We start from the raw sequence: 72,089 nt of genomic DNA, 5'->3' as shown, positions 1-72,089 counted from the left end.
GTTAAAGGGCCAATTAAGCCCATTAAATCCACAATAGACTGCAATTTTGAGTGGCCCATGTGCTTTAACACTCGGCACACAGGCCAATCGGCCAGGCTGCCTTCACGTTTTTCATTCATTCTACATCCAGGGCAGGATAAAAGGCCAAGAAGATGTTGGTAAGGTGAGGAGTTAGGAGTTTTGCTGTGAGTTGTTTCTTTTTGGATTCAAGATTATTTCTGGCAATTTTTGGTTGTTTTAGATAATTCTTGAATTGCCAAACATTTGCAGAGGCATTCTACAAAAAGGACCCTTCAGTGCAGAAACCTGTGCAACCATCTGGACAAACATGTGGATTGTGTACTAGCTGGAGGGACCTCCTCAGAAGAGGAAGAGAGGGCCAAAAGAGAGAGGAGGCCAGTTGTCCCCAGGCACCGTCCCAGAGCCTGCCCTCTGGACCAAGAGGTGCAGCCAGAAAAGATGGAGGGCCAGCAGGATTTCTAAGGGAGAAGGGTTCAGAGAAGGTACCAATACCCAGCAGGTAGAGTGTACAGGCAGTGATCATGCTACCTGGACATGACAGATGTTCAGTGCTGGAGAAGGCTCCGCCTCTTCAGGACACTATCACCTCTACCTGCAACATGATCGGCCTCGAAATAGCCTCCAACTGAGGAGGTGGCCACCCTATGCTGGTAGCTCTGAAGGTGACAGTGGTCCAAAATGTCTATGCCTCAGGCTGGTTCCAGGAGTCAGTGAGAGATCTCTGTGGAGTCTCGCAATCCACTGCCCACAGCTGCATCAAGTTGATTACAGATGCACTGTTCCGAAGGGTCAACACCTTCAATCACTTCAGGACAGATGAGGCCAGTCAGGCAGAGCGAGCCAGAGGGCTGGCTGCAATTGCAGGATTTCCCTGAATTCAGGGAGCCATTGACTGCAGGCCTGTGCCCATAAAGGTGCCAGTGGGGGAGCCGGGTGTCTTGTCAATAGAAAGGACTTCCACTCTTTAAACATCCAGATCGTGTGTGACCACAAGAGTGAAATACTGTGTTGACTTCGAACTCCTCACTACTCATCATAATAACTTGCTGAATTAAAGAAATCAGCAGACAGCAGACCCATGCAGCCATTGTTAAAAAAATTTCAGCCAGAGCACACCGCCACCATTTTGTGGAGCCCGCCAAAACAGACAAGCATAAGGACATAAGGACTGCTGTCTGCCTCCAAAGAGACCAGCAACATCATCTTGAAACCCGGAAAGCTGAAACAAACTCCATTGAAAACAAGAAGTTTAAAAAACACTAAAGGCAGAGCAAAAATCACCTTGAAATCAATCTCCAAAGCTCAGAGGAGCAAATTGCTGATAAACACTATTAGTTTAAATTTGCAAAAGAAAACTGTTAAACAGTTGATAGGTTTAAAAAGGAGAAGGAGGCGGCCCACGATCGCAGCAGAAGCCCACCATACACAACAAAGTGAAGGAGAATCAGAAGAAAGAAGGCACCTGGGGGGCCATTTTGAAGAGAGAAAATAGAAATGGCTCCTGCACAGCCATTCTTAAAGGATCAATGACATTTAAAGTAGTAGCTGCTGAAGAGTATGGGGAGAAAACAGTTCCTGCACAGCCATTCTTAAAAGGGCAACATTATTTAAAGCAGTGACTGCAGGAGAAATATTAAATCACCATGGATCAAAAATGCAACTTACCATATCAGTTTAGACTCATCCCAGGGCCAAACCTAATGAAAAATTGGGTGTCCTGGAGAAGAGAATTTTTAAACTACTGGAGAATATCAGGTCTCAGTAAGAAATCAAAAGAAGTCCAGGTTACTACCTTTTTAATCCTTGTTTGGTGAACTTGCTGATGATGTAATCCTAATGCAGTGCATTGATGTGTCCTCAGCCAGCTTTGATGAAATAGTAACAGCCTTTGATAGATGTTTTAGTGGAGGAGCAGGCAGAGTTTAAAAAGAGACATACAAAACCCCCAGCAAAATGACGAAAAGGCAAAAGACAACACACGAACAAACCACGCAAGGGTGCCAGAGAGGCACAGAACTTTCCAGACGCCCAAGTAATACACCTTTATGGGAAGCCCAAGGAGGAATTCCCAAATCATTTCCTTTTTGAAGATGTCGACATGTTTCCAGAACTGTTTCAACAACTGATAGTGAACGGCAAGGAAAAAGCCCTTCGGCAGGTAGATCAAGAACAAACAGAAGTATAATCAGAGAATGTTCATCTGAAAGCTGAGTTGGAAGAATCAACTTGAAGTACCACCAGGCATGACAACAGACAAGAAAGGAACTCAACTCATTGCTTTGAAAGACTGTTTGATGAACCAATACGTGCCCATCGAAAAACACAAGGAGTTGAAAAAGACATTGAATGCTGCTTCATAAAAAGCTGCATTGGAACTATCAGCAATGATGAAGCTATACATTGATACACAGAGTGAGAAGACAACAGCAGTCAAGAAAATAAACTGTTTAAAAAGCAGTTAGCTGTCCTTTAGGATCAAATTCAAAAACATTGCATTCTCCTTCAGCAACAAGATGGAATAAATAATACCTTGAGCAGCTGAATGACAGAACAGCAGAACAAACTCAATGAGACTCTGGGAAATTACAAGAAAACTCAAGACAAAGTACAAGGATCCCTCAGGTCCAAGTTTGTTCCTTGGGAACATTATGAAGCGACACAAAATGAATTTAATGCCATTCTGAAAGAACTGATGACCTAGTTTTCAGAGAATCACAGAATCACAGTGCAGAAGAGGCCCTTCGGCCCATCAAGTCTGCACCGACACGTGAGAAACACCCTACCTACCTACCTATTCCCATTTACCAGCACTTGGCCCATAGCCTTGAATATTATGACATGCCAAGTGCTCATCCAGGTACTTTTTAAAGGATGTGAGGCAACCCGCCTCCACCACTCTCCCAGGCAATGCATTGAAGACCGTCACCACCCTCTGGGTAAAAAAGTTTTTCCTCACATCCCCCCTAAATCTCCTGCCCCTCACCTTGAACTTATTCCCCCTTGACTGACCCTTCAACTAAGGGGAACAACTGCTCCCTATCCACCCTCTCCATGCCCCTCATAATCTTGTACACCTCGAACAGGTCGCCCCTCAGTCTTCTCTGCTCCAATTAAAACAACCCAAGTCTATCCAACCTCTCTTCATAACTTAAATGTTTCAATCCAGGCAACATCCTGGTGAATCTCCTCTGCACCCCCTCTAGTGCAATCACATCCTTCCTATAATGTGGCAACCAGAACTGCACACAGTGCTCCAGCTGTGGCCTCACCAATGCTCTTCCTCTACTTCAGAGGGCTTCGAGATGGCCTACATGGAGAAAGAAGAAGAAAAAGCAGTGCCAAGGAGACAAATACCATATTCATCCACCTCGCAAGAAACAATCGAGAGTAACAGCAACCGTGGATCAATACAACAGCCAAACCGGCGGGCTTGGGTCAACATAAAGCAATGGAAGAAAAGAATGAAAGCACACCCAAATGTCAGTTCAACCTCAAGCCAACAACAAGAACCAGAACCAACAGTGCAGCCACTCTTCCAACACGGGAACGACATATGAATGGGTTATGAGGCCTTCAGACCACCTGAACCTCTACCTTCATGGACTTGAAGGGGGGAGATGGGGTAGTGAGAATGTTGTTAATGCTAATACTGTAATCGCAATAATGTTGGAATAGTATTAAGGTTGTAACAATAAGGTAAATGCACAAGACTTGTAACAATGTAAGACTTGAAGTAAATTGATGTAACTCTAAATCCATGGGATAAAGACTTGGGGTAGGTGTAGTATAAGGGTCTGGCACATACAGGATTAATGTGGGATTGAGCAGAGTAATGCCCACACAGTGATGTAAGAAGGCACATTGCCCAGACCTAGGGTCAGTGTAGTGTTGAGCAGAGACAGGTTAAGATCTAGACATGGAAATAGCTCCATGCCTGTACCGTTTACTGTATATATGTGTATAGTTACAAGTAGTTACTAATGACATGCTGTTCACATACGGAAGACTACGAAGTCATGTTCTGTAACTAACACCATTACGACAAGCATGACTCCAAGCTTCCACTGACCTGTCATTTTAATTCTCTATCTTGCCCTCAGGCTGACATTTCTGCCCTCAGCCTACTGCACTGTTCCAGTGAAGCTCAACATAAGCTTTGAGGAACAGCATGTCATCCTTCGATTAGACAGCCTTAAGGACTCAACACTGAGTTTAATAATTTCAGACCATAATCTCAGTGCCCATTTTGTTCCCTTTACTTTGCATATTTCAGTTTTTCTAGGCACATCTTTTGTTTCTTTCCTTGCCCTATCTGGAAGACTAACTCTTCTGTCATTCAATCTCTCCTGTATTCCACCCTATCACAGACCTTCCTCTTGTCCTTGTCCCACCCACCCCTTGCTCAAAACTTTTCTAACTTTTTCCAGTTCTGATGAAAGATTAACTGTTTCTTTCAACAGATGCTTCAACAACCTGCTGAATATTTCCAGCATTTTCTGTTTTTATTTCAGTTTTCTAACTTAGAAAGAAATCTCCGTTCTGGCTTTCAGCTCTTTCAACTTAAAAATGCTGACCAGCGACTCACCAGCCACCTCGTACTCCCTTACCTCTGGGCTTTCCAATTGAAGGCTGTTTTTGTTAAAGAATATAATTACTTCCTGTTACTCACCCGATTTACTCACCCTCAGAGCTCCTTCTGAGTACTTGCTGTGATGTCAATGTTGACATCAATCGGGGCGGAATTGTCCCAGGTTTGTACTAATTGCGGTAGTGGGCGGGAAAAAGGATGTTTTACCCACAATGGTGGGTTTTCACGCCATATTGTTCCAATCCCGCCTCATTAATCATGCATTCACAGGAAACACGCCATTTCGCTGGTGGGCATCCTCTGATTCACCCGCCATGCTGTCACCTCGCCGCTTCCTCGTGCTGAGTGCCATATTTAAAGTGCAGCCACACACACACCTCTCAGTGCTTCCAGCCCAGAACTCCTGCACAGATGACATGGCCCCAAAAGGCAAGAAGACTGCAGCGCCCCGATTCAGTGACACGTCCCTGGGACGCCTTCTGGACACCGTTAGATCCTGCCATGATGTCCCCTACCTCTGTTCTGGCCGCAAGAGACCCATCAGTGTCACCACTCCGGCTTGGGAGGCGGTGGCAATGGCAATCAGTGCCAATGCTGCACAGAAGAGGTTGGCCATTCAGTGAAGAAAGAGGATGAATGATCTCATCTGTGCCACCAGGGTAAGGCAAACATTTCATCACTCTAAACCTCACACACTCACAAGCCCATTACATATTCACTGGCATCTCACTCACTGGCAGCTCAAGGGACATCACCATCCATTCTCTCACACACACCCTCACATCTCCATTTGGACTCATCTCCGGAGACTGCCTCCTCAGCCCTCACCATCTTGAGGCCACTTGCGCAGATCAACATGTGACCCCACACACACCTTGGGATACCCCCCTTCCCCAGTACAGCCCTAGCCCTGCAGCCTCTTCTCTTGCCTAAGGGCACTTCTCCACCTTCCCCAAGCAAGCCACCCCTGCCTTACGGCTGGTCTGGTAGGTAGACACTTGCCCGTGAGCTCCCCTAAAAGTGATGTGGTGCTGCCTGCGAAGCCTGACACTGACGACTGCAAATGCTGTCCAAAGCAAGGTAGGCAAACAAACCTCAAAGTCCTGAGTGAAGTGCAGCTCGCCAAGTGCATGTCGTTTATGTACAATTGTGAAATGCGTCAGCATGCAATCTCGCCGATGTGCTCGGGTGATCCAACATGGATGGATGATTCCATCAAGCTGGGCTTATATATATATGGGCAAATGCAGATGTATTACAATGAAGTTCCCATGGCGGGAAACATGGCCCGCCATTGATGGATGGAGTGGACTCGTGAAACCGAGTTTTGGCCTTCCTGCCATATTGTCCGCTCATGCCTGCTATAATACCCATTGCCAATGGGCATGGAAAATTCCGCCTCTTTCAGAATTCTGAGAATCCTCTGGTGTTTGTATTGGACAGCTCCTCCCTCAATGCTCCACTCTTAGTGGGATCCTCCTACCTTGCTGTTGCTTTGAAAACTGGCTGGGCTCCTCCCTCAGTGCTCCACCTTTACTGGGATTCTCCCACTACCTGATGGTTGTACTTCTGTGTTATAGTGAGTAAGTCCAAGTTGCTCCCACACCTGCTGAAGTGCCATGACACACAGCTGAGCCATTTCAGGTGATTGATTGCAGAGGTCGAGGATCATCTTAATCACAAGAATTTGTCGCTGACACACAACAGACAGGAGTCCTTGGGTAACCCCAACTTCAGGCACCCCCCCCCCCCCCCATCCCCAATCACTGACCTCTGTTAGGACCCCAGCCCAGTCTCCCTCCGTTTAACCTCACCGCACGATTCCTAGGCTCTGACCTGCTCTTGTAGCTACAGTATTTATATGGCTAGTCCAGTTCAGTTTCTGGCCAACAGTAACTCCCACGATGTTGATAGTGGGGGATTCAGCGATGGTAATGCCATTGAATGTCAAGAAGCGATGTTTAGATTCTCTCTTGTTGGAGATGGTCATTGCTGGCAATTGTGTGACATGAATGTTACTTACCACTTGTCAGCCCAAACCTGGATATTGACCAGGTCTTGCTGCATTTGGCCATGGACTGCTACAGCATCTGAAGAGTCACAAATGATGCTGAACATTGTGCAATCATCAGTGAACATCCCCACTTCTGACCTTATGATGGAAGGAAGGTCATTGATGAAGCAGCTGGGGATGGTTGAGCCTAGGACTCTACTCTGAGGCACAAATAAAGGTAAATGGGTATGTTATAATTGCCATTACGGAAACATGGCCGCATGGTGACTAAGACTGGGAACTGAATATTCAAGGATATTGAGTGTTTAAGAAGGACAGACAATAAGGCAAAGGAGTTGGAGTTGCACTAATAATAAAGGATGGGATCAGTGCATTAATAAAGGAGGATCTCAGATCGGAAGAACAACGTGTGGAATCTGTTTGGGTGGAGCTAAAAACAGCAAAGGGCAGCAGACATTGATTGGAGTTGCTTACAGGCCACCAAACAGTGGTGGTAATGTGGGGCATGATATTAATCCAGAGATGAGAGAGGCATGTAGCATGGGCAATACAGTAATCGTGGGTGACTTCAACCTGTGTATAGACTGGGTAAACCAACTGAACACCAATGCTGTGGAAGACAAGGTTCTGGAGTGTGTTAGGGATAGTTTTCTAGAGCAGTATGTTGAAGAGCCAACTAGAGGACAGGCTATTTTAGCCTAGCATTATGTAATGAAAAAGGGCTAATCAATAATCTTGTTGTAAAAGGACCTCTAGGGATGAATGACCACAATATGATAGAATTTTACATTATGTTTGAAAGTGAGGTAGTTCACTCTGAAGCAAGGGTGCCAAGTTGAATAAAGGAAATTATGAAGGCATGAGGGACAAATTGGCTGAGGTGGATTGGGAAAATACATTAAAAGGTATGACTGTACATAGGCAATGGATAGTCTTCAAAGAACTATTTCATAGCTTACAGCACCTATACATTCCTTCAAGGTGCAGAAACCCAAAAAAGCCAACCGCGGCTGACAAAGGAAGTTAAGGATTGTATAAGATTAAAAGAAAAGGCTGATAAAGTTGCCTGAAGTAGTTGCAAACCTGAGGATTGGGAGGTTTTTAGAATGCAGCAAAGGAATACCAAGAAATTGGTAAAGAAAGGGAGGATAAAGTATAAATGCAATCTAACAAAAACATAAAAATGGACTGTAAAAGCTTCTATAAGTATGTAAAAAGAAAGCATTTGGCGAAGACAAATGTGGGTCCATTACGGGCAGAATCAAGAGAATTTATAATGGGAATAGGTAAATGGCAGAGAAGCTAAATGATTACTTTGTGTCTTTTTTCACCGAGGAAGATATAGGAAATCTCCCAGAATTAGAGATCCAAGGGACTAGGGAGAATGAGGAGTTGAAGGAAATTAGTATAAGTAAGAAGGTTGTATTGGAGAAATTAATGAGACTGAAAGTTGATAAGTCCCCAGGACCTGATATTCTGTGTCCCAGAGTGTTGAAAGAGGTTGCTATAGAGATAGTGGATGCATTCCAAAATTTTATAGATTCTGTTAATGGTTCCTGAAGATTGGAAGGTAGCAAATGTCACCCCACTATTTAAGAAGGGAGGAAGAGAGAAAACAGGGAACTACAGATCTGTTAACCTTACATCAGTAGTGGGGAAAATGCTGGAATCTGTTATAAAGGATGTGATAAATGGATACTTGGATAATCATGATCTGATTGGGCATAGTCAGCATGGATTTGCGAATGGGAAATCATGTTTGACAAACTTGTTGGAGTTTTTTGAGGATGTTGCTAACAAAATTGATAAAGGAGAGTCAATGGATGTAGTATACTTGGTTTTTCAGAAGGCTTTTGATAAAGTCCCCCACAGAAGGTTGATTAGCAAAAGAAAAGCACATGGAATAAGAAGCAATATACTGGCATGGATTAACAAATGGCTAGAAAACAGAGAGTAGGAATAAATGGGACATTCTCACATTGACAGGCTGTGACTAGTGGGGTACCACAAGGATCAGTACTTGGGGCCCTAGCTGTTCACAATATATATGAATAATTTGGATGTGGGGGCCAAATGTATATTTCCAAGTTCGTAGATGATACAAAGCTAGATGGGAATGCGTGTTGTGAGGAAGATGTAAAGCGTCTACAGGAGGATTTGGACAGACTTAGTGAGTAAGCAAGAACTTGGCAGATGGAATATAATGCGGAAAAATGTGAGTTTATCCACTTTGGTAGAAGGCACAGATGTGCAGTGTATTTCCTAAATGGTAAGAGATTAGAAAGTGTAGATGTGCAAAGGAACCTGGGTGTCCTTGTCCATAACTCACTGAAAGCTAACATGCAGGTGCAGCAGGCAATTAGGAAGGCTAATGGAATGTTAGCCATTGTTGCAAGAGGATTTGAATACAGGAGTAGTGAAGTATTGCTTCAATTGTATAGAAGCTTGATTAGACTGCACCTGGAGTACTGTGTGCAGTTTTGGTCCCCTTACCTCAGAAAGGGTATTATTGCCATAGAGGGAGTGCAGAAGGTTCACCAGACTTGTTCCCAGTATGGCAGGACTGTCTTATGAAAAGAGACTGGGCAAACTGGGCCTGTATTCTCTAGAGTTTCAAAGAATCAGAGGTGATCTCATTGAAACCTACAAAATGCTTAAAGGAATAGACAGGGTAGACGCAGGTATGATGTTTCCCTTGGCTGGAGAGTCTAGAACCAGGGGACTCAATTTCAAAATAAAGGGAAACAAAATGAGGAGAAATTTCTTTACACTGAGGATTATGAATCTTTTGAATTCTCTCTCCAAAAGGGCCGTGGAAGCTCAGTCATTTAATATGTTTAAGATAGCGATTGATAGATTTCTGATTAACAATAATATAAAGGGTTATTGGGATAGGGTGGGCAAAAGGCATTGAAGTGTTCAATCAGCCATGATCATATTAAATGGTGGAGCAGGCTCAAAGGGCTGAATGGCCTTCTCCTGTTCCTATGTTCCTAACTCCTTCAATGATGTAAAGAGCTGAGATATTGACTTCCAACAATCATCTTCCTTTGTGCTAGGTATGACTCCAACAGTGGAGAGTTTTCCCCCTAATTCCCATTGACTCCAGTTTTGCTAGGGCTTCTTGATGTCACACTCCGGTCAAATTCTGCCTTGATGTCAAGGGCAGTCACTCTCACCTCAACTCGGGAGTTCAGCTCTTTTGTCCATGTTTGAACCAAGGCTGTAATGAGGTCAGAAGCTGAGTGATGCTGGCGGAACCCAAACTGAGTGTCAGTGAGCAAGTTATTGCTAAGCAAGTGCCGCTTGATAGCACTGTTGATGACCCTTCCATTACTTTACTGATGATGGAGAGTAGACTGATAGGCCGGTAATTGGCCAGGTTAGATTTGTCCTGCTTTTTGTCTACAGGACATACCTGGGCAATTTTCCACATAGCTGGGTAGATACCAGTGTTGTAGCTGTACTGGAACAGCTTGGCTAGGAGCACGGCAAGTTCTGGAGCTCAAGTCTTTAGAATTGTTGCCGGAATATTATTAGAGCCCACAGCCCTTGCAGTATCCAGTGCCTTCAGCTGTTTCTTGATGTCACGTGGAGTAAATCGAATTGGCTGAAGACTGGCATCTGTGATGCTGGGTACCTCCGGAGGAGGCCGAGATGGATCATCCACTCAGCACCTCTGACTGAAGATTGTTGCAATTGCCTCAGCCTTGTCTTTTGCACTGATGTGTTGGGCTCTCCCATCATTGAGGATGGGGATATTTGTGGAGCCTCCTCTTCCAGTGAGTTGTTTAATTGTCCACCACCATTCATGACTGGATGTGGCAGGACTTAGAGCTTAGATTTGATCCACTGGTTGTGGGATCGCTTAGCTCTGTCTATCACTTGCTGCTTGGTATGCAAGTAGTCCTGTGTTGCAGCTTTACCAGGTTGAGACCTCATTTTTAGGTATGCCTGGTGCTGCTCCTGGCATGCCCTCCTGATTGAACCAGGGCTGATCCCCTGCCTTGATGGTAATAGTAGAGTGGGCAATATGCCAGGCCATGAGGTTACAGATTGTGGTTGAGTACAATTTTGCTGCTGCCCCACAGAGGCCCAGTCTTGAGTTGCTAGATCTGTTAGAAATCTTATCCCATTTAGCATGGCAGTCATGCCACTCAACACAATGGAGGGTATCCTCAATGTGAAGGTAGGACTTTGTCATGGTTACTCCTATCAATACTGTCATGGACAGGTGCATCTGTAGCAGGCACCTCGGTGGGGATGAGTTCAAGTATGTTTTTCCCTCATCACCTGCCACAGACCCAGCCTAGCATCTATGTCCTTTAGGACTCAGCCAGCTTGGTGGTGCTACCGAGCCACTCTTGGTGATGGACATTGAAGTCCACCACCCAGAGTACATTCTATGCCCTTGCCACCCTCAGTGCTTCCTCCAAGTGGTGTTCAACATGGAGGAGCAATGATTCATCAGCTGTGGGTGGGCAGTACATGGTAATCAGCAGGTTTCCTTGCCTATGTTTGACCTGCTGCATGGGGGGCCAGAGTCAATGTTGAGGACTCCCAGGGCAACTCCCTCCCAACTGTATAACACTGTGCCGCCACCTCTGATGGTGGTGTCAGGGACGTGATCTGTAAGGTATGATTCTTTAAGTATGACAGGCTGTTGCTTGACTAATTTGTGAGACAGCCTTCCTAATTTTGGCCCGAGGAAGACTTTGTAGGGTCAACAGGGCTGCGTTTGGTATTGTCATTTCCGGTGCCTAGGTCAATGCTGTGTGATCTGTCTATCCAGTTTCATTCCTTTGAGGCTTTTTAGTGGTTTGATACAACTGAGTGGCTTGCTAGGCCATTTCAGAGTCACATTACTGCAGATCTGGTGTCACATTTAGGCCAGACCAGGTGAGGATAGCTGAGTGAACCAGATTTTCACAACAATCGTCATCATTAGACTTTTAATTTTTATGTTTTTATTGAATTCAAATTCCACCATCTGCCATGGTGTGATTTGAACCCAGGTCCCTAGAGCATTACTCTGGGTGCCTGGATTACTAGTCTAATGGCAATACCACTATGCCACCACCTAATTGGACAAAATTACAATGTAGTGTTCATCCAATATCAAGGCTAGAAAATGGCACCAAATCCTAAATTCCGATGTACTCTCAATGCGCTTTACGGTAAAGCTGTTGCTTGTTTCTAGTGGTTACTTCCCGTGGTGCTTATTTTCAGCAACAGAAATTTCCTTCATTTGCATTGTGGGTGGAAATGAAACATCATTGATTTGCTCAGTACTGCTCTAATTGCACATATTTACTGGGTATTACAGACAACAAAGTGAGGAGCTTAGTATCCATTCAAAATTCACATTCCATTGATTCAAATTTCTGAAGTTTTACGTTAATTTTTGAGATATTATTAAATTACATATTAATAGTGCACTCCTTAATGTATCGAATTTACATTATAGAAAAACGTTTAATGGGAAAGTAGTTTACTTGACGCAGCACAACCACTTCACAACTGGCACAATTTGGTCATTTTTACAGTGAATAATTTCATTTAGAAGATGACAAAATCATAGATTTTGTTCCATTTGGCCACTAGTGAATGAATTTGCCTGAAAAAATTTGCATGACTCTCAGAACTATGATGTTCCAGAACACAAAATGCATGTAGAAGTATTAATTTCTTTAAAAGTAATTAAATTCAACCACTCGATGTAGCAAGAATAAATGCTCTATCAAAAGGTCTGCGTGAAAAAAAACACCAAATCTTTCTCCTCATTCTCCCAGTGACAATATTAAATTGATAATGCCTCATCACTGACTTCCTGACCAGAGGAAATAACTTGATCTTTTGCCCAATCAAAAAGTTTGATCATTTCTGAAGCTCCATTAAGCCTTTTCTTAGCCTTCACTACTCCAAGGGGAGCAGTTCTAGACTCTATCTGCCAGATTAAAATTTCCCCTAACTGTCGCCCAGCTATTGCCCTGTGCAAATTAATCATTATCTCAATGCCCTTATTACAAAATCCAAAATGCTATCACTATCTCAATGCACTCATATGTTCAAGGAATTATGTATCTTAACCACAAGGTGTCTCTGTTCCTTCACAATCCTTCAGCAGATTTAATTTAGTTTGTACACCCCCTTTCTTTTCCCTCACAATATACATCACCTTACACTGCAGAAAATTGAATGTGCCATCTGAAAATTCTGCTACCCATCTATGTCCTCCTCACTATATGTCAAACACCATATTTTTCTGCCATCAAATTTTGAAATCATACTTTTGTTGCGGACAGGGGAGAGGCAAACCTGCACTTCTTTATTTTCTCATCATCCATCTGTAAGCAGAGGTGCTTTAATTTTTGAAATAGGCCGTGGCGTGTTTCCCCAAACCCGCTGTTGGTGTGGTCAATTTTTAAAATAATTTACAGCCTACTCTCTTTAGGGTTAAATCAGAAGTATAGTTTATTCACACATTCAAACCTGGGGGTTGGTCACAACTTCATACACACACACAAGCACACAGCAGGAAGATAGGAAAGAGGAGCCAAAAGAAAAAAGAACCACAGATATGGATATCAGTTCGCGTGATTGCCAAAGTCCAGAAAGTCAATGTCCAATGAGGGTTCATTCACAGAGGAGTTACAGTTCAGGCGGGTTCAGTTAGCTGAGGCAGTAGTTACAGAATTCCTTTAAAGTTGATGATGACGCAGCAAGATGAGGTTGGTATACAAAGACATGGTCTGCTCGGCAGGCGATGACAGGAATCTTCCAGAGAAACAGTCTTTGAGAAGGCTTACACTCGATGTAGACTGTTGATCAGCCTAGAGTCCTGTTGTGGTGTTTGCAGGCTGGAGGTTAAACAGCAGACTGAGTTGCGAGTCTAGAAATGTAATATTAAACTTTGCAAAAACCAGAAGCTTAGGTCATGTGATGTTGCCCATCAATGAGTCAGTTGCAGACTAACAAGCAGTTTCTATGCCTCTGGTCAAAATCCATTATTCGCTTTAGGAGATACATGATGGCTATTCGCTCCTCAGCAGGTATAATGAGCTTTGATCGTTCTCCCTTTGTTATAGGACCAGGCTGGGGAGACAAATTGTCTACTGGTCCCTGGTTTCGTTGATTGTAATGTGTCCTCAGAATAAGAGGTAGGAGAATCCACAAGAAGGAGGGTTGAGCTTCTGTCCTGCAACTGCTATTGGAAATTTCCAGAAACAATAACCAAGTTGCAAATCATATGACCTTTGGCAGCCATCTAATGGTTCAACAAAGTCCACTTTATAAATAAGCGAAAAGATAAGGCTTGATTTAAACAGTTTATGATCCCTTTCATGTCTTAGGGACATAGTATTATCGGTGCAAAATTTGGATATGTGGTGCCCATTTTTTGTATCGAACTTTAGTTAAACTGCTTTGGAATACTGTGAACAGTTCTGGTACCCTGTAAAAAGGGTATCATGGCACCAGAGATAGTGCAAAAAAGATTTACTAAAATGATACCAGTACTGAGAGGTTGTGCCTATCAGTAAAGAATGAACATGCTGGGGCTCCATTCTCTAGGAAGGAGAAGACTGGGAGGTAACTAGATAGAGCTCTTTAGATCATAGTGTAGCAGCAAAGAAGATATTTCCAATCGTGGGCAAGACCACAACTAGGGGTCATAAACATAAGATAATCACTAATAAATCCAATAGGAAATTCAGGAGAAACTACTTTACCAAGAGAATGGTTAGAATGTAGAATTTTCAACCACAATAAGTCATTATGGAAAATAACATAAATACATTTAGGGGAAAAGAAGACAAGTCCATGAGGGAGAGAGAAGTAGAGAGGTATGTTGATGGTTTTGGATAAGGAATGATGGGAGGTGGCTCATATGGAGCATAAGTAGTGAAATGAACCCATTGAGGTACATGGCCAGTTCCTGTGTTATAAATATTATCTAATCCTCATTCTTAATTGGACATCCTTTTTGTTAAAATTCAGCCCAGTTAATTGGGCCAGATCTTATTTCATCCAACTTTTTCTTGATCCAGTTCAGGGAGAATTTAACTCCAAGGACAGTGGATTGGGTGCGGGAGGGAGGTAAAAATTCTGAAACTCTGTCCATTTCTGATTTTAAAAAGGTGGGCCAGAGGATCGGGCAATCAATCCACCCTCAGGAGGCGGGTAGGTTAGAAAAATCTTTGAAGCAAGCTGTATGCTGCCAACTGTTTCATCCATGGAAAGGGCTTGGGAATTCTGGCTGGTAAAAGAAGACAGGAAGGGCTGGATCCATGGGATAAATACCTTTACAGCATTGATTATGGACCAGGAAGAGCAGTGGTGTTCCCCATGAGCTCCCAAGCAAGCATCTTCACAGATCCCAGGATCTCCAACCTTGCTCACGCTGCCTACAATTTATGACTCTCCCCTCCATGACAATCTCTTATTTACCTGGTATCAACTGCTTTCCTGTCTGACAGAGAGTCAGCTTGTCAATTTGGCTGCATGTTGAGTGAGAAAGCTGTGGAGAATATTTAAACCCCATCCTGCAGTTAACTTCTTGTTCTCCCTAGAGCTAATATTTATTTTCCTTCAAATAACAGTGACACAGGTGATAGCTTTAAAATGAAGGCCCAATGAGGGCTTCCAGGAAAGCACAAATTGAGGCTGATGGTCACATACCTTATCCGCATTGATATACAAAAGTCCCTTTCTGGTAATATAGGAAACAGTTCGGTGCACATGCACATGAACAGCTTCATGGCTGCAGTCGATGAGCCACCAAGCTCAGGGAAAATCAGTAGCTCTATAGAATTGCATTGCCATCTAATATTGCTGCTGTTGGTCAGTGGAGAAAGTGATTAAGTCAGTGGTCCCACTGAATAATGTAACTATGACCTCCTCGATACACTTGTGGCTGTAAACTAACTGACACAGTGATGTCCCCAGTGGCAGGTTGAAAGGAACCAAGTGCAAAAGCATTGAGGGAACTTGTTGGTTGTGCACAGATGCTACATGCTGCATTGATGTCTTCTTAAAGCAGAAATGTCATTGTCTCCCTGCTAAATCTCAGTCTGTTTAGGCACAGTTTGAATGCATTAATGCTTGTATTTCATTTTCTCTCTAAGAAGTTTTGTTAATGTTGGGAATTGAGCAGCAAGTAAACATCATATTGCATTTCTAGTATTTTTAATCCTATTGCACAGTTGTCTCCAGCTGTAAGATTTAGTGACAGCAATTTCTAAGCTTACTTCATTTCTTATTTTCTGCAAAAACTTGAGAACTGGAACCTTGAACAGACACCAAGAGTTGGATTTTCGCCGAGTTGGGAAGACTGCATGGACTTTTAATAATGGCAGATGGGATTCGGATGGGGAAGTCCTGCCCTAATTACAGACAGGTCCAATTTTTGCCAGTAAGGGAAAAGGACCAGGGCATGATTCAAGCATGTGGGAAATGCAATCTCAGCAGGGCCATTTGAACTCAGGGCTGAGTTCAAACAGATCCTATTTTGGCTGTTGCACGGGCTACAATGTGGGAGTGATAAATTCATGGAGTAGACACAAGTGCTCTTGAAGGGTGGAGAAGGTCTATTTATCAGTCATGATCTAAAGGTTTTCCTTTTATATTTCCAGAACTTTAAACATGAAAAGACCGAGCCATAGGCATCAGTGATTGTTTAAAAAAAAACCTGCTGAATTGCTTTGATTGACAGGCCTACTGGTGTAGCATCTGTTCTTGCAGCATTTATTGACATTTCTCTAAGGGCTGTTATTATACCATTAGGCAAGCTTGGCTGAGTTTCAAAAGCTACAATTATTTCAGTCTGATTGACACCTTAAAGAGTCTATTAAAGAATTAGCTGTTATTGATGTATTGATGGGGTATTAATGGATGTTTGCTTGTTTTTATAAGAGATTTACTTGAGACATCGCAGTGACTTAAGATTTAAAAGCTTTCAACAGGCTTTGAAAACGGCTTCCTGCGTAGATTGAGAGCTCCTTAGATTTTTGGAAGTTTATTTTATTTCATCTCCATAAGGCTCCTGAGGTATGCCCCAGGTGGATACTTGGTGAGTTAGCATTGAGTTGGCATGGGGAATATGGGGGACCATGGTAGTGGGTGGGAGGCATGATAGGTTATATTGGGTGATGGTGAGAAATTATTCTGTTAGTCCTGACCAAGATGGAATTGGGGGGAGAAATTCAATAAGGCCCATTAGTAGGTATGATGATCGTGAGGTTTGATTATCCTGCACTTGATGGAATTGGCTGGGAAATGCATTCTGATAAAAAAGAAGTCAGAGCAATAGAACAGCAGGGTAGATATTTGGTTCCTAGGTTCCCTGATGCAGTGCTGGGGATCTCAGTGCAGGAGCTGGAAAGGAGGAGAGATATCATCTTTCTGCAGGAAGCTAGGAGGACCTCCAAATTTACACTACAAAGGCAGTGGGAGCAGCGAAACCCAGATATCAAGTCTGGCCCAGAGGGCCTGGTAACAGTGTCGGAAAACATTCAATTATCTCATACAAGTGGTCAAGGTCAGTGAATACATCTTCAATAACCACACCACCAACCTCACACACTACTCAATGCACCATACCCCAATCACTCACCCATCAGCAATCTCATGCAATCAGAACTCATGCTGAACATTCACCCTCACCCACTTATCTGCAACAGAGAACCGATGAGGACAGGCATGGCTATGTGTCCACACCTCCTTGAAGGAGACAATACTCAGCATTATTAGTATGATTATCACTAAAGCTGTGGCAAACAGGGGTGGAATCATCTCAGATATGGACTAAGTGCAGTAGCAGGCGTGAAAAAAGTCATTCTCCCCGCCGGCCACAATGGTGGGTTTTTGTACCACATTGTCCCCTTCCCAGCGCGCCCGTCTCATTGATAATACACACCGGATCGTTGGCAGGTGGGCTCAGATTTGCCTGCCACGCCATGACCTCGGTGCTTCCTCGATCTGGGCACCATATTTAAAGCGCACCAGAGCGCAGCCTACTTCATGTCCAGGACTGCTCCAGGTGACAGATGGCCCCGAAAGCAAAGAAGACAGCAGCCCCCAAATTTAGTGATGCCTCTCTGGAGCACCTGCTGTACACAGTGGAAGGCAACCTCGATGTCCTCCATCTCAACTCTGGTCGCAAGAGATCCACCAGAGTCCAGATTCCTGCCTTATGCACCTACTTGGTGAAGCAAAACTACTGCAGACACTGCTGCTGACTGAGGTTCATGTAGGAGACATGCACTCTGACTACCCTTGGTGGGTCAGGCCTCCTACTCAGAGCCATTTTCCTCAACCTGTGTGAAGAGCTTCTCTTATTTATTTGCTGCCTCTTTTCCATCTCCATGTGATGCTGCAGTCCAATGGAACTGCGTCTATAGCCCCCATGACAAGGGGCAGGAGGTGAACTTGTAGGCTGTTCAAAACTACAGCACTCCTTCCAATGGCCCAGCACCACTCCCTTCTGACTGAAACAACTTCTGTCAGCTCCTGCAACAGCACTTAGCACTTCCACTAGCTCTGTAGCAGCAAAAAGATTGTCAGAAGCTTTTCCCCTGAAAGTTGAATGGTGTTGGCTTTAAGTAGCGCTGGTGGGAGGTGTACCTCATGTAGTTGGTCACATGTTCAGCCGTATGTGTTTAAGAGAAGGTATTAACAGGGCCAGCGAGATCCAAAACGGAAAGTCAGAGGCCAGGTCAGCGTTAGACACTGACTGACACTTATCTGCCCACTCTGCATTCTTCCAGTGAGTGTATGGGATGACCAAACTATTCTTCTTCAAAATATAGTGATCTGCATGGTTATTGGGAGTGGAATCACAGCCATTGTCACCTGCCTCCCATAGCACCAAAACCAGAGATGCTATTGTGACTATCTTTGACCTGGAAGCAGTACAGTAAGCCATATTTGTAAGTTCTTTAAAATGTCTGGAATCTGTCATTGTTTTTAAGAATGTTTGAAATGGACTTTTAAGAGTTTGCATAGATTGTAAAGGGATCAATTGTAATTTTCTTGGATATTAAGAAACACTGGTCCATGTGACCTGGTGACCCTTGACCTGTAGTGTGCCATTCATGTGACAATCGTCTTTGGGGACCCTGGATGGAATATGGCTGCAGGTGAATGTGACCCAAGGGCCACATCTATTGAGTCCAAAATGTACTACTCATCCAAAAGCTATGAGAAAACAGCATCACACCGCTTGATTCATCGTTCAAATGTATTGAACGATGTAATTTTTTTTCTTTCTGTTTCTTTTATCTCTCTCAATTCCAACTTTCAGAGATGTTATTTGGCAGTACTGAAAACTTACCATGCTGTTAAAAGGATACTTATGCTGGAATGATCAAGCGCTAACTTTTTGTGATGGGTCTGTATTTCCAGGAACTTCACACTGTTCAATGTATTTGTATGGTGAGCCATATGGCAAGGTGATGTTTTGGAGCAACAGAACATCTTGGACAGCAACTTCCAGATTTCTTCTTTTAACTGCGCATGTGCAGTTGCTGGAATTTGGTATGTATGTATGTGTATAGTTCTGTGTGTGTGGCTAAGTTAATTAAACTAGAGACAGTTAGACTGCAAGATTTAAATTATCATTGAAGTGAAGTGTAAATCAGGTGTTTGAAATGGAGATGAGTAAAGCTAGGGTGAAGTCTCAGCAGATACAGTGTGAATGAAATTTGCATTTTTAGATAAGTGGAGAAGCGTTTGATTTTCAAAGGGACATGGAAAATGTTTCCAACTGGCAAGATAAATAAGGCAAGGTTGTTACGTTGATTTTTCCCAAAAGTGCTGGCCATAATGATAACATGAAAGATTTTTAAATTCTGGGAAAAGTAACTTCTAAAGGCAAATTGAAACAATGGCATTTACAGGTGAAGAAGGGAGAAATAAATTTAAAGAAGGATGGAAGGTTCATGTGAGATCTTGAAAGGTGACTGTGTGAAACAGACCTGAGGAAAGAGCCCCTAGCCATCCTGCAGAAGTTTGCTGTTTCAGTAACCAAAGTTGTTTTAAAAGCCTTTGGAAGTCCATTGTCCAGTGGGTACTTGTGGTAAAATTGCTGGATGACTTTATAAATTTGGAATCTATTTGGACTGTTGCCTTAAAGAGAGTGTGTAGTTGGGAGTTTGGTTAATAGAAATTTTGGGAACTATTATAACTATGTAACTGTAATCTTTTGTGTGTTTAAGTTTGTTCTTCTTTTGTTAATAAATGTTTTAATTTAATCTTTAAAATCTCTAAAGGCGGTAGTGGGCTCATTCTTTCTGACTTCACTGCACAAGCCTTCTCGTAATAAATACAAATTACAAAATCGTTGTGATAGTGTGGCTAAGTTTCCCTTGTGGATTTGGTCAGCCTGCAACTACCACCTACCATATCATAACATTAGAACTAGAATAATGAATTCACCACATTATTCATCTTACATGGACTATCCTCCTCTTTTTTTCAAAATCAATTTACTTTCTGTGCTACTATTGGCTGCAATAAAACCAAACCCTTGCATTTTGGCCTTCATTCTAGGTTAATAACTCCTTTTCCTGCAGCATGCTCTTTTCCCCTCAAGTCAGCTTGACTATCAACCAGCTTTCAATTTAATTGAACCATATCCCCACCCAATCTAACTTGGCAATGTTCACTATGAGTTTAATTTTATAGGATTATTGCAGCAACAATATGTGTGAATAATCACCAGAATTTTAAAATATTTTTCATTGTCTGGTTAGTTCAGGCACCCTGGCTGAATTCTAATCTACACCTCCCAATCCAACCCTCCTTTAAGTTAGTGCCAACCTCCATCTGCAGCCACCCTCCCCAAGAGCTAAATTTGGTTCAATGGCAGCACTTTTAACAAATTACCCCAAGATGTAGTTAAAAATCACAAAATATGAAGAAACCAACTACATCTTCAACAGTGTGAAAAGGAAATTAAACAGCTGAATGAATTGGGCCATCGCCAAAGGATTAGGAGAAGATTTCTTCCTCATCCTCTCAGCTGAGGAATTGTTCATGGTTGTGATGGACTTTTAAAAATCGGCCTGGAAAAATAAGCTGAGATGAAAGAATTTGTATTTATATCGTAGCTTTCATGTCCTCGGTACATCCCAAAGCTCTTTATAGCCAATTAAGTCGTTTTGAGGTTTACTCACTGTTGTAATTTAGGGAAACACGATTTACACACAACAAATTCCCATAAACAACAAAGTGATGTTTTAGTGATCTTGTTTGAAGGACATTGGTCAGGACATAAGGGAAAGCTCCCCACTCATTTTGGAAGGTAAAAAAATGGTTGCTCAGATTGATTGATCATCGATTTATTTTCTTCCAATATTGTCACAAAGTAATGAACATCTTTATTGTTGGTCATTTCCTACACGGTTCCTGATTGGTCACCATAACTTGAGTAAAAAATTGTTGTTAAAGAGGTTTACTGGGGATTTTTAATGATCATCTACCATGATTATAGTGGCTGATTAGTAGGGTTGCCAAACCTCCAGCATTGATCCGGAGTCTCCAGAAATTGAAGATCAATCTCCAGGACACTGCTGTGTGCTGCCCTGGAGAAAAATCATTGAGTTACAAATTACTTTTTTTTTTATCATTTTCTTTGAATACTTCTCTTCATCAGATATGAAAACATTGAAAATCGGAAAAAAGGCTGTTTGGCTGACAGTCATGCACCATCCAATTGGGTAATGAGTCTTTTTCTTTCCAGTTGGCGTAGGGAGTTAGTGCATCAGAAGAATGGATGTGTTGGCCAACAAATGGCTGGAACATGGGGCAAGTCATGTGATGAAACCTCCAGGAATACATTTAATCACAGGTGGCAACCCTACTGATTAGGAGAACACCTAAAGCAAATTCCCAGTGCACGTGCCCTGACAACCTGACAGATCCTGAATTTATCATGTGTGGATTCTAGGCGTGAACCACAACTATTGTGCCATCTTCATTCTTCTAAGTATCCTTTTAAGGTATTAAAAATACACTTTGCTATAGAGTCAGTAAAGCAAGATTCAGAACATCTGTGGTACTGGAAAATAAACTACAGATTGTTCCAAATGATATGACATAAGCTTATAAGAAACTTTTCCAATGTATTTAGGCAGCCAATTAAAAAACAAAGACACCGAAATTTATTCAGGACGGTGAAGAGAGCTGGGATGGGGGCTAGGAAAATCAGGTGTGGTCAGGATTTCAATAAGGGTAACCTGGAAAAACAGATTTCACGTGTATCCTGCTGAAATTAACTGCAGGGAGTCTTTTAAATGTTTCCAACAGGTTTTCTACCCAACAGCATCAGGGGATTTGGGAGAAGGGAATTGGAGATAGTTGAGGGTGGGAGAATTAGAGATTAGAGAGAGTCGGAGATCATGGGATGATCAGGTGGAAGTGATCTGAGATCAAGAGCATCAGGAGAATTAGAAATCAGGGGAATGGAGATCGCACAAGGGTGGAAGTTGGAGATTGGGAGCAGTGAAAGGAGTCAGAGATTGTGGTGGAGGAATCAGATATAACTGATGGAAATAGGGTGGCCAATCATGGAGTGGGTAAAGAGGTTAACTTGTTGGGTTTGGAAGAAACACTTCTACTCCCTGTGGCCCAGAGATGAGGGTCCTGACATTTGGACATAAAGTGAATGAGATTTCTGCTTGTAGGCAGGACAGCTAGTCATGCAAGATCTCCCAGCAGCGAGTCAATTAAATATTCATGGATGAGGTATCCAACCAATCAGGGGAGGCAGGAAATCAATGACCCCGCTGTTACTTCAAGGGGTCAAAGGTCCAGACGCCATAATTAAAGGACACCCAATATTCATTCCCTGCAATCTAGCAGCATCAGTGTGGCTGTGTGAGTGAATGCCATGAGCATGCAGCTAGAACCTTCTGATCTTCCCTCCCTCGATATCCTTAACTACTGTTACCATCTGCCCATCTTCCCCCTGCCCCCCAACCCCCCAGATAACTACAACTTCTACTGCCTACTATTCTGGAGTGATGTCTCAGTGCCAACAATAAGTGGCCCCACAATTTTGCGATGTGTTCCTGCCGGTTCACCTCCATTCTGTCCTGAAACAGCAGGAGGCACTGTTTCCCAATGATAGCAGCAGGATACCCTCCCTCCTGGCAGGAGAACTTTTGACCAATTGGAAGTTCTGTACTTTGCATCGGCCACACCCTGGCCTCCACCTATCCCACCACGGACATCTCCATCCTCGACCTGTACTCCGAAGACCTCAGGCTAGATTTTACGGCTACAAATCGGGTGTGTTGCACCCGCAGCCCTCTTCTGTACTTATGTAAAATACAGGGATTGGAAAGTATACGAACATACATACAAACATACGATTTAGGAGTTGAAGTAGGCCACTCGGCCCTCGAGCCCGCTCCGCCATTCAATAAGATCATGGCTGATCTGAATGTAACCTCGACCCCATATTCCTGCCTACCCCCGATAACCTTTCACCTCCTTGTTAATCAAGAATCTATCTAGCTCTGCCTTAAAAATATTCAAAGGCTCTGCTTCCACTGCCTTTTGAGGAAGAGAGTTCCAAAGACTCACAACCCTCTGAGAGAAAAAAATTCTCCTCATCTGTCTTAAATGAGCGACCCCTTATTTTTAAACAGCGACCCCCAAGCTCTAGATTTTCCCACAAGAGGAAATATCCTCTCCACATCCACCCTGTCAAGACCCATCAGGATCTTAAAGGTTTCAATTAAGTTGCCACTTATTCTTCTAAATTCCAGTGGATACAAGCCTAACCTGTCCAGCCTTTCCTCTTAAGACAGCCAGCCCATTCCTGATATTTGTCCAGTAAACATTCTCTGAACTGCTTCCAATGCATTTACATTTTTCTTTAAATAAGGAGACCAATACTGTACACAATACTCCAGATGCGGTCTCACTAATGCCCTGTATAACTGAACCATAACCTCCCTACTTTTGTAATAAATTCCCCTCGCAATAAATTATAACGTTCTATTAGCTTTCCTAATTGCTTGCTGTACCTGCATACTAACCTTTTGTGATTCATGCACTAGGACACCCAGATCCCTCTGAATCTCAGAGCTCTGCAATCTCTCACCATTTAGATAATAAGCTTCTCTTCTATTCTTCCTGCTAAAACGAACAATTTCCCATTTGTCCACATTATACTCCATTTCCCAGATCTTTGCCCAGTCACTTAACCTACCTCTGGGCACCCGAGTTCAGAGACAAGGTGATGGAATGCAGGTTAGAACACGTACCCAGTATCCCATCAGTGAGCTGCTGGGTCTGGCCTTCCATGACAGTCGCCAGTCTCTCAATGGAGGAAGCCACACGTTCTGAAGAGAGGGTGATCACAGGGCACATGGCCTGGATGTTCCTGTCCACTGTCCGTGCAGCAGTGCACAAACGCTCTAGAAGCTCTGCCACATCTCCACGTACCTCACGCTGTACGTCCAGCATCTGCCACCTGATGGATGATCCCAGAGGCTCATCCTGGGGCTCCAGCCTGGGGCTCAGCATCTAGGTCACCTCCACCTTCTCTGATCGACAGCTGGTCCTGCGACTCTGGTGTGCTCGCACCAGCGTATGTAACCCTTTCAGTCGACTTGAGCATACTTACTGAGGCGATCGTATCTATGCTGGTGCTAGGTGCTGCGGAAGGATGTGACGGTGCACCCTCTGAGGCTCCCTCCTCCTCCTCAGAAGTTGCCAAGGTTTGTGGGGGGAACAAAGAAGGACTATGAAGAGTTCCATCATCATTTGAGCTGAGTTCAGAGATACACACTTCCTACACACATACTCTCGCCATGGAAAATGCTAACTGAGGTGTAATCCTCAACCACCTCAAAATTGAGACACACATTCCTCCCCAAATGCTACAAGCCACCAAAGTCAATACCAACAATGCTCCCTCCCCATTCCCTTCCCCAATTTCCCCACACTCCGCTTCAGCACAATCTTTCCAGGCGACAGCTATAGGCCCTTGGAATTTCACCACCCCAGGGCTGCCCTCCAGCCTCTCTATGGCCAATGGTCCTGTACCATTGGTTTTCCGCCATTTCCAAACCTCCTCCTCCAAAGGAGTCTAAATGATCAGGTTTAGTGCTCCTCCTCCGGTCTGTGATCTCTCATGGGTGTTATGTACTCTCTTCTCCTGCAAAGGGAAAGGGACATTGTCATGAATCTTCTGTGGGAAGATCATGCTGTTATTTGTGTGCCCAACATGTATGTTATCAACATCAGCTACTTCGCAATGATTCTTTCAAACTAACAGGTCTTGAACTTCAGATCCCTGTCAGATTCCCCCAGTGCCATGCAACATTCCATGTGGGAATATAGATAGGTTAAGTGAGTAGGCACAGGTCTGGCAAATGGAGTATATGAAGAATAAAAAAGAAGATTATAATCTAAATGGTGAGAGATTGCAGAGCTCTGAGATGAAAAGGGATCTGGGTGTCCTAGCATGTGAATCACGAAAGGTTAGTATGCAGGTACAGCAGGTAATTAGGAAAGCTAATAGAATGTTATCATTTATTGCGAGTGGAATTGAATACATAAGTATGGAGGTTGTGTTTCAGTTCTACAGGGCATTGTTGTGACACCATATCTAGAGTACTGTGTATAGTATTGGTCTCCTTATTTAAGGAAGGATGTAAATGCATCAGAAGCAGTTCAGGGAAAATTTACTAGTCTAATACCAGGAATGGGCTGGTTATCTTATGAGGAAAGGTTGGACAGACTAGGCTTGAATCCATTGGAGTTGAGACGAGTAAGGGGTCTTGACAGGGTGGATGTGGAGAGGATGTTTCCTCTTGTGGGAGAATCTAGAACTAAGGGTCACTGTTTAAAAATAAGGGGTCGCTCGTTCAAGACAGGGATGAGGAGAAATGTTTTCTCTCAGAGGGTCATGAGTCTTTGGAACTCTGTACCTCAAAAGGCAGTAGTAGCAGAGCCTTTGAATATTTTAACACAGAGGTAGATAGATTCTTGATAAGCAAGGGGGTAGAAGGTTGTCGGGGATAGGTGGGAATCAAGAGTTGAGGTTGCGATCAGGTCAGCCATGATCTTATCGAATGGCGAGCAAGCTCGAGGGACTGAGTGGCCTACTCCTGCTCCTAATTTGTATGTTCACATGTTCATATGCATGCTTCAATCTGCCTTCTGCATGTGGCCCAGACACTAGGCAATCCCACACTTGACACAAGGCAAACTCTCCCACATAGGTCTGTACACAGAGAGTTTGGACACTCACCTTTGCCAAACATAAGAGGTCATTCAGGCTCTTACAGAACTGTAGCCAGGTCCTCTGGATGACCCATGGCTGCTGATCTCCTCTGTGACCTTTGTCCAGGCTTCTTTGGTCTGGCGGGGAGGTCTCCTCTTGCCATCCACAGCATGAGGATCTCCCGTCGTTCACTCACAGCCTCAAAGAGGACTCACAGGGAGTCGTTGTTGAACCATGGGGCCGTCCATGGTTTGGGCTCCTCCATTTAGCTAGGCAGCTGCAAGAGGTGGTGAAGTAGCCACTGCTGGAAATGGTCAGGTTGTCTTGCAGCCTCTATAGAGAGACAGAGTTAAAGAGTAGAATATGATTCTTTTTCTGAATGCTTCTTATCCTGGAGGGAAATGGGACAGGGAGTGCTCAGATGTTCTTTCCTCCCTGGTAAGGATCCTGAATGAGACACTGCTGGCACAATAGTCACCAGAATGGAAAAACATGCTCTCACCTGCTGCTGCTCCACTGCCTCAGTGTCAGCTATGATGCTGTCTTCTTCTCGGACTTATTTCAAACAATGTGGATCACTACACATGGATCTCTCCTCAAGTTATCACCAATCCGATGCTAACATACTTTTAAATAAGTGTCCATGACTGGCTTCTGGTTCACGGCCTAACTCCTCTCCCGCTCTACACACCTGATTGGGCGCCAATCTCCCCTTCCCATGCTAATTGGCCGGCCGTCCCTCCAGGTGGCTGCTGATTGGCCAGCTGTGCTTGGTTCATTGTGCTGAAACAGTGGGGGTGGGAGTGAGCAGACCATGCATTTCCTGTTCTGCGTCCCTCCCCTGCTGGAACCCATAAAATCCAGTCCCTCCTACTGTTGTCGAAGCTACATCCATAGAACCACAGAAATGTTACAGCGCAGAAAGAGGCCATTCAGCCCATCATGTCTGCACTGATGAGAAAATAAAAAAACTAGCTGCCTATTTCAATCGCACCTTCCTACACCTAGTCCGTAGCCTTGCCGGTTACAGCACTTTAGGTGCAGATCCAGATACCTTCTAAATGAGTAGCAGTGACCATAATATGATTGAATTTTACATCAGTTTGAGGGAGAGAGGATTGGGCCCAAGACTATGGCCTGAATCTTCGGCTCGACGAGCAGAGGCAGGGCCTGCTTGCCGAGGCGTAAAATGACACAGGGTGACATCGGGCGTGCGTCCCGACGTCACTGCGCGTCATTTAGATTTTCAGTTCGGTGGACGTGCAACCAAGTTGGCTGCGCGCCCACCAAACTGTCAAAGGTCTGTTAAGGCTATTAATTAACTAATTAAGCCTACTGAGAAAGCTGCACATCCAACCTTAAGGTTGGCAGTTAGGCGAAGAGCCCAGGCGGCCTTCGCATTTTTCATGGAACCTCATCCACGGGTGGGATGAGATTTCATGAAGGGTTTATAAATTAAATAAATTTTTTCATTAAAGTCTGTGACATGTCCCAGCTCATGTGGCACTGTCACATGAGGGGACATGTCTTAAATTTTTTTTTCTTCTTTATTAGAACTTTTAAAACTTAAAACTTACCTCCCTGAGGCACCTTTGTGCGTCAGGGAGGTTTCTGGGCTCTTTCACACGCAGGCGAAAATTCTCTCCCTTGTTTTTAAACTTAAATAAGGGCAATTATGAAGTTATGAAAGCAGAGCCGGCTAAAGTGAGTTGGCAAATTATGTTAACGGATAGGTCAATAGAGATGCAGTGGCAAACAATTAAGGGGATATTTTAGAATACACAGAATAGATACATTCCAACGAGTAAGAAAAAGTCCAAGGGACGGACACACCTTCCATGGTTAACTAGAAAGGTTAAAGATGTATCAAGCTTAAAGAAAAAGTATATAATTGTGCAAAGACAGGTAGAAGGTCAGAAGATTGGACAGAATATAAGGAACAGCAAAGGATGACTAAAAGATTAATAAGGAGGGAAAATTTAGAGTATGAGAGAAAGCTAGCCAGAAATATAAAAACAGATAGGAAGAATTTCTATAAATATTTAAAAATCAAATTAACAAAGTGAGCATTGGGCCTATAGAAAGTGATTCGGGAGAATTGATAATGGAAAACAAGGAGATGGCAGGTGAATTGATCAGGCATTTTGCATCAGTTTTCACTATAGAGGGTAAAAGTAACATCCCAGAAGCAGCTATAAATCAGGAAATAGAAGGGAGAGAGGAACTCAGGAAAATTACAATCACCAGAGAATTGGTACTGAGTAAATTGTTGGAGCTGCAGGCTAACAAGTGCCAAAGTCCTGATGGACTTCATCCTAGTGTCTTAAAAGAGGTGGCCAGTGGGATAGTTGACGCATTGGTTTTAATTTTCCAAAACTCCTTAGATTCGGGGAAGGTCCCATTAGATTGGAAGATAGCAAATGTAACTCCACTATTCAAAAAGGGAGGGAGACAGAAAGCGGGAAACTACAGGCCAGTTAGCTTAACATTTGTCTTAGGGAAAATGTTAGAAGCTATTATTAAAGAAGTTATAGCAGGGCATTTGGATAAGTTCAAGGTAGCCAGACAGAGTCAACATAGTTTTGTGAAAGGGAAATCATGTTTAACCAACTTATTGGAGTTCTTTGAAAAAGTTATATGTGCTGTGGATAAAAGGGAAACCGGTGGATGTACCGTACTTAGATTTCCAGAAGGCATTTGATAAAGTGCCACATCAGAGGCTATTGCATGAAATAAAAGCTCACGGTGTAGGGGTATAGGGGTAACATATTGGCATGGCTAGAATATTGGCTGGCCAACAGGAAGCAGAGAGTAGGCATAAATGAGTCTTTTTCTGGTTGGCAAGATGTAAGGAGTGGTGTGCAACAAGTATCAGTGCTGGACCCTCAGCTATTATCAATTTATATAAATGACTTGGATGAAGGGATGGATGGGATGGTTGCCAAATTTGCTGATGATACAAAGATAGGTAGGAAAGTAAATTGTGAAGAGAACATAAGGAGGCTACAAAAAGATATAGATAGGTTAAGTGAGTGGGCAAATATCTGGCAAATGGAGTATAATAGGCGGGAATTTCCGCTCCCGCCCGCCGCTGTGATCTTCCGGTCCCACTGCAAGTCAAAGGACTTTTGGCTGGGGTCCCACCCGCGACAGGGCCGGAAAATCCCAGTTTATGTGGGAAATGCAGAATTGTCTATTTTGGCAGGAAGAATAAAAGAGAAGCATATTATCTAAATGGTGAGAGATTGCAGAGCTCTGAGATGCAAAGGGATCTGGGTGTCTTAGTGCATGAATCGCAAAAGGTTAGTATGCAGGTACAAAAAGTAATTGGGAAAGCTAATAGCATGTTATCATTTATTGCAAGGGTAATTGAATACAAAAGTAGGGAGGTTATGCTTCAGTTATACAGAGCACTAGTGAGAGCACATCTGGAGTATTGTGTACAGTATTGGTCACCTTATTTAGGGAAGGATGTAAACACGTTGGAAGCAGTTCAGATAAGGTTTACCAGGCCAATACCAGGAATAGGCTGGTTGTCTTATCAGGAAAGGTTGGACAGGCTAAGTTTGTATCCCCTGGAGTTTAAAGAGTAAAAGGCGACTTGATTGAAATATATAAGATCCTGAGGGATCTTTTCAGGGTGGATGTGGAGAAGATGTTTCCTCTTGTGGGAGAACCTAGAGCTATGGGTCACTGTTTAAAAATAAGGGGTCGCCCATTTAAAACGGAGATGAGGCAAAATTTTTAATCTCAGAGGGTTGTGAGCCTTTAGATCGCTCTTCCTGAAAAGGCAGTGGAAGCAGAGTCTTTGAATATTTTTAAGGCGGAGCTGGATAGATTCTTAGTAAGCAAGCGGGTGATAGGTTATCGGGATTGCATGATGCAGATTTGAAGTTACTATCAGATCAGCCATGATCTTATTGAATGGTGGAGCAGGCCCAAGGGACCAAATGGCTGACTCCTGCTCCTTGTTCGTATGTTTGTATGACACTCTGACATTGACCCTGGTGCTGAAGCCATCACCCTGCACCCTTCCTCAGTCACCATTAACCTTCACTCCATCACCCTTGACCCGCCATCTGTTACCCTCAACTCTCAGGGCCTCACCATTGACCTTCTCTCTCTAACCCTGGCTCACCCCACAATCAGCTTCATCTCCTGTCTGTAGATATTGACCTTCCCTGTGTAGTCCAGCTTCATCCCTCTGTCCCCCATGAGTCTTTGTAGTCTGCCACAAACCACCCTCCCAACCTCGGTCAGCCAATCCCCAGTCCCCTTTGCACTGTCACCACCCAATCTCAATGCATCAAAGCCTCCTCTCCCAAGGTCCAACAAAGCTCTCCATGAAAGAAAAATAGCTCGTACTCAGTCCAAATCCACCAGGAAGACTACTGCACCTGCTGCAAACCACCTTTAACCAGTCGTGAACCTGAAGGCACGTGTATCTCGTTCACTGCAGGGTTAATTGCAAAGGTACGATTTAATCAGGCAAAATGGTGTTTTCATGAGTAGGTTCCAGCTCAGGTATCATTCTGGTAAGTCTACACTGCACACCATCCAAGGCCAATATAACCTTCCTAACATATGATGCCCAGAACTGCTCACAGTTTTCCAGTGTGGTCTAACCAGGGCTTTGTATAGCTGAAGTATGTCCTCTAGAGAGTGACAGTGGGGAGTTAATAGTAGATAATAAGGAAATGGCGGAAGAAGTGAACAAATATTTTGCTTCTGTGTTCACTATCGAAGATACAAAAAACATTCCAGAAATAGTTGCAAATCAGGAGGTGAATGGGAGAAAGGAACTTGGTGAAATTGAAATCACTAGGGAAACGGTACTGAGCAAATTGATGGAGCTGCAGGCTGGCAAGTCTCTGGGTCCCAATGGACCACATCCTAGGGTCTTAAAAGAGGTGGCTAATGAGGTAGTCGATGCGCTCGAGTTAATTTTCCAAAATTCGCTAGATTCTGGAAATGTTCCATCAGATTGGAAAATAGCAAATATAACCCCTCTATTCAGGAAGGGAGGGAGGCAGAAAACAGGAAACTGTAGGCCAGTTAGTTTGACGTCGGTCATGGGGAAGTTGTTAGAATTGATCATTAAAGAGGTTATAACTGGGCATTTAGAAGAGCTCAGGGCAATAGGGAAGAGTCAGCATGGTTTTGTGAAAGGAAAATCATGTTTAACCAATTTATTGGAGGTTTTTGAAGGAGTAACATGTGCAGTGGATAAAGGGAAACCTGTAGACGTACTGTACTTGGATTTCCAGAAGGCATTTGATAAGGTGCCACATCATAGATTATTACGAAAAATAAAAGCACATGGTGTAGTGGGTAACATATTAGCATGGAGAGAAGATTGGCTGGCTGGCAGAAAGCAAGGAGTATGCATAAATTGGTCTTTTTGGATTGGCAGGATGTGACGAGTAGAGTCCCACAGAGGTCTGAAATGGGGCTTCAACTTTTTATGATTTACATCAATGACTTAGATGAGGGGGGTGAAGACATGGTAGCTAAATTTTCAGATGACACAAACATAGGTAGGAAAGTATGTTGTAAAGAGGACATGAGGGAGTTGTAGATGGATATCAATAGGTTGATTGAGTGGGCAAAGAGCTGGGAAATGGAGTTTAATGTGGGAAAATGTGAAGTTGTTCACTTTGGCAGGAACAACAAAAAAGCAGAGTATTACTTAAATGGGGAACGGCTGCATAATTCTGAAGTGCAGAGGGATCTGGATGTTTTAGTACATGAGTCACAAAAAGTTAGTATGCAAGTACAGCAAATAATTAAGAAGGCTGATAGAATGCTATCCCTTATTACGAGAGAGATTGAATATAAAAGTAAGGATGTTATGCTTCAGTTATACAGGGCACTGGTAAGACCGCATCTCAAATACTGTGTGCAGTTTTGGTCTCTTTATTTAAGGAAGAATGTAAATGCATTGGAGGTGGTTCAAAGGAGGTTTACTAGATTGATGCCTGGAATGAATGGGTTATCCTATGAGGAAAGGTTGGACAGACCGGGCTTGATTCCACTGGAGTTTAGAAGAGTGAGGAGTGATTTGATTGAAGTATACAAGATCCTAAACAGTCTTGTCAAGGTGGACATGGAAAGGATGTTTCCTCTTGTGGTGGGTCCAGAATTAGGGAGCACTGTTTTAAAATTAGGGGTCGCCCTTTTAGGACAGAGAAGAGGAGAATTTTTTTCTCTCAGAGGGTTGTGTGACTTTGGAATTCTCTCCTCAGAAGGTGGAGGCGGGGTCGTTGAATATTTTTAAGGCAGAGGTAGATAGATTGTTAGGCAAGGGAATCAAAGGTTATCGGGATTAGATGGGAATGTGGAAATCGAAACACGAGAAGATCAGCCATGATCTTATTGAATGGCGGAGCAGGCTCAAGGGGCTGAATGGTCTACTGCCGTTCCTATTTCTTGTGTTCTCATGACTTCTACTCCCTTGTGTTCTAGTCCTCTGGATATGGAGTCTGGCATTTCATCTGCCTTTTGGGGTATTTTCTGTACTTGTATATTTTAATGATTTCTGCACCTGCATCCCCAAGTCTCTTTGGACATCCAATGTTTCTAGCTTTTCACCATTTAGATAATCTGTTTTATTCTTTTTAGCTCCGAAATGGATAACCTCACATTTGCCTACATTTAAATCCATTGCCCACAGTTTTGACAATTCACTTAATCTACCAATATCGCTACGTAATTTTAATGCTTCCATCTACAATGCTTGCAATGCCACCTATTATTAAAAATTGTACTGAACTAACAGAATTGAGTTTTTTAATGAGGTAACAGACAGGGTTGATGAGGGTAAAGTGGTTTATGTGGCGTACATGAACTTCCAAAAGGTGTCTAATAAAGTGCTGCATAGTTGGCTTGCCAGCAAAATTGAAGCCCATGAAATAAAAGGGACAGTGCCAACATTGATAAGAAGTTGGCAGAATATAAGGAATGGCCTTCTTCTGTGCTATAACCATTCTTTGATTCTATGATTCGAGATGGAGACACCTCCTGATGTGCTTGCTGATGGCAGTGTCACACTGCACAAACTCCTATGTACTGCACAACACACAACCTGCTCTGCCATATCTTCACCTAGATTATCTATTATATTTATACATGCTCTTTAGTTTGTTGTATTTTTTTCCTTTTCTATACACTAAGTTAAACTAAGCACTAAAACACTGGGCAAAAATTTTAAAAACTTCTGCCTCAAGCTTACATGAACTACGATAAGTATTGAAGGTGAAAAACAGACTTCCTTCTGCTTGTGCACCGCATTCCCACTCTTATTTTTTAGTTTATATTTGTAGATTCTTCAGTGCTTTAAGGCTATTTAACTGTTTAGCTAACACAAATGCTAACCACTAAAACACTAACCACTTTGTGCTGACTGTGATGCATTTTCCCTTTGTTTCTCTGGTGTCTACTGCTCTGCTCCTGATAGACTTTGCTGTTGCCAGTCCTCATGCATTGTTTAAATTTACAAATCTGTTCCCAATAGCTCACACCATGCACCTGACCTCGGGCCTTCCTGGCCTACGTGGTTCAGTACAGCATGGATTGGATCTGGAATCTTCCTGGTCTATGTGGTCCAGGGCAGCACAGATCAGTGGAAAAACTCAGCAGGTCTGGCAGCATCGGTGGAGAAGAGCACAGTTGACATTTCGAGTCCTCATGACCCTTCAACAGAACTAAGTAAAAATAGGAAAGGGGTGAAATATATTTTTGTCCCAACCCCCCCGCCCTTAAACCAGCTTATATTTCACCCCTTTCCTATTTTTACTTAGTTCTCTTGAAGGGTCATGAGGACTCGAAACGTCAGCTGTGCTCTTCTCCACAGATGCTGCCAGACCTGCTGAGTTTTTCCAGGTATTTTTGTTTTTGTTTTTGTTTTGGATTTCCAGCATCCGCAGTTCTTTGTTTTTATCAGCACAGATCAGTGCTGGGATCTCCCTGATCTACATGGTTCAGTAAACCTCCAGGTTTTGCATTTAACTCTGAGCCATTAAGGAAGCTAAAAATAATTAAATTATTATTTTTATAATACAGGCCTCGGGCAATCTGAGGTCACAGACGTCACTTCCAGGTGAAATATCCATCAATGAATCCCTTGGCCTCATCTGATGTCCACACATGTGCACATTCCAGCAATCAAAATCATAAACCCTGGTAGATTTTATTGCTTTTGACCAAAGATGTTGAAAGTAATTGTAGCACCTCTAAGCTGAGGCTAGCAACACCTAACTTGCTCTTTTTCTATATGGCTCAGCTCATGTATCTACTGATCCATGTCAGACAAAGCAGTAATCAGAGCCCGTTTTCCTGAGTCACTTGTGATTCTCTGAAAGTCTCATTTCCTGCATGTTTAAGTGCTCAAAATTTAACTTTCCGCATGTTGGGCTGCAATGCAGCCATTCAGCATAGCATATGTTTCAGACAGAGAGCTATCCATATATCATAACTCCAACCAAACAATACACACCACAGCAAAGCATTGAGTAAACTTTGTTGTTGCTTGAATGCCCAAATCTTGAAGAATAGCTTGCTTCTCTTTGTATGCACCTGCTCCTCACGTGATACTTCAGTTCCACGGTGTAAAGTGAAAATATATCAGAATACATTGTATCCATTAATAGCTCAGCAGCAAGTCTGTCCACTAACTGTCACATAACTGTCTAATATGTCTTCATGCCATATGAAAATAGCCACCTCTATTCTTTTGGTTGATAAACGAGCTTGTAATCATGAGAATAAAAGCGAACATTTGGCGCTTTGTTAAGTGAGAAGCTAAATTCAATTCTTAATATTTTTAAAAATTGAAGAAAGCTGGAGAGGAAATAAAATAAGTAAAATAAAATCAGAATGATGGTTATGAAGATGTCCATAGTAACCAGTACTATCAGCAGATTTATGCCTAGAGAAATATTTGGGCTGAATACACAGGCAACATGAGGAGCAGAAAAGAGAAATGGAAAGAAGTGCAAATATAAATGACAAGAAGAGTGAAGTGAACACCTTCTTTAAGAAAGAGACAAGTCAACTACACCCTTTGTATGGAATCTGACCTGGAAATCAGAAAATAATCTGTCCATTCTGAGGTATTGCACACTGAATTAATCATTTGCAGCAGTCCTTTATTTCTTGTCAAAGTATTTCTTTTCCAATACAAGCGTTGATGAGTGATGATGTTACGGTCCAGCTCCAACTCTGATCCAGGGGGGAAAGCTTGTCTCGGAAAAGGTCTGGACAAACTTGTTATGATTGAGCATCTTAAAAACTAGTTGAAAAACATTCAACAATCTCTCACAAACACAAATGGGGCATTGGAACAAGAACATCCTATTCTTACCTGTGAAGCAAAATGTTCCTATAAACAGGATGTAGTTATTAAACACCTTCCCTTGTTAAACAGACGGAAACAAGCTGGAATTTTATAATAATGTTCTGGATGTTGGGACTAGTAAGATGTGAGTTTATTATTATAGTGGGCAGAATTTTACTTGCTGCGGGCGGGCTCGCGCCCAACCCCATTGGGGGTAAAATAGTATGTGATGACATCAGGCAAGCGTCCTGAAACCATCGCGCACTCGCGCGATATTTCAGTCAGCAGGCGAGCGCAAGAGTCAACAGTGCATCCACTGACAATTAAGAGGCCTATTAAGGCCCTTAAGCAAGTAGTTAATTTGTATTTTTCGCTGGCCATCCAACCTTATGGTTGGCGGGCGGGCAGGCAAATAGGCCAGGCGGCCTTTGCATTTTTTTACAAAACCTCATCCACAGGCAGGATGAGGTTTCCAACAGTAAATAAAAATCAATTAAAAAAATTAAAATCATTTTTAACATGTGACTGAATCACATGTCACTGAGTCACATGTGGGGACATGTTTATATCATTTGTAAAATCTTTATTTTTGTTTCCACAGTTCTTCAGCTCCCTGAGGCAGCTCTGTGCTGAATTGGTGGACCTCGTGAAGGGTCATTTCCAACCCAAGCCCTCAGTCACAATGCAAGTGTTCAGGATTAATTCGCGAAATAGAGCCCTAGGTGAGACAATTGCATGCTACGTGGCAAATTTAAAGCAGCTAATGGAACATTGTGAGTTCGGTACGACTCTGAACGACATGCTCAGAGATTGTTTAGTGTGTGGTGTGAAAGAGGACACTACTCAGAAAAGATTATTGTTCGAAGTGAATTTGGATTTCAAGAGGGCGCTAGTGATAGTGCTGCCCATGGAAAGTGCAGTAAGAGATTCAAAAGCAATACAAAATAGTGCCGTCCTCCACATCGGAGGGGAAACCTCAGCCGAAAGAGGCGCGAAAAAGTGAGACTCTGCTGAGAAGCGGGAAACCTCCCTCGTTAGCCGAAGAATAAAGAAAAGTAACTTAGCAGTGAAATCGAAGAATAATTTTAATAGAGGTGGAAACAATCAGTCTTTTAGCCATTGTTAGTTTAAAAAAATCAAATGTTACTATTGTCATAGAAATGGACATATGATAAGGCAAGGAAAGATTCAAGCAGGCTTGTAAACAAAAGAAGAAGCCCAATGAAATTTACAGTGTAGAAGAGCCTGAAACAACAAATTCAGACATTTACTTGTTTAATCTGTAAATTGGAAAGACAGAACCGATATTTGTCACAGTGAAAGTAAATGGCAAACCTGTTAGAACGGAAGTGGAAATGGGAGCTTCCACTATAGTAATTGGGGAACATACCTTCAGACGTCTGAATAATGGTGAACATCAATTAAGATTAGAAGAAACAGCCATCAAACTCAAAATATATATGGGTGAAGACACTCAAGTAAAAGGCTTAAGCAGAGAAAAGTCGACATTGAACTGAACAGACTAGAGAAACTGGGCGTTATACAACCTCTGCAGTTCTCAGAATGGGCAGCCCCCATAGTCCCCATCATTAGACCCGACCAAAGCATCCGAATTTGTGGAGACTACAAACTGATGGTTAATAAAGTAGCTAAGCTAGACAGGCACACCATTCCAAAAATCGAAGACCTGTATGCCAAGCTGGCAGGAGGGACAATGTACACAAAGCTTGACATGAGTCTTGCTTATCAACAACCAGAGTTGGATAATGCCTCCTGGGAATTTGCCACAATTAATACTCCCAAAGTGTACCAATGTACCCAGTTACCTTTTGATGTCTCCTCAGCTTGTACCATCTTTTAGAGAACAATGGAAAGCTTACTGCAGGGACTGCCCCAGGTTGTAGTCTATTTAGACGATGTATTTGTGACAGAATTCACTGAAAAAGAGCATTTGGCAAACTTAGGAGAAGTCTTAAAACATTTCTTGCAAGCTGGAGTGCATTTAAAAAAAGAAAAGTGCACATTCCAAGCGAGCGAAGTAACCTATTTGGGTTACTGGGTAGATTTACAAGGCCTCCACTCGGTTGAGGAGAAAATGAGAGCTATAAGAGAGGCAGCTGCACCAAAGAACACCTCAGAGCTCAAATCATTCCTAGGAATGGTCAACTATTATGGGTGGTTCTTACCTAATTTGTCTACAGTGCTGGCCCCCTTGCATTCTCTACTCAAAAAGAACCAACATTAATCTTGAGAGGCACCCCAGAAAGAAGCTTTCATAAAGGTCAAACAATTGTTGCACTCGTCCAATCTATTAATGCATTATGACCAGATGAAAGAATTGGTGCTGACATGTGACGTATCTCCCTACGGATTGGGAGCAGTGCTCTCTCATTGGATGGATGAAGGCACAGAACAGCCACTAGGTTACGTATCAAGAACACTCACCACAGTTGAAAAGGGATACTCGCAGATAGGAAATGGCTTGTCCATCATCTTTGGTCTCAAGAGATTTCACCAGTACGTACACGGCCGCCATTTTACAATCATTTCAGACCACAAACCATTGCTAGGATTGCTTAGTGAGGACAAGGCTATACCACCCATAGCCTCCACAAGAATACAACGATGAGCTTTAATTCTGGCAGTATACGAATACACTTTCATACATAGGCCTGGCAATCAAATCACAACGTCAATGACCTTAGTCATTTGCCTTTACAAGAAAATGATGAGAACATCCCAGTTCCACAGGAACTTGTTTTACTTGTTAAATTCCTTAGATTCCTCACCCTTATGTGCTCGATACATCAGAGACTGGACAAGTCGGGACCCAATCCTACCTCAAGTACGAGAACAAGTGCTACATGGTTGGTCACAGGAGCCAGTATCTGATTAAATGAAACTGTGCTTCAACAGAAGACATGAAATAACCAGCCAGGATGGCATCTTATTGTGGGGAGCACGAGTAATTGTTCCTCCAAAGGAAAGGAAGTCACTTTTAATTGAACTACACAGTGCCCATCCAGGGATTTTCCAAATAAAGACCATAGCACCCAGCTATCCATGGTGGCCTGGGATGGATGGCAAATAGATTGTTTAGTGAAGCACTGTGTGCAACATCGGCAACTGCAAAGGTTGCCAGTGACAGCTCCGTTACACATATTGGAGTGACCGGGGAGACCTTGCGTGCAGTTACATATTGACTACGTTTCCTGGGAACAATGTTTCTGCTCATTGTCGATGCCCATTCAAAATGGTTGGATGCATATAAGGCGAAGTCACCAACGTCAGGCACTACAATTGAAAAACTACATCAGAGCTTTGCCAGTCACAGACTACCAGAAGTAGTCATTTCCGATAATGGCACGGCATTTACAAGTGCTGAGTTTCAACAGTTTATCAGCCTCAATGGTATTACTCATGTAAAAACTGCACCGTACCACCCTTCCTCAAATGGACTGGCCAAAAGGGCAGTTCAAACGTTCAAGACAAGTATGAAAAAGCTAACTGGCGATTCCTTGTCAACTAAGCACGCTTTCTTTTTTATTAAAGGACTACCCCTCACAAAACAACAGGTGCCACACCTGCAGAGTTATTGTTGAAACACTGTCTCAGAACGAGATTGAGCTTAATAATGCCAAATTTAGAGGGGAAGGCGGAAAGGAGTCAGGGAAGCCAGAAAACTAGACACGGCTGGCATAGTCTAAAAGGAAATTTACCACAGGAGAGCCAGTACACGTGAAAAAGTTTGGGGAAAGACCAAAGTGGTTACCGGGTGAAATAAGTGCGGTGACTGGACCTCTATCTTACTACATAGAGGTGGAAGGCCAGATCATCCGTAAACATGTGGACCAATTAAGGAAGAGAGAGAGACAAATCACCAAGATTTGGTTCCACCAGTGATCATGACTGGGTCTGCGTTTCCTGCCGAGGATACTCAACCCAGGACTGACAAGTCTGATGTTCCTGTAAGAGTTGAGGATATAGGACTGCAAGCGCCCACTGAAGCACCTGATGTCCAGGCAACTCCGGAAAAGGAGGTTCCTGACAAAGAATCTGAAGTTGTGGAGCTGTGACGTCCACACATACCAGGAAACTACCTGAAAGACTGAACTTGTAAATTTCTTACCCAGTGTAAATATTATGTTGCCTTGAAAAAAAGGTACTTGTGAATATATGTATAGCCAAGTTAAAGGGGGAGGAAGGTAGTAATTATGGTTTTATTTAGTGTGTAATGTACCTTTAAGAATAATATTTGTTAGACAAGATCACATGATCTGTAGTAACCAATGGGAGAGTAGCACAAACTACCTCAGCAGACAGTGTAGAGATAGAGTTGGAGTTGAAAGCACACGTGTAGTTGCTGCTGAGTATATTGCAAATAAACTTAAAGTTTCCACCCAAGAAGTAGCTGCTGATCAACTCGATTATTAATAATACAACTCAGCCACCTTACATCAATAATTCATGCTAAGGGTGTATTGAATATGTTCTATGCTGCTAAATAAATGTAGCAGTGACATAATAAAGTTGTGCAGGATTCAAGTAGACCATCACTGGCATGGGGCTGAGGACAAGAAAAGCTGCCGCACATCAGATCTCAACAAGAGAATTCTATGGCGAAATTAGTATTACCAGCTTGACAAATTTGTAATAAAAGAATAGATAATAAAAACTATGATTAAAAAATAACTTGATCAAAAAGCTTGTGCAGCAGCCGATAAAATATTGGCTTCAGCTCAGCCTTCCTGCTGTTGCCAAAATGCAGGCTTTGCAGCTGAGTATTCCGAACAGGCTGTTCCAGGAAACAGAGCTTGCCTGAAAATTCCCTAAAGAGTCAGCTACGTTCCTTTAACTTTACTGCACAGCTTCATTTTAATAATAAAGCTGTGCGTCAGACTAACAAAGCAAAACAAAAGGATGCTTCTGTTAAACGTTAAGTGCAATATTTTAATTAACACATTTTGGAAACTTTCAGAAGGTAGAACAGGATGTTCTTTTCAAACTGCAAAGATGTTTCTTGCACTTCTTGACTTAACACAGATGCAACAGTCAGTCAATTCTGAGCCAGCATTTTGACCCCTACCCTTTGTTCCATCAGCTGAAAAGTGAACTCTTCCAAATCAGAATGGCTAACTCTGACAAACAGATTCTCTGGAATCTACACCTCATTTGTTTTATCAGCTGATGGAAATAAAAAAAAACACATCCATTGCTGACAGATTTTCTGCAGCTGAGCTGTTCTCAGTACACTTGTTGGCAGAACAGCTGCCAAGTTTAGGAACCCCAGCACGCCAAACAGTACTTTGTTTAAGGATTACAGGAACAGCAAATTGAATTTAGCAGACTTTTAAAAATTCCCATGTCTCACGTTGCAGAGGGTCGCATGGTCTTGGTCCCTGCCCGCACAACTCTTGCCAGGGGCTAAGGTTGGGCTACTGTGCGTGCTCCTGAACCAAAAGCTATGGCAGTTTGAAGTTTGTAGTAGTTTAGTTTGGTAGTCATACTTCGGACTCATTTGTTGCCAACTATTTTCTGCGATGATTCCAGAAACCTTCCATCATGTTAGTTTCGGAATTCTCTGTGATTGACTAGCACAGTATTCTAAATCCTATACATATAAGGGATAATTTTACTCACTTACATCCTTGGTGAGGAACCTTGCCCAACAAGAATACATATCTAGATTTTGGACATGTGGTCCCATTGATTTTTATGTCCATAATAGATGAAAAATCTTGGGAGGGATATGCTTAAATTCCTCATATGTAATTCCAGTGGGCAAATACCCATGCAGGATAGACTGATTCATAAAATTACACCGATAGAGTGTTGAGTGGCACCAAAGAAGCAAGATAAGCGTAATTTTCACACAATTGCTCAAATAGTTTTGATTGAGGTTAGTTTTGTTAGTCCTGTTTCTTGAATAAATCATGTCCTGAACATGGCAAATGAGCCCTGTAATAGACAAGGATCATATCTCTCCCTTAATGCATAGGGCCTCAAGTCACCAGTTAACAGGATGAAGATCCTTTCCTGACTTTCAGTGACATAACAAGAAACACAGCAGCTTGAGAGACAAGCATTATCCAGCTGCTGACTTTTCCCCTCATTTTCCCACAGTCTCAGGAAGCCACAGCTTTCAGTTCGATTAGCGGCATTGCACTAAAAATGACCTTTCCACTACTGACCAAAAAAAAACAGGGACCACTGTCTCCCCAAGGGAAAACATGTCAGTTAACATCTTTCTCCCCGCTCACAAGCCTGAGATTTGGAGCTGTTCCGCATCTAGAAGGTGGAGGACATCCCATTATCACTCAACTATTCATAATCATCCTAATACATAAAATTAACAAGGATCCAATAGCTGTGCATGTAACAAGACCGTATGTCTAGTTCAGAACACAATCAAATGCTTACCTGTTGATATTATCACACTTTCTGCCAAAACAATTATCCGGTTTAATGTTATTAAAGCTAACACTCTGAGGGGTGAAATGTGCTTGTGCTGGAATGAGCAACCTTAAGTGAGGCCGGCTCAATTAAATATTTATATTGACACTGCAGTGAGCAGCACATAATAGACAGGGAGCATGTAATAATGATGGATGATAAATGCAACAAAATACATAAAAACTGTTACATCTGAAGTCACTGCTGGGATTGTGATACACTCAAGGTGATGCAGCAGCAAATGTCATGCTGGAGGCCCAGGTGCATGCACAGCGAGCATGAGTTAAAGCTGGCCTACACTTCTTAAAGTTAGCCTACCCCTCTTAAAGGGGAGGTGCATTCAGGCTGCAGCAAATGCTGACACTCTTGCCAAAAGTGTTTCTGAGAAGGAAGAAAGTGTAGCAGTGGAGTGGCAGGCCAGAGAGAGGGATCTCAGATTCCCTGATGCAGCGCTGGAGGTGGAAGTGGAAAGGAAGAGAGATGTCACAGGATTTCACAAGGCCCTCAAGATATATATTGCAAAGGAAGCAGGAGCAGGTATCCACAGAGGTCAATTCAACGAGCGTGGCCTTATGAATTTAGCTGCAGTGCCCCTAAAGGTTTAATGACCTCACAAGAATGGTCAAGGTCAGTGAATGAAACTTCAAAGGTCATCTCCTAGCCACTGCACCATGAACCCACATACCTCACACACTGCTGAATGAACCACATCCCCATCATTCAACCATAAGCAATCTCTCGCAATCAGGACCTAGTGCCTGACATTCATATACTCCACTTAACCCTCACAGAATTACCACTGCTGCAAGCCTCACATCTACATCTACCATATTCCACATATTTCCAGCTATTCAGCTATGACAGACACATCACCCAGACATGTTGCACCACTCTCAGTAACATGTAAACAGAAGCAATCACAACATGATAAGGTTTAAGATAATGACTGAGAAAGATATAAGTAAGTCAAAGACCAATGCTAATGTAAGTCAAAGATTGGGGAGAAAAGCTAAATATGAAAGAAGGTGAATGAAACAATGAAATCTAAACTGAAAAAAAACATTGACAAGCAAAGAGATCAAACAGCAATAGGAAATATTTTAAAAGATCATTAGAATTCAGGAGAAATATATCCTGCTAAAAACAAGAGCCAATAATGAAAACAGTGGATGAATAAAAGATAAAGGCAAAATTAAAACAAGATAAAAAGGCATAGAGATAGAAGAAAGAAGAGGATGACAAAGGGCATTTGAAGAAGTTCAGAAAGAATTCAACCAGGAAAGCAAAGAGCAACTGCAAAATTAAATTATCCAAGGAATATAAAATAAAATAGCAAGGTGTTCGATAGACACATAAATATCAAAAGGGAAATCAGGATAGCTAAAGGGTCACAAAGGGAAGCACAAGATAAACTCCCAGGTAATGACAGTGAAATAGAATCAAGATGGAATAATTATTTTGCCTCAGTATTTACAGGTAGACTAAAAGGGTGGCATTACAAAAAGAGATCAAAACAATTATCATGACATTAAAAAGAAAGCAGGGGACATATTTGATTTACTAGTCAAGCTTCGAGAGAATAAAATCCCAGGTCCAGATGGACGAGGTCCACACAAATTGAAAGAAGTTAGGGAAAAGATAGCAGAGGCACTATTACATATTCATAAAAATTCATTAGAAAGAGAAATAGTGCCAAAGCTAATTGATTCTGATATTCCTATATTTAAAAAGGCAGATGGAAAAAGCCCAAGGAGCTATAACCTGGTAAGCTTAATGTCAGTGGTAGGAAAGATAATGGAATCATTCCTCAAAGACGTAATGGAAAGATGTCTAGAACCACAAAATATCATAAAAAGTAGTCAGCACCTATTTCAAAAAGGAAGCTCATGCTTGACCAATTAAATTATTTGAAGAAGTTACAAAAAGTAGACAAGGGTATGTAGTAGATGTAATATGTGGATTTTCAGGTGACTTTTGGTCAGGTACTCTGGTTGGAGTTATACCTAGCACAAAGGAAGATGGTCGTGGTTGTTGGAGGTCAGTCAACTCAGTTCCAGGATATCGCTGCAGGAGTTCCTCAGGGCAGTGTCCTCGGCCCAGCCATCTTCAGCTGCTTCATCAATGACCTTCCTTCCATCATAAGGTCAGAAGTGGGAAATTTGCTTTTATCAGAATTGGGGATGTTTGCTGATAATTGCATAATGTTCAGCACCATTCACAACTCCTCAGATACTGAAGCAGTCCATGTCCAAATGCAGCAAGACCTGGACAATATCCAGGCTTGGGCTGACAAAGTAGCAAGTAACATTCGCACCACACAAGTGTCAGGTATTGACCATCTCCAACAAGAGAGAATCTAACCATCGCCCCTTGACGTTCAATGGCATTACCATCACTGAATCCCCCACTATCAACATCCTGGGTGTTGCCATTGACCAGAAGCTGAACTGGACTAGCCATATAAATACTGTAGCTACAAGAGCAGGTCAGAGGCTAGGAATCCTGTGGCAAGTAACTCACCTCCTGGCTCCCCAGAGCCTGTCCACAAGGCACGAGTCAAGAGTGTGATGGAATACTCTCCACTTGCAGCTCCAACAACACTCAAGAAGCCCAACACCACCCTGGACAATGCAGCCCATTTGATTGGCAGCCCTTTCACAAACATTCACTCCCTCCACCACCAATGCACAGTAGCAGCAGTGTGTACCACCGACAAGATGCACTGCAGGAATTCATCTAGGCTTCTTCGACAACACCTTCCAAACCCACGACCACTGCCATCTAGAAGGACAAGGACAGCAGATAGATGGGAACACCACCACCTGGAGATTCCCCTTCAAGCCACTCACCATCCTGACTTGGAAATATATTGCTGTTCCTTCACTGTCACTGTGTCAAAATCCTGGAACTCCCTCCCTAACAGCACTGTGGATGCACCTACACATGGACTGCAGTGGTTCAAGAAGGCAGCTCACCACCACCTTCTCAACGACAATTAGGGACGGGCAATACATACAGGCTGAGGCTGCGACACCCACATCCCGTAAATGAATTTTAAAAATTGCCTCCAACCGCACACACCCTCAGTTTGCTCCTCAGCTGGCAGCCATTGATTGCACAGACCCTTCCCTTGCATGTTCACCTGGACATTGCCCCCCGCCCCCTTACTCCCTCCTCCACCCTTACTCCGTCCTCTGCCTATACCTCCCCAGACACCCTCACCCCCCCGACACCTTTGTTCTCACCCCTCCCAACCTCACCCACCCCGCCCCCCGACACCTTCATCCCCCCTCCCAATTTCCACCCCCCCCCAGTACATCTTCCTCTCCCACTCACACCTAGACCTTTGTTTCCCCCCACCCTTCACTGGACATTCGTAGCAGCCCATGGCCAAGACCGTGATGTTCCAAAGCAGACCCAAAGCATCAACGGGGACCTCCCATCTTCCGAGAGCTGCTTTGCAGTGGAGCCACGTGCATGAGGATCCACCCAGCATGCGATGCATGTGTTCCCCCAGGTTCTGGTGGCTGTAGGACTCCAGCATCTTCTTCTCTTCGGATGTCCGCAATCTGAGCAAGGCCCTAACAGTAAGCCCCGACTTCTGCACATCACAGTTGCCCAGGTATCTTCTAGGCCGGCGTGTTTTCCTGCCGGTATAACAGTAAATTGGGTGTGAAGGGGACGATTCCGTCGGGTCTTACTTTGCATCCCATTACCGGGATGCAAATCGGGTTCATGCCGGCCCCCAGCGGGATTCCTGTTCTGCCATGGTGGACGCCATTGGATGATCCCACTGTGATTTTGCACTGGCTTGAAATCGATTTCTGCCCCTCCCGCCTAATTGTCCCTCCCCCACCCGCCATGACACCAGCTGACAACGGGACCATACAATTCCGCCCTAAGACACCACTCATCTCCAGCACTCCCTCCCCTGCAGTGATTGGCTGTAAGACATTTGGTGGACCACATCTGGTTGTCTCTCTCTCTAGTGTTCTACATTCTCTTCTCCTGCAATGAATGACTGTAATGACATGTGTTCACCCAATGGATGCAGTGCATTTTGTGAGGGTGACGATCAGGAAGAGGGTTGAAATTACATAAGGATAAGAACAATTGGAGTGGTGGATAGATAGAGAGGTATGTACAGGGGCGCATAGAAAGAAGAAGGATGCACTTGCAAGGTAAGTGCATGTGAGGAGTGATGTCCTAAGGCAGGCTTGAGAAGGCAGAGTGAGGCAGGGGAGGATGATGTGCACAATAGGTTGTAGGTGAACATGCAACCATATTCACTTTTCATGACCTGGTTCATTCAGTAAAGCACATCCTGACCTGAATCTAGGAGTGTAGCACAATGTTCCTGCTGTTGAACTCCTGGGTCACCTCCAGCCATATCTCTTTCATAGCAGTAGCGCATTTCTTGCTCCAGTTGCTGGGAAGGGTATCTTTCTCTCTGCCTCCTTACTGCCCCAGCAGTACATTAAGGGTGGTGTCATTAATGCAGCTTTTGAGAGTCCCAAGTCCATGTTCTGCAATTGCAGTCTTTGTGCCAAACTATCCAACTCCTCCAAATCCCATCTTTGGAAAGACCCTGTAAATACTTGAGTTGAGATTGTGTCACATGGGTCTGCACCACGCTTGCTACCATGCACTCAATGCCAAACCCAGAAATAAAATGATAATGAGGTGTCGGCAGTAAAATGTCACAGACAGATGCGGCGAAATTACTTACTTATTTCCCATGAGTTGACAGACACCCCGCTACCCAAAACATCTCCGCCCCCCATACCTCTCCCCCTCCCCCCCTCCATGCGGTGCCCCCAACCATTCCAACATCCCTCAAACGTGAATGTAATTGTTTGGAACTGCAATGAAAAAGAAGAGTCTGACAAAATGTCATCAACCTGAAACAGTAACCTTGGGCTGAATTTTGCCCTTAACGGGCGGGCGGGCAGCCGATCGCCACCGCCAAAACGGGCCGCGCCGCCATTTTGTGCGGATGGGCCAATTAAGGCCCACCCAGCGGGTTTGTGACTCCCATGGAGAACGGGAAAATCGAATCAGCGGTGGGCGTGTTCAGACCGCCAGTTCCATTGGGGAACCGGCAGTCTGTATAAAGAGCGACCAGGCAGCCACCTTGAGGCAGTGCACCATGGCCACTCACAGAGAAGGACATGCTGGTTTCAGTGCACAGGAGGAGGAGGAGGAGGAGGGGGGCAGGCTGCAGGATAGGTCAGCGGGGGGGGCCACTGTGCCCCTCGGTTCTCCGATGCCTGCCTTGCTGCCCTCCTCGAAGAGGAGTCCAACCGTCGGAATATTTTGTATCCTGAGGATGGGAGGAGGAGGGCCTCCCACGTGACCAGGCAGGCGTGGCAGGAGGTGGCAGAGGCTATAAGCTCCCATGACGATGTGCGGCGCACAGGAACACAGTGCCGCAAACTCTTCAATGATTTGTTGCTCTCTGGAAGAGTGAGTACCATGTCAGCCTTGGCCATTTGACCCAGCAGATAGCCTTAGCCTTTGAGCCCTCACCCCCTCACATCTTAGTGTCGTTACTGCATTGGGCATTTGGCGCACGCTGGGTGGGCAAACAGGTAGTGACCATGCTTACATCAGCCTTAGTGGTTGAGGAGAAGATGGGTTCTCCCCGCAGCATATGTTGATGTTTGTCGCATTTGAGTAGTCTAGGGGCAACCTGCAGGGGAGGCAGCTAGACACATACTCAGAACTCCAACACATGTCATATTGATGGTGATGAGACGGTGGAAGGGGAGCCTCAAGGTGTCGTGGCCAAGACCCATCTGCTGGCCTCGGTGCCGCACCTAGTTGCACCTCCTTGCCATGGGCGCTAAGACCGGTGTGTTATTCAAAGTGATGGACGCCGAATGTGTCCAAGGTGGCTGTTGGGGGAGGGCGTTGGGACCAGCCTTACTATCTTCTGGGACTGATCACCAGTAGTGTGGACAGGAGCCGCTGGAGGCCTCAGATGGGCCACTGTGGTTAGGGTGCGGCGTCCAGGTATTTGAGGTCCACAGTCCCATCCAGTCTGTCTCCCCACCATCCAAACCACTGATGGTTGCTGCAATCGTTAATGCAGCAACACTACTCATTCGCAGACTGATACAGTCAGACGTGTGGGTCATACATAAAGGTCCCTCGGCCCCTTGAGGGTGTGTGTCTCCAGCACCTTCGAAAGTCGCCATATCCCATTTGTGACCACTATCCCCATTGCCTAACATGCCATGGCATCACTGCTGCACATTCAAAGATGTTTTGCATCTTAAGAGGGTTTGTACCTCCACCACTCTTTCACCCAGTGCGTCCCACATTACTCTGTCCAAAAGGTCCTCAGCACCTCACCTGTCAACCACATGGCACTCAACTTAAATAACTGCCACCACGTTAGTCATCCCTGCGCCAAGGGGAAATGCTGCCTTCTGCCCACCTGTTCTATGCCCCTCATAACGGTATGAAGGTCAATAATGTGACCTGTCAATCTCCTGTGCTCCATGGCAAATATCGCAAGTGTATGCAATGTTTCCTCATAACTCCAACTCTCCAGGCCAGCATGCATCCAGGTCAGGTACCTCTGCACTCTCCCCACTCCAATGCCACGTAACATTCCATGTGGCATTCCTTAGGCCATCTGACCAGCCTGTCTGTATGCGCATCTAATGTTTGGGCCTCCTCTTGACTATTTACCACCCTACCAATGTTCATCTCCTTAAGTTCTTGAAGGTTGAGTGCATTATGAGGCTGGAGGGGTGGGGGGGGGGTAGGGATGAAAGGTGTCACTGACTGAATGCTAACTGATGCACTGTCCTTGTTGTTAATTTCAGCATCACCACCACATGGCCGCCACCAACATGTCCAGAGCCCCACTTCCACACCTGAGGGCCAAGACATGCAACTTGCGGCACATAATTTCAGCCAGCCAGGCACCAGCGCAGCCACAAACACTTCGGTGGGGAACGTAACGTCAGCTAGTGTCTCGGGGCACCGTGGAGAGAGCACTTCACAATCGCTGGAGGAGATGGCAGGGACAGAGAGTGCCCATGGCGCCAGCAGCCGGAGGACTGCAGGGGATCAGGCACATGCTGAGTCGGGCAGTGATGATGTGCCACTGGAGATGTCCGCCATGCAGCAGCTGCAGGACAAGCGGCAGGGTGCGCGGGAGCATCTGGCAGGATTGCATGAGGTTGTGCTTCAGTTGGTCTCTGTGGTGAAGGAATCCAGGCAGAGTGTCAGTGATGGAATGAACCTCAGGACAGAGCTTCAGGCTTCCTCCATTGAGAGATTGGCGACTCTTATGGAGAGGGGCTTCGATCAGATTGAGACTCTTCTGATTGGGTTACACTCGGACCTGCAAGCCCTCACAGCGGTAATGGCCACAGGTGGTCATTCCCAATGTGGGAAATGTTCTGGGCACCAAGTGTCGCCGCTCGGTGCCCATGCATCTGCGGTGAGCCAGGAGATCCAATGTGACCTCACGTCGGCGCAGCAGCTGCCTGTCGTCACTGCGAGCTCCTCTCAGGGTGCTCCGGATGAGGGCAGCAGCTCCTCCGCCCCTCTGCCAGTGACGGTTGCATCTGTTGAGGCTGCGACAACTGGGGAGGTGCCAGTTCTGGAACTGGCCACTCCCTCCCAGGCGGGGCCATCACAGACTCCACGGGCCAGAGGACGGCCGCCAAGGTCATCGAGGCCAACAGGACAGCAGAGTCAGCAGGCTGTCTCACAAGCCACTCTAAGCGATGGGGCGGCACCAAGACGTAGCACCCGAAGACGTAAGCATAAGGCACGTTAGGCACTCCACGGGTTTGTCACTGGTGATTTTGTGTTGGCCCCAGAATAGGGAAAAAATAGTTCTGTATGTCTGAGCGATGTTTGTGTTTTATTTTGGACTGAATAAAGTCCACTTTTCTGACCATGGCTGAGGGTGTTTCCTTTGTGCTGCATTTGTATGTTTCACAGACATATCATGAGTATTTGAGTGGACCTTGATGTTTCTGCACTAAGCCCTTAGTTGCAGCTGATGAGGTGGAAGATGTAGCACCTAAGTGCCACATGTGGAAGTGCCAGACAATACTGGTCCTGCAGATCCATGTGTGTGGAGGTAGCTGAAGGTTCGCTGGATTAAATTGTCCTGGGTGTCCCTGCCTCCTTGGTGCAGTAGCGGGTCGGCGTGCTGCCCCTCATCATCGCCCTGTGCTTCCTCATCCTCTGAGCCACTGCTGGATACATCATGTGCAGCATCATCCACTGCATCAAGGTCTTCATCATCAACTGCATCCCCCCTTTCCAGCGCAAGATTGTGCAGAGCACAGCATGCTACCACTATCACAGAGACGCGATCTTGGGGGCACTGGAGTGCGCCCCCTGCGCGGTCCAGGCAACGGAAGTGCATCTTGAGAAGACCAATGGCTCTCTCCACCACAGCCCTTGTGATGCCGTGGCTCCTATTGTAGTGCTCCTCAGCTTCTGTTCTTGGATGGTGGAGAGGCGTCATGAGCCACCTTCTGAGGGGATAGCCCTTGTCACCCACCAGCCAACCATCCAACTGAGCCGGAGCACTGAAGAGCCCTGGCACCTGGAAGTATCTGAGGAAATAGGCGTCGTGGGAGCTGCCTGGGTACCTTGCACAAACTTGTAGAATCTGCATCCTGTGATCACACACTATCTGCAAGTTCATGGAGTGGAAGCCCTTCCTGTTGACGAAGGGACCGGGCTCACCTGCTGGCGCCTTGATGGCCACATGTGTGCAGTCTATTGCACCCTGGACGCGGGGGAAGCCAGCAATGGCCGCGAAGCCTCTGGCTCGCTGTGCCTGACTTGCTTGGTCGCAGCGGAAGTGGATGAAGGTCAATGCCCATCTGAACAGAGCGTCTGTAACCTGCTTGACACAAGTTTGGACAGCTGATTGGGAGACACCGCAAAGATCACCCACTGAGCCCTGGAAGGAGCCAGAGGCATAGAAGTGGAGGGCAGCTGTGACCTTCAGAGCCGCTGGCATGGGGTGTCCACCCACACAGTTAGGGGAGATCTCAGAGCCAATCATCTGACAGATATAGTTGACTGTTTCCTTTGAGAGACGGAGCCTCCTTCGGCACTGCACCTCAGTCATATTGAGGTAGCTGCTTCGCCGCCTGTGTATCCTGGCAGCAGGATAGTGGCGTCTTCTATGCCTCCTTCCACCTTGGACAACCTCTTGGCCCTGTGCCCCTTGTGCCTGCGCCTGACCTCCCAAAGGTGGCTCCCCTGGAGGCTGATTGCCCACTCCTGGCCTCCTCCTTATTCTATCCCTCCCTTCCTCCTCAGAGGAGCTGCCTCCAGTGGAGATGTCAGAACCCATACCCAGGCTAAATGGAGGCCTCTGGAAAGCTGCAGGCCCGATAAAGATTACTGTCTGCAGACTGGGGAGCTGAAGCTTCAAAGTACAGAGAAAGCTGTTGGAAATCGATCTGTACTGGTAACAATCACACAGGCAAATTTAAAACACTTCCTGCAATAAATACTTCAGAAAAAACATGAACAACCCCTCTGAGCCCACATATCCCACCCGTGGATGAGTTTTGTTAAAAAATCACTTACCCGCTTGTCTGTTGGGCCCGTGCGCCGAGCCGAAGTCCGCATGGGCCCCTCAAAATCGTCGACAATTGCTGACTTAAGGGCCTTAAGAAGGCCTTTAATTCATGGTGGGTGCGCATCGCGCTGCAACGTTCCACAGCTGCAACATAACATTTGTCCTGCCATTGTTACTTATGTTATTTAGCTAATTTAGTTTAATTACTTTCTTAATGAACTTAGAGTAATTCCTATGTATGATAAAATTTACTGTGCTTATTAAATGCTGGAAACACTGACTGCTAAAAGATAAATGTTTCTTAACTACACAGGTGTGTGTTTAAGGTGTTTAAAATTAAAGTAAAATGAAATAATAAAACTAAAGTTTTAGTTCTTTTTTATTTATAAATCTACCTTAACTCCCTAACACTAAGCACTTACCAGTCGATCAACTTAGTATCAACTTACAGAAGTACAGTTCCTATACTATTTTAAACCTTAGGGATAGAATAAACCTTAACCACTTGCTAGATACTCGCCAGATACTCACCAAACAGCTAGCTGCTTCTCCAACCAAAATGCTTCTTTGCTGTGATGTCACAATTTGTTTTCATGCACTATTTTCAGACTCTGACTGCCTCTCCTCTCTCGCTGTTTTCAGACTCCGGCTGCCTCTCCTCTCACGCTGTTTACAGACTCCGACTGCCTCTCCTCTCGCTCAGTTTACAGACTCCGACTGCCTCTCCTCTCGCTCTGTTTACAGACTCCGACTGCCTCTCCTCTCGCGCTGTTTACAGACTCCGACTGCCTCTCCTCTAGCTCAGTTTACAGACTCCGACTGCCTCTCCTCTCGCTCTGTTTACAGACTCCGACTGCCTCTCCTCTCGCGCTGTTTACAGACTCCGACTGCCTCTCCTCTCGCGCTGTTTACAGACTCCGACTGCCTCTCCTCTCGCTCTATTTTCAGACTCCGAATGCCTCTCCTCTCGCTCTGTTTTCAGACTCCGACTGCCTCTCCTCTAGTGCTGTTTACAGACTCCGAATGCCTCTCCTCTCGCTCTGTTTTCAGACTCCGACTGCCTCTCCTCTCGCGCTGTTTACAGACTCCGAATGCCTCTCCTCTCGCTCTGTTTTCAGACTCCGACTGCCTCTCCTCTAGTGCTGTTTACAGACTCCGAATGCCTCTCCTCTCGCTCTGTTTTCAGACTCCGACTGCCTCTCCTCTCGTGCTGTTTACAGACTCCGAATGCCTCTCCTCTCGCTCTGTTTTCAGACTTCGACTGCCTCTCCTCTCGCGCTGTTTACAGACTCCGAATGCCTCTCCTCTCGCTCTGTTTTCAGACTCCGACTGCCTCTCCTCTCGCTCTGTTTTCAGACTCCGACTGCCTCTCCTCTCGTGCTGTTTACAGACTCCGACTGCCTCTCCTCCCGCTCTGTTTTCAGACTCCGACTGCCTCTCCTCTAGCGCTGTTTTCAGACTCCGACTGCCTCTCCTCTCGTGCTGTTTTCAGACTCCGACTGCCTCTCCTCTCGTGCTGTTTTCAGACTCCGACTGCTTCTCCTCTCGCTCTGTTTTCAGACTCCGACTGCCTCTCCTCTCGCTCTGTTTTCAGACTCCGACTGTCTCTCCTCTCGCTCTGTTTTCAGACTCCGACTGTCTCTCCTCTCGTGCTGTTTTCAGACTCCGACTGCCTCTCCTCTCGCTCTGTTTTCAGACTCCGACTGTCTCTCCTCTCGTGATGTTTTCAGACTCCGACTGCCTCTCCTCTTGCTCTGTTTTCCGACTCCGACTGCCTCTCCTCTCGCTCTGTTTTCAGACTCCGACTGCCTCTCCTCTCGCTCTGTTTTCAGACTCCGACTGCCTCTCCTCTCGTGCTGTTTTCAGACTCCGACTACCTCTCCTTTCGCTCTGTTTTCAGACTCCGACTTCCTCTCCTCTCGTGCTGTTTTCAGACTCCGACTGCCTCTCCTCTCGCTCTGTTTTCCGACTCCGACTGCCTCTCCTCTCGTGCTGTTTTCAGACTCCGACTACCTCTCCTCTTGCTCTGTTTTCCGACTCCGACTGCCTCTCCTCTCGCTCTGTTTTCAGACTCCGACTGCCTCTCCTCTCGCTCTGTTTTCAGACTCCGACTGCCTCTCCTCTCGTGCTGTTTTCAGACTCCGACTCCCTCTCCTCTCGCTCTGTTTTCAGACTCCGACTGCCTCTCCTCTCGTGCTGTTTTCAGACTCCGACTGCCTCTCCTCTCGTGCTATTTTCAGACTCCGACTGCCTCTCCTCTCGCTGTTTTCAGACTCCGACTGCCTCTCCTCTCGCTCTATTTTCAGACTCCGACTGCCTCTCCTCTCGCTCTGTTTTCAGACTCCGACTGCCTCTCCTCTCGCTCTGTTTTCAGACTCTGACTGCCTCTCCTCTCGCGCTGTTTACAGACTCCGACTGCCTCTCCTCTCGCGCTGTTTACAGACTCCGACTGCCTCTCTTCTCACGGTGTTTACAGACCCCGACTGCCTCTCCTCTCACGCTGTTTTCAATCTCACATTGTAAGTTTTCCTTACAAGGAAGTGCTTTTGAAGTGTAGCCATTGCTGTAATATTGGGAAATGTTCAGCAAAATCCCACAAAAATTCATGAGATAAACTACCATATCATCTGTTTTAGTGATGTTAAGGGATAAATAATGGCCCACACACCAGGAAGAACATTCCTGATCTTCTACAGATAGTGCCATGGGATCTTTTTGACCACCTTAGAGTATCTTTGTTTAACATCTCATCCAAAAGACTGCATTGCTGCTCCTCCTGACCCCACAAAAATAATTTTTCACCCAGCTTTTGAGCATCTCTATCTCTGTATTACATGTTCATGTTCTTCCCATTTGTGCATACATTTGCAACTGGAGTCCTATAGCCTGCGTAGGATCCTAATTTACAAACTTAAGCAGCCTTATTCCTGTTTCACCTACATGATGGCCTGAGTAATGCAACAGGAAGGCCTCAGACAACTAGCCGAATGCTCCCCATCACATCTCCCAATTTTCAATTTCCAACTGTCTGTTTCTCAAGCGCAAAAGGGAGACCATGAATTTAATTTTTTCCTGGTGTTCTGAAAAGATACTAAAATTTCAACCGAACTTTGCTGTGAAATATATTTTTTCATCAAGACCTTTTCATTTTCATCTCCTACAGCAGGGCTTCCCAAACTGTGGGGTCACGAATTGAGATTTTGAGGTAGTGAGCTTGAAGCAACAGTGACTGCCATGAAGCTCAGACTGATTGTTGACAGTTGCGAGGCCCCTCTAAATGCTCCCTTTTTATTGTTGGTGGGCATGGCTTAATGGACTGCTCTCTGAGGCCTGAATGCCACTGCTGCAAATAAAGCCTGTGAATAGGTCGGCGTTTGGTTTATTTTGGAGAAGCCCTGCTTTTCACCAATTCCACCCATGCTCAACTCTGGTTCCCAATCTCACTCAACAACTAAAGCCTCCCCCGCCCTTGATCAACAACCCTTGCACTACCCCACCCCCCCACCCCTCAAATTCTCACTCTGGGGTCACATGAAGTCTGAAGCATCAAAATGGGGGTCACACCGCAAAAATGTTTGGGAAGGACTGTACTAGACAGCTGCCAACTGATTGACGCAGAGGGTACCCTTTTCACTTACCCAAGATATCTGTCTGCTGCCTTTTCAATGAGAATTCACAATACTGATTCTCTGTAAATTTCTGGGCATCATAATGTAGGATTAGAGAATCATACAGAACCAAAATTAATGGCATTCTCAGAAACTAAATAATAATGGTAATGCTTTATTTTTTAAGCTTGCAGAGAGGTATCACTACAATCTTGACAAGGCTGCTGCCGATTTATAGTTTTTTCTTCTTTGTAACCAAGATTTATTTACCATTATTTTACTTACCACAATACCTGTTTAGACCTGTTACAACTGTTTCATCAGCAACATTTAAAGTATCAAATTAAGTCCTTAGAACATGTGACTCTGCGGAGCAATTAACTCATAACCAATTAGACCGTGATATTTTGGGTTACGTTTAAAATTGTATATTTCTCTATCAATTGTTGACTGACCTGCTGTGCATTTCAAGAATTTTCTATTTTTAGTAAAGGGCTATAGTGCTTTTCAAAACCTCAGGACAACGCAAAGCGCTTCACAGCCAGTATTTTTGAAGTGTGGTCACTGTTGTAATATAGGCAAACACAGCAGTCGATTATCACACAGCAAAGTCCCACAAATAACAATGGAATAAATGACAGATTAATCTGTCTTGGTGGTGCTGGTTGAGGCACAATCGAGCTGTAGGACAACTCCCAAGCCATTTTCCAAGTTGTGCCATGGGATCTTTAGCATCCACCTGAAAGTACAGATGGGTTTCGACTTAACATCTTACCGGAAAGACAGCTCCTCCAACAGGATTGCAATGCCTCAGTACGGCACCGATGTGTCACTTTGGATTATGTGCTTAAGTATTTGGTATGGCGTTTGAACCCAGTAACTCAGAAGGTGTCAATGTTACCACTGAGCCATGACTGACGGCTTAAATTAATATTTTACTCTATTGACAGATATATTCATAATATTTTTTGCAGAACAAACAAATACAAATATGCTTTATGCTTGCAATGCTGTATTTTTACAATGAAATTAAAGAATGATCCTACACCCTAATAAATGGCTGGCAGTGAGTTGCAAGCAGTTAAGATGACATCATCGGCATAAGCCATCAAAAGAAGCTTGAGCCACTTATATGAACATCAGCAGAACCAGCAGATTGAATTACTACTCTAAAATTCAATGTCTGCATTTTCCAATACATGGTGTATAGTTCATACTTTTAAAATATTTATCATTATGATGTACTGAGCAGAGAAAGGCATAAAGAGTGAGAAGATAATACCTAATTTAAGAACTGAAGATATATGCATCACACAAATGTCTGTTACTATCGTAGAATATCAAAAAATATGTTAAAGGATAGCCAGGAATAAATACAAGCCAGTAATGTAATTAAGTGTTTCAAAAAATATGATAAATTGCAAGAGCAAAGCTTCTGTGGTTCAGAGCTATCATTTCAATTCCTTGATTTGATTGCTCATGAGAAATCACTATCATTTTTGTGATGTACATTTACTTTTAAATTCACAGGGTAGCTTTGTTCACGTTTGGATTTATTTTTGTGCTAAATGCGGGTGTTCGTGAGGATTCTGACTGGCAATCATTTTTTTATTCATTCATGGGATGTAGGCATTGCAGGCAAGACTAACATTTATTGCCCATCCCTAATTAGCCTTGAGAAGGAGGTGGAGATGGTGAGCCACCTTCTCAAAGAGCTGCAGTTTATGTGGTAAAGGCACTCGCACAGTGCTGTTAGGGAGGGAGTTCCCGGATTTTGACTCAGTGACAATGAAGAAACTGTGATATATTTCCAAGTCAGCATTGTGTGTGTCTTGGACGTGGTTGTGCTCCCATGCTCTTGCTTTCCCATTGGGTAGTAGAGGTTGCAGCTTTGGTAGCTGCTTTTGTTGAAGCCTTGTAGATGGTACTCACTGTAGCTACAGTGTGCTGGTGATGGATGGGGTGCCAATCAAGCGGGTTGCTTTATTCTGGATGGTGTTGAGCTTGTTACAAATATGAGGTTTATCAGATTGTTATGTTTTTGGACTGTCTCTTTAACTTAGGGTAAAATGAAGGAATGGAGGAGGTCATGTGACCTGTTCTGAATTCTGCCCAACAACCAGCTTTGGTGAGCTGATTGTTAAAGGTTAAAGCGAGGCCCAGGTTATTTTACTGGGAAGAAGGTGTAAGGTGTTCACACCTGTAGACTGTGGGTTGACTCCAGTCTCACAAGGAGGTGTTAGGAATGTCAGATTTTATAAACAGTTCTCCTTTAAACTGTCCATTCAATTCCAAGAAATAATGGAGTTGGGGGGGGCAGTGTCTAGAAGATAGTTAATGAGTATTATTACATGGACCCAAGGTCCAAGTGATTCACGTTGCCATGGAGATGAGCTTGAGAGGGAAAGAGTCCATAGCGAGCCGATGTAGTAAGTGGTTACAGAGCTTTTCTAAAACATCCCTGAAATTCACAGAGACAAGGGAGTCTTCAGGAACCTGAGAGAGATAGAGAGAGCAGAGACATAGAGGCAGTCAAGCCTGAACCTGAAGCAGAAAAAACACTGTCTTTATTATTCGCCACACAGAATACAGGTGGGAGCTCATACTCAGACTGAACAGATCAAGTTTGTAAGGATTTAAATGAGGCTGGAAGATTTGCCTAGCTTTGGTTAGACGGAGGAATCTCCAGGGTAACGCTCACCATGAAAGTCAGTTTAGGGATTAGAAGTTACCCGACTGGGAAAGGGAAAAGGAAGCAGGCCGTTGGGAGTAGAGAATAGTTTTGGACTGATTCCAGCAAAATAAAGTGTCCACTTAAGATCATAAGATCATAGAAATAGGAGCAGGAGTAGGCCATTCAGCCCCTCGAGTCTGCTCTGTTATTCAATAAGATCATGGCTGATCTGATTTTGGCCTTAACTCCACTTTCCTGTCTGTCCCCCATAACCTTTAATGCTTCTGTTGATCAAAATTTATAAAACTCAGCCTTGAATATATTTAATGATCCAGCCTCCACTATTCTCTGTGGAAGAGAATTTTGTTATAATAATCTTATAATAATTTTACTTGGGGAATGTCACTTAAAACTTAGGGTAAATGAAGGGGGTCATGTGACCTGTTCTGCAGGCTGCCTCACAGTAAGCTTGGGTGGTTTGATTCTTAAAGATCAAAGGAAGGATTAGATTGTTTTACTGAGATGAAGGTGCAAGGTGTTTACACTCGGGGCAGAATAGTGCCGTTGGTGTGCGGGGGCGGGCCCGACATGCCGACGCATAAAATGACGCGCGATGACATCGGACGTGCATCCCGACGTCATCGCACATCATTTCGATACTTTGTTCAGCAGGCATGCGCCGGAGGCAGCTGCTCACCTGCCGGCCTGTCAACAGCCTTTTAAGGCCATTAAAAATTTCAATAAGATTACCTCTCATTCTTCTAAACTCTAGAGATTACAGGCCCGGTCTCCTCAATCTCTCATAGGACAATCCCGTCGTGCCAGCAATCAATCTGGTGAAAGGCACTCCCTCTATGGAAAGTATATCCTTCCTTAGGGAAAGAGAGCAAAACTGTACACAATACTCCAGGTGAGGTCTTACCTAGGCTCTATACAATTGCATCAAAACTTATTTATTTCTGTACTTAAGTCCTCTTGGGGTAAAGGCCAACATGCTATTTGCCCTCCTAATTGCTTGCTGCTCTTGCTTTCAGTGACTTATGATCAAGGACACCCAGGTCCCTTTAAACATCAAAACTTCCCAATCTCTCACCGTTTAAGAAATACTCTGCTTTTCTATTTTTCCTACCAAAGTGGATAACTTCTCATTTCTCCACCAGTCATGCTCTTGCCAATTAATTAGCCTGTCTAAATCGGCTTGAAGCATCCTCCTCGCAACTCACATTCGTACCTAGTTTTCTGTCATAAGAGGCTAGCACATATAAAGGAAATGCCTTGATCCTTAAAGTACAAAGGATCTCATTAACTGTTGAATCCCCAGCGTTTATCAACACTGTTAATGGAAAAGGGATACTGGTCCAATGAGTTAAAACAATGTCAAGTTATTTTGATTATAACCAAGGCAGCGTTTGGATAGGTATGGGAACTAATGAACCAGCTGAGATTTCTGATGTTGATTCAGTCTTTGCGATCAAAAAGCCTTCAGCACATGAAGTTCCTTGCCATTCAGACAGCTGAGTCCAAGAGACAATTAGAGAGCATTCACTAGCTTTTGCTAGGAGTAAGCATAATTATGCAAAATTGAAGAGTGAAAAAATAATTAACAGACTTGGTCATTCTTTTCTCAAACAGTATCCGATTCCCTGGGAAAGCATTCCTTTTTTGGAAGAGTCACTCCTTAAGCGGGGCATGTTAAGGCAACACACTTTTACCTATTCACCCATATGACCAGTGAGGAAGCTGGACAATTCTTGGAGATTAACGGCCGACTACAGGGGGTTAAATACAGTAACGCCTAAGTGCACACCCATTGTTAGCAAAGCACCCATATTGATTTCTGAAATACCAGCAAGAACTAAAGTATTTTCTACACTGGATATCACAAATGGATTCTGGAGCATACCAGTAGCAAAAAGAGATTGTTCCAGCTTTCTGCACTTTACGGTACCACACCTTTCGATTAGGCACTTTACAACCTTCTGGACTTAACACTGAGTTCAACAACTTCAGACCACGAATTCTGTCCTTCATTTTGATTTTTTTTCCAACCCTCTCTCCCCACAAGGGCCTGTCCGTAACTTGTCGTATTTTGCTTTCAGAGAGCGTTGACCTTTGTTCTGCTATTAACGCATTCTGCTAACTGAACTTTATGTCACTATTACCACCTGCCTTAGTATTTAACACTATCATGACCACTCCCTTTGTCCTGTGTCCATGACATCTTTGTCAAATCTTTCCTGAGCTCCTACCTATCCCTGACCTTCTACTTTGCTCCACATGCTCCAACCCTTCTCTTCAACAATATAAAACCCATCACATTTCTACCTCTCTTTGCTCTGAAGAGTCATGCGGACTTGAAACGTTAACTGTGTTTCTCTCTCCAGAGATACTGTCAGACCTACTGAGTTTTTTCAGCATTTTCTATTTTTATTTCAGATTTCCAGCATCTGCAGTATTTTGCTTTTATTTGAAATCAGTACAAGGTTGTATTCACATTTGCAGATTGCATCTTCACTTGGATGGTCATCCCACGGGGATTTCATAACGTTCCCATTATTTTTCATAAGAGAATGGCAGAACTTCTGATCGCCTTTCTGTAGCCAAAAAGATTGTTGCAGTGTGTGGATGATTTGCTTATGCACTGAAACAGTTGATGAACATCTGAAACAAGTTGTTGTCTTTGTTATTTGAAGTTTAACCCCCAGAATGTTCAGCTGTTGCAGGAAGAAATCGTTTTCCTGGGAGTTTCAATATCGTCATGCAGTCTGAGTCCAGACAGTCACAAGGCAGAAGTCATTCAGCAGATTCCTTTTCCAATATCCAAGTCGGCACTTGGTTCATTTTTGGGATTGGTGTGTTACCAGTGCAGCTTTAATCCAGCATTTGCAGAGATGGCCAAACTCTCTATGGGCTTCTTAAAGGCAAGGTTGCCTTTATTGTCTTGTATTGCCTTTATGGACAGCAGAGCACACTAATGCTGTGGAGAAGTTAAAAGTAGCAGTTATGCAGCTAACAGTTTAGTAGAACCAGGTCCAGAGCAGCCATTTCATTTGGAAGCAGCTTTCAGAGAGGATATTGCAAAGGCAGTAGTGGGGCAGAACTATGCAGGCCACAGGCATCCAGCAGCTTATGCCTCTCGAAACCTACAGAGGGCAGAGAGGCCTTATTCGATTTGTGAATGACATTTGTTAGCTATCTTTTGGGCACTAAGCTATTTTACTTATATCACAGGCCTACAGAAAGACATCATCCATTCACTTCATACTCCTTTGAATTTATTAGTAAAGCCAAGAGACACTTTATTATCGTCACAGGGACTAAATAGATGGACAATAGAATTACTTCACAGAGCCCTAGATGTGAGTCCACATGGTATTACCCTTCTTCCAGTAACGAAGTTCCTGATGTGTATATTGATGGTTAATCATACTATGTCAAGGGATTCCTCACACAGGATTTGCAATCGTATTGCCTGAACATACCCTCAAGTTCAAGTGTCTTCTCAGTATGCAGAATTGATGGTTTTACTCTTTGCAGTTAAAGTAACTGCTAGCTATCCTGTGAATTTATGGTCTGATAGTGCTTATGTCATTAATACCATGCTGACTCTTCCTCTTTATAAGAAAAAATCTTATAGTTCCTCAGATGGTAAATCTTTGGCTCATGGATCTTTGGTCCATGCACCACATCTTTGTTTTCTTTGGCAGGTTTTGAAAGAGAAAAAGGCGCCGTGCTACATAGTTAAAGTCACAGCACTTATCTGGAATGAATTGAATCATACATGAGGTAACAATGCAATAAGTTAAGGAAGCAGCTAAATCTGGAGATCCATTGCCAGAGGTAGAGTATAGCAGCTCATAATCATTCAAAGGTAGAAGATGCAGCAACTCCTGTTTCACTAGTTAGGCCTGCAATGGATTTGGGGTCTCTTCAATGCCCATATCAGGTAGTTATTTATTGGCATGAGCAAGCTCAGTCTTTGCCTGCACTTACTTTGTGGGCTCACAAAATGCTTCTTTCTTCTGAAGATTTTCCTCCTCTGTTAATGTATAGGCAAAAGCCAGATCAGGGTCCAGTAATTTGTGCTGCTCCCGAGTTAAGAGATGAACTTTTCTTCTTGTTTCATTTGCATCCGACAGGTTGTCATTTTTCTGTTGCGATGACTTAAGAAAAATTTTAACTACTCCGCAGTGGCCTAAACTAAAGGAGGATGTAACCCTCTATGTTGTTAGGTGTTTGCTGATTTTACAGGTAAGCCCTTCGTTGTGGTTTGTGGGCTTTCCTTAGAAGTCAGGCAGTACCAGAGGGTCCTTAGGCTCACCTCCAAATTGACGTTATTGACTGATTGCCACCATCACAAGGACATTTTACACATGCACTTGTGGTTATTGATCAGTTTACTAAGTGGATAGAGGCATTTCCTTGTCAGTTGAATACTGCACTTACTGCTGCAAAGATATTGGGCGGAATCGGCCCAGATTTGCACTAAGCACAGTAGCGGGCAGGTAAAATGATGTTTACCCGCTGGCCACAATGGTGGCTTTTCATGTCGTATTGTCCCAAATCTGCCGCATTAGTTATGCATTCCCGGGAAACATGTCGTTTAAATGGCAGGCGGGCTCTCATTCACCCACCATGCCATCACCTCACCGCTTCAGCACGCTGGGCACCATATTTAAAGTCCAGACCAGCGCATGCCTCTCAGTGCTTCCAGCCCATGACTGCTGCAAAGAAGACATGGACCTGAAAGGCAAAAAGACTGTAGCCCCCAGGTTCAATGACACGTCCCTTGAGCACCTTTTGGATGCAGTGGAGGCTCACCGTGATGTTCTCTACTCCCGCTCTGGCTGCAGGATGGGCAGCAACCTCACTAATCCAGCTTGGGAGATGGTGGCAGCGGTGTTCAGTGCCAATGCCCTTCAAAAAAGGACAGACACCCAGTGCTGCAAGAGGATGAATGATCTCCTCCGTTTCATCAGGGTAAGCCACTCTTCTCATCACTCTCAACTCACACACCCACAACCCCATCACACATCCACAGGGCCCTCACTCACTGCCGGTTCAAGGGACATCACCATTCACTCTCTCACACACACCATCATTGTCCTTACCCCATCCATGGGACCACTCACCACCCACACATGCCAGGCATACTTATCATCTGACCTGGCAGACATCCTGCTTACACTCTCTCCATCTGTATTCATGCAGGATAAGCTGGCACACAACAAGAGGGAGAAGTTGCAGGCTGGTGGATGAAGCCTGAAATCAAGGTCCTCGCAGACTTTGAAAACAGATCCATCCAGCTGGCCAGCAAGGATCTGGAACATTCCTGTGCTGATGGTGAGGTCGGCGCTGGTCTACCAAGTGAGGATCCAGCAATGCAACATCCATCAGATAACAAAAACAGAATTACCTGGAAAAACTCAGCAGGTCTGGCAGCATCGGTGGAGAAGAAATCAGTTAACGTTTCGAGTCTTCATGACCCTTCGGCAGAACTGCTTTTAGCTTTTTGTCTTTATCCATCAGATAACCATGCTGTGAGTGATGTGTCCTCTTTCACAGGCCACTGCCATGCACTAACTATCTCTCCTTGCTTTCACAAGCACACTTGGGAAACAGCCAACGAAGTCCACGACCCAGGGCCTCCAATCAAGCCCCGAAGAAACCATCTGGAGGCATGCTCCATTAAGTCCTGTCACAGCGCTCACCCACACCCTCCACCAAGTGCAGAGACACACCTCGGTGGAACCTAGTTTTAGAATAGCCTCGGGATCACAATCTGGTGAGCTCATCGCACTGTCTGATTCACAGCAGGCGGCAGCAGGGTCTTCCCAGGTGTCCGGTGTTCAATGAACTGCTGGAGGCCAGAATGTTGCTGAGTCCGAATCAGATGATGAGCCTCTGGACTCGGTCATGTCACAGTTGCTGGAGCTGCAAAGGCAAGCTCCAGAACATCAGGAAGGGGTGTCTGCTGCACCCCGCAGATTGCCAGGAATGATGGAGGAGTCCATCCGCCTTCAGGCTGAGGTGATAGTGCCTGCATTGCAATGCACCGAGGTCAACACTGGTAGGATGGCAGCCGCCATGGAGACCTGCACTGCTGCACAGGCTGAACTCCATCGCTGACACTATAGTTGGCCTCAAACAATGTGCATGTGGGAGGGGTGCAGAGCAGCTCAATCTCACTCCAGCTACACCTTCTCCTCAAGGAGTCAGCCAGGGGCCCTCAGGCACCCATATGGAGGAGGATCAGCAGGTCTACCCCCCACTGGAACCATCTATCCAGGTGATCCCGGGAGTATCTGGCCCACCTGAATCCCCTCTTCCTGTGACCTCAGCAGCTCCACAGGCTGAGGAGGGTGCCACTGCCACACATGACCTCAAAAGCAGGCCGGGTCCCTCCAGGCCTCAGCCCTCCAGAGGACGACCATCAAGGTCATCACAGACTGGGCGTCACAGTCAGAGGCTGCCTCCACCTCTGCTGTGGATGCCTGGGGACCACCAAGATGTAGTGGCAGGGTTAGGAAGGTTAAGAAGGTGTAACTCTTTCGAGTCCAACCAATTTAACTAAATTAACAAAATCAGGGACAAAGTAAAAGGCAGCCCCTTAAAGGGAAACAGCAAAAACAAAGACAAAATTTAAAGGAAGCTACAAACATTAAATCAAAACGTGATCAAAGGGGTCTATAAAATACCCCAGACCCTGCGGTGCCCACCGAGCATATTGCACAGCCTGGAAATGGTTTTTAATCACTTGTACATGTTCACTATTGTCAATAAATGCTGAAGAATGTCTCCCTGCCTGTCGCTTATTTTTCTGATGAGCAGTGTTCGTATCACTCAGATGTGGGAACTTTCTGCACAAGATAAAGGCAGGTGTCTCAGTCCAGGGCCTCTTCCCTGTGCTTTGTGCAGCCTTCAGACCAAAGCGATGGTCCAGCCTCACACTCACTGGACACATAAGTGATGCCTGCACCTCTATGGTGCTTGTCATTGCTGCCAGAATGTTGTGGGCAGGTGTCACAGAGTTCCATCATTTTCTCTGTGTGCTCTCAGCACCTTTAAGGTGGGGCTGGCTCCCATCTCTTCAGCATCTGTGACTAGTGACACTGTGCTCCTGAAGGGCTCAGGTGCTGAAGGTGGACAAAGGATCAGACGCTTTCAAAGTTTCATGGCTGTGTCTGTGTGATATGACCCAGATCACAGAGCACAAGTGAGCTGCCGTCGGCCAGACAGGAGTCAGACATTCACAGAGGCTATGTAAAGATCTATGTTGTCTCCTCACTGCATATCATCATCATCCTCCACAAATCTAGCAGCTATGAGAGCCTCCTGAGCGCGCCTGCCTCATCTGGCCAGTGCGAGGGCCTCATTCCCTTCATCATTGCCTTTGAGGACCTCATCACCCTCATCCCCGTTGATGTCCTCCTCATCGGAGGAGACATGCAGCTCCTCCATCTCCTCCTCAGCCAGCTCCTCTCCCCATTGCAGTTCCAGGTTGTAAAGGGTGCAGAAGATGACGACAATGTGTGATACCCTCTGCAGACTATATTGCAGGACTCCACCAGACCGGTCCAGGCACCAGAACTTAATTTTCAGCATCCTGAGGGTTTGCTCCACCAAGTTGCGAGCTGCAGCATGAGCCTCATGATACCGTTGCTCTACTGCAGTCTGAGGCCGCCGCACGGGTGTCATCAGCCACGTCCTCTGCAGGTAGCCCTTGTCCCCAGCCGGCAGCCTTTGTGGATACTGGAAGCCGTCAGGGATCTGAGACCGACTAAGAATGTAGGAGTCATGGACACTCCCTGGAAACTGTGCGCAGACCTGCAGGATGTGTTTGTGGTGGTCACACACCAGGTGAACATTCGGCAAATGGAATCTCTTGCAGTTGACATAGTTGACCGCTTGTGGTGAAAGAGATCTGAGTGTCACACGAGTGCAGTCGATGGCACCCTGCACCTGTGGGAGACCCATGATTTGGACAAATCCAATCGCTCTTGCATCCTGGCTTACCTGGCCCTGGCCAAAATGCACAAAGTTGTCTGCCCTCCGTGACCTCGTGGTTGCAGTTGTGTTGGAGGCTTGTGATATCCCAAAGAGGTCACTGCGGAGCCCTGAAAAGAGCCACTGGTGTAGAAATTGAGTGCCGCTGTCACTTTCATGGCCACTGGCAGTGGATGCCCCCCCATGCCCCCGTGGCGCCAAATCCTGCAGTAGTTGGCAGATGTGACTTACCAGTTCCCTGGACAAGTGCAGTCTTCAGTGACACTGGTTCTCAGTCATCTGCAGGAATGAAAGGCGGCATCTATAGACCCTGGGTGTTGCTAGGTGCCAACTAGCAACAGCTCAAAGTGGCTCTTTGGCAGCGTGTGCAGGAGCCCCAGCCGCCCCTTCTACCAGAGAGTGCTGCTCCTCCCTGTGCCCAGCCAGGCACCTCAGTCACTCTCTTCTCCACTCTCTGTGAGCCATGAGGCATAGAGCTAGGTCACCAGGCTCCATGATCCTGATGTACTCATCCTGCAGGATGAAATAGAGAAATGCATGGGTTCGCATGGGTGTAATAAGAACCTCTCTTGATTAAGTCTGAAGGCCCCTTAATGCATCCCAGACAGTGCTGGCCACCACTTGGATGATCAGATGCGTGCTGCATGGCTGCCCAAAACCCCACCCACCTCCGCTCCACTCCACCTGACTGATTGGCAGCAGCTTTGCCCACTGGACTGCATGCTGTGCTCTCAGCTCAGACACAGGCATTCCCCTAACCCACACTGCAAGGCTGCGCTGTTAGCTTGAACCATGGGGGAGACTGGTCCAAACCAGACTCATGACATTGCAAGAGGCTCTGAGTGCCTCCACCAGTGACGGCTCCGTGGCCAGCTTCACATGGAGGTTGTACAATGTACGCAGGCGTCCAACTGTTCTGCAGATCACTAAAATGCTCATTAGTTTGCAGTCTGTGCCCAAGGGGTGATAAGCTCTGGGGCACTTGGTGGCACTTTCATGCCTTTGCATTGCTTGAGTGAGCAGGTAAGCTAGTGGCCCGAATCCAAGCATGTCAATATGGCTGCGCCTGAACTGTCTCTGCTGCAGAGGAATGGTCACGTTATACAAAGTTTCCCTAATACGTGGCTGCTTCCCTCGCCCATGCCCCCTGCACATGCTTTTGCGTTACCTTCAATTGCAGGGCAGCCCTTTCCGCCCCACTCAATGCGCCTCAACCACATTGCAGCCCTTGCTTCCACCCCCGCCCCCTCCACCCCCACACCTCAACCTTGAAGTTGAACAGGGTGAGCGTTCTGCAATGTTACTGTGTACTCATTTCCAAGTTCCCCTCAAAGTGCAGCCTGCCAATTGCATGCCTTTTATATGCAGTTGTGAAACACGTGGTCGTGTAATCACGCTGATGTGGGCAGACGATTCCAGCGGAGGCAGACGAGTCCAGAGGGCTGGGCTTGTAATGATATGCAGATGTATTACGATGAGGTTCCCAGCGTCCGATGGTGGGAAACGTGGCCTGCCATCGGCAGGCAGAGAGGATGATCACAAACTGGTTTCACGATGTCATGAAACCGATTTTTGGCCTACTCGCCATATTGTCCGCTCACGCCACTGAACACACCTGACACCAGCGGCACAGGAGATTCCGTCCATTGTTAAATGATGTGTTGTGTAGGTGGGGTCTTCCCATACAGGTCGACGGTGACCAGGGAAATCTTTACCAGGGAAATCTTTTCTAAGCTACAAGAGTTAATGGGAATTCACCATAAGTTGCACATGTCTCATCATGCACAGTCTTCTGGGATTGTTGAGTGTTGTAATTGATCGTTAAAGAATATATTGAAAAAGCTATGTGTGGCTACCCCCCAGTCAATCAACAAACATGTTACCTCTGTTTAATGGCACTCAGGCCTTAGCCTCAGAACTACAGGGATGCCACCTTATCAGGCTGTAACTGGAAGTTAATGAGGGTTCCAAGTCATTTGACATTGACTGGTACAACTCTTCTTACATATAAATTGTGTAATTCTAAATGGTTGGAACAAACAATAGTGTATATGCAGGAAGTTTATGAATTTATGCGAGGGATATTGGGAAAGCTAAAGACCAGGCTAAAAAGGTATTTTGATAAAAAGGTCAGGCTTTTTGAGTATCGAATTGGGGATACAAAATGGTCATGAATTATAGTAAGAAAGAAAATGCTTTTGATGTTAATTAGAAGAATCATTCCCAAAAGTGGATAAGTTGAATCCAGCAGTATACCTTATAAGGTATATACAGGAAACAAAGGAAAATAAGAAAGTGACAAGATGGTGTATATAATTCAGATTTAAACAGCAAACAAGTAAATACAGTACTTGGTCTGTTTCAGATGATGTAAAGTCTTCAAGATCCGAGGCTTCAAAGAAATGAGAACAGACTTAGAGATGTACGTTTGTAATGAGTATTTAAAAGGGGAGGAAATTGTTTCTCTCAACCTTAAGGTGGGGAGTTGTTAGACTTCACCTCATTGGCACATTTGTGTAATTAATAAGGCTTAAGTTATCTAATTGTACTGTACATAAGCTTAGTGATGAAAAGTCATAATTTGTAATTGTTATTGGGATAATTCATGAATTTTTGGATATGTTAAGAAGTCTTAAAGTTGACAGGTAGCTTTAAGAAAAAGCGGAAGCTACGATCAGAAAGGTGATCAGAGTACGAGGTGTTCCAGGACCTCCCATCAAAAACATACAAGTTATAGTCAGTAGTCAGAAGGGATGCCAATGCTGAGAAGCTAATTGGCTCAAGGAAGATGGTCTGAGATCAGGTGTTCCAGAGCGTCCTGTTGAGATACAAATTATAGTTAGCAGTTAGTAGGGATGCCAAGTCTGCAAAGCTGATTGGCTCAATTTGTTGTGGGAATGCTAGGTACACTTTTCCCATTGGTTAAGAGTTGCAAATGTTTGGTTAGAAGTTGTTAGTTATGTTGACACAAAAAATATGGTATATTTAAAATATAGTATAAGTACAAAAATAGGAGTGCATCACTTTACACTTGCAGGGGATAGCATTCATCACAGGGAACTTACTGTCAGGAGAGAAAGTTAGTAATAGAGCACACGCTCCTGTCCCTGACCACAGACCAAACCTGAAGTACCTAGCCTAAGGGGTGTGACTGCCTCCTGGAACAAAGTGTCCAGGTAATTTTCCCCTCCCTGATGCATTACAGTGTCAGAAGTTCAGTCTCCTGCTCTTCACTTCGGAGCTGAAGTTCCTTTGAGCTGCAAACGTTTACTGCAGATGTGGTTGCCTTGTATCACACTGTTGTTCACCAATGCCCACATGCTACAGTGGCAACACATCATCTGCCCTGCCATCTTTATTGTGTTTAATTTAACTAATTAGGTTTCAAGTTTAGAAATATCAATCAACTGTTTTCTGTAGTTATACCAAGTAGTTGAACTAGTTAAGCTATAAATTTAATGTAGTACTTATAACTCTCCAGTACCAGTTTAAACTACTGCCAATCTTAAAATCTCACAAAACAATCACCTAATTAAAGCCTTGAACACTCACCAGCTTCTGGAAGCTGGAAAAGATATAAAAAGCAACACTTTCTTTCCCCCTCTGCACCGAATTCCCACCTGCACTAAATTCCCAAGTTAACACTTGTACCTCGTTGTACTTTAAGTGATAGCAAAACCTGTCTACATTTACCTGATGACTCATACCCAAGTTACACAGCTAAGTCAGCTTCCTGCTACAGTGATTAACACCTAATCACTTTCAGTTGATTGACTGCCATGCAGTTTCCGTTAATAAGGCTCCTTAACTAGCTTGCAGTTTTAAAGTTCTAAATTCTGACTGCTATCCTAAATTATAGCTTGAGAGAAATTTATCAGAGAGATTTCCACCTGCACCAAGTTCCAAGTTAGCACTTGTACCTTGTCACACTAAGACATTATCACATTCTGTGCTCTCACAGGGTGAAGTATAACCATGGGGTGGGAGTATCAGTTGTGTTAAAAGTCACATGGGGATCTTTTCTGTGGCTTAAATTATAAATTGCCTCCAAAAATAGTGTGAGTCAATGTTGGTTTTAGTTTGCTTAAAGCTTGAAATATTGTCATGTCATCTTTTTAATTGGTCACTGGAATTCAAATATCTTTTTTAAAGTTATCAGTCTTTACGAAGATCATAACAAGCTTTTTGAGTGTTGTTGGAGTTGCACTTATCCAAGACAAGCAGAGAGTATTCAATCACACTCCTGATTTATACCTTGTGGGTGATGGAAAGGCTTTGAGGAGATAGGAAGTGTGCTACTTGCTGCGGAATACTCGGCCTCTGACCTGTAGCCACAATATTTATGTGGCTGGTCCAGTTAGGTTTCCAGTCAATTGTCATCCCTAGGATGTTAGAACATAAGAACATAAGAAATTGGAACAGGAGTAGACAATTCGACCCCTCGAGCCTGCCCCGCCATTCAATAAGATCATGGCTGATCTTCTTGTGTTTCGAATACAACATTCCCATTTAACCCCAGTAACCCCTTTGATTCCCTTGCCTAACAAGAATCTATCTACCTCTGCCTTAAAAATATTCAATGACCCTGCCTCCACCACCTTCTGAGGCAGAGAGTTCCAAAGTCGCACAACTCTCTGAGAGAAAAAATTTCTCCTCATCTCTGTCCTAAAAGGGTGACCCCTAATTTTAAAACAGTGCCCCATTGTCTCATCCTTTCGACATCCACCTTGTCAAGACCATTCAGGATCTTGTATACTTCAATCAAATCACCCCTCACTCTACTAAACTCCAGTGGAAACAAGCCCAGTCTGTCCAATCTTTCCTCATAAGACAACCCTCTCATTCCAGGTATCAACCTAGTAAACCTCCTTTGAACTGCCTCCAATGCATTTACACCCTTCCTTAAGTAAGGAGACCAAAACTGCACACAGTATTCAAGATGCAGCTTCTCCAATGCCCTGTATAACTGAAGCATAACATCTTTACTTTATGTTCAATCTCTCTTGTAATAAAGGATAGCATTCCATTAGTCTTTAACTGTTGATTCAATGATGGTAAACCATTGAATGTCAAGGGGAATTGGTTAGATTTGCCCCTGTTGCAGATGGTTATTGTCTTGTGTAATGCAAATTTTACTTGTCAATTAGCAACCCAGGCCTGAATATTGTCCAGGTTTTGCTGCATACTGCTTCAGTATGGGGAGTTGTGAATGGAGCTGAACACTGTGCAATCAAAATCAAATATCCCCACTTCTGACCTTATGACAGAATGAAGGACACTGATGAAGCTGCTGAAGATGTCCTTGAATGAATGTTTTCCCCCTGATTTCCACTGATTTCAATTTTGCCAGGGCTCCTTGTGGACACACGTGGTCAAGTTCTTCCTTGATAGCAAGGGCAGTCACTCTCACTCCACTTCTGGAGTTCAGCTCTTTTGTCCATATATTTGACCAAGGTTCTAATAAGGTCTGGAGCCAAGAGGCCATGGAGAACCCAAACTGAGCATTGGTGGGCAAGTTATTAATGTGTAAGTGCCGCTTGATAACACGTTCAACAACACCTTCCATCACTTTGCTAATGATTGAGAGTAGACTGATGGGACAGTAATTGACTGAATTGGATTTGTCCTGCTTTTAACAGACAGGACATACCTGGACAGGACATTTTCCACTCTGCTGTCTAGATGCCAGTTTTGTAGCTCCGTAAGAGATGTGGCTAGTTCTAGAACACAAATCTTCAATGCTGTAGCCGGGATGTTGTTGGAACCCCTGGCCTTTGTTGTACCCAGTGTGCTCAGCTGTTCCTTGACATCACGTGGAATGATTCAAATTGTCTGAGAAGTGGCTCCATGATATTAATATTCAAGGTGCTAAGACTGACATTGTTATTGCAGGTTTATTAATGAATGTTTTCCAGTTATTAGCCTGTAAATTCTTTATTGTAGAGTAATGGGTTAATAGAAATGTTAATGAGACCATGATGATGCTAATGATGTAACTGTGATATCAGTAGTCAGTGACCAAGTGTGTCCAAGAGAGCTAGACGCAGAATAGTCTGTGTCCTGAATACCACGTGCTTTCTCTGAAGTCTTTGTAAATAGTTCTTAATAAATTGATTGAAGTTGAACCATACCAAATATCTCAAGTCTGTCAAAGGAAAGCAAAGCCTCATCAAGTTTTGGTAAGGCTAGAAAGCATGGTATTAGCAAAGCCTCACTAACGCTACCATGGTGGCAGTGCTGGAGGCCACAGCCTAGCAAACTAGTGACGACCGGTGAAAGATGAAAATTGACTTTGCGGTGACAAAAGGTCAGACTCGAAAAGTACTGTGGTGAGGAGACAATGAGAGACACACGATGTGCTAGCCACTGAGCAGCCACTACCCCTTTCACAGCCTTTCCAGCAAAGGTCCACAGCAAGAACCGTGATGGGAGCTCTGGAAGAGACTATTTGAATGGTACTGAATGGCTTTGGGGTTACAAGAGAAACCCCAGAAACACCAGGTCCACACGCTTTTATATGCTGTTGGAGCCATGTCCTCATGCGGCATGGTATTGAGGAAGCCTCAGCATCAT

Source organism: Cetorhinus maximus, chromosome 1 (assembly GCF_964194155.1).
Source record: "Cetorhinus maximus chromosome 1, sCetMax3.hap1.1, whole genome shotgun sequence".
In the NCBI taxonomy this organism is placed as follows: domain Eukaryota; kingdom Metazoa; phylum Chordata; class Chondrichthyes; order Lamniformes; family Cetorhinidae; genus Cetorhinus; species Cetorhinus maximus.
Note: the sequence above shows the minus strand (reverse complement) of the source record.